Here is a 72,089-nt window from a genome sequence, read left to right as displayed (position 1 = left end):
ATAGCCTCTTGAGTCGATTCGGGAAGAGTTACATCGATTATCAAGTCATCAATGACCTCTACTTCAAATGTCGACTCCGGTCTCGATTCGATGCCCGTCAACAAGCCTCCTTTCTTCAATGGAGCTAACTATGCCTATTGAAAGAATAGGATGATGTATTTCATTCAAGCAAGTGACATGAGAGCATGGAATGTTGTAGAAGACGGATATATCAAGCCTCTCACTCATCTAAGATTGTGGAGTGAAGGAGAGACAAGAATGTTCCAACTCAACTCCAAAGCCATCTATATCATATTTTGTGCTCTTGGACCAGATGAATATGGAATAGATTCATCTTGTACAACTACCAAAGAAATATGGGATAAACTTCAAGTCACTCATGATGACACCGGCGAGGTAAAAGAATCTAAAATTAGTCTTCTAACACATAGCTATGAAAATTTCAGGATGAAACCAAATGAAGATATCAAAGCTATGACGGATAGATTCTCAACGATTGTCAATTGTCTCAAATCATATAGAGAGATCATTCCAAACGAAAAGCTTGTGAGGAAGTTAGTTTACTCACTTCTAAAATCGTGGCAATCTAAGAAGACGGCAATCATCGAGGCTAAGAACCTAAAGTCCTTAACTCTTGAAAAGCTAATCGGTTCCCTCCTCACTCATGAAATGATGCTTAAAGATGAGGTGGGCCTCGATAAGATTGACGAGACACCAAAGGAAAAGGAGAAGAAGAAAAACATTGAAGTTTCTCTCAAATCCACAAAAGATGAGAGTGATTAGGATGAAGATGACGATGACGAGGAAATGACATTGTTTGCCAAACGGTTCAGAAATATGATGAGACCTTATCGAGGAAGAAAATTCAAACGAAATTAAGGCCTAAAAATGAACCAAAAGAGAATGGCCCTATCATTTGCTATGAATGCAAAAAGTCGGGGCATGTCAAATATGATTTCCCACAAAGAATAAGTACAAGGCTCATGTGGCTACATGGAGCGATGAAGAAGGTTCCGATGAAGAGAAACAAGAAGTAGCAAACTTGTGCTTGATGGCATTCGAGGAAGATTATAAGGTAACCTCTAACTCATTTGAATTAGATGATTTATATTATGATGAGTTATTAGAGGAATATAATGGGTAGGCTTCGGATTATGAGAAATTATTTTTAAAATATAAAAATGATGTTTCAAAATTGAAAAATGAAAATAAGCTCATATCCAAAACCAACAATGACTTTGAAAGTAAAATTAGTGATTTATAAATCAAACTAAAAGAGTTTGAAAAGAAAATTTTAGATTTGTAAAATTTACTTTCAAAGGTCAATGATGATCATCAAAAGAAAATTGATGATCTTAAAACTTCATTTAATAAAGTTGGAACAAAACGTTTTGAAAAAGGGGAAAATTCAAAAACCAACTTTGTTAGAAAAAGTTTTAAAAACTATAATCATAGAGGTCCCCGAAGAACCTCTAATGGAAAATCGTTAGAAGTATATGAGTTCCTAAAGGACTCATTACTACTAAAGATAAGGATATCCTACACAAATGGATACCTAAGGGGACTAGGATTTTGGAAACTAATGAATATGAACCCAAAAGAATTTGGGTACCAAAACTCAAAAATTAATCTATGTTTGTAGGAAAAGAAGCATTGCTACAAGGCACGAGAAACAAATTCAAACTCATGATACCTTGATAGTGGATGCTCAAGATACATGACCGGAGACAAAAGCCGGTTCATAGAGCTCAACGCCAAACATGGAGGAGAAGTGACTTTTGGTGATGATTCAAAAGGTCACATTGAAGGTATAGGTACTATAGGTAATGCCTCTTCCATACAAATTAATAATGTTTTATATGTGAATAGATTAAAGCATAATCTATTGAGTATTAGTCAATTGTGTGATAAGAGATTCAATGTCATGTTTGATATTAATGGTTGTAAAGTCATTGACATTGCATCTAATCGGATTGTGCTTGTTGGTCATAGAATAGGAAATATATACATGGTGCATTTAGACTCTATTGATATAACTAATTTATGCCTAGTTGCTAGGGATGAGCATGATAGTTGGTTATGGCATAGGAGACTAGGACATGCTAGTATGAGTGTTTTGCAACAGCTAATTCAAGGGATTTAGTTTGAGGGTTGCCTAAACTAAAATTTGATAATGATAAAATCTATGATGCTTGTGCTAAAGTAAAACAAAATAGAGTTTCTTTTAAATCCATTAATGATTTATCAACTAGTAGAGTATTACAATTGATCCATATAGATCTTTTGGGCCAACTAGAACTACTAGCTTGGGTAGAAAACAATATGCATTTGTCTTGGTAGATGACTATTCTTGATATACTTGGGTTCTATTTTTAAGTACTAAAGATGAAGCATTAGAACATTTCATCACATTTTCAAAAATAATCCAAAATGAAAAAGGTTACTCTATAACTAGTGTTAGGAGTGATCATGGCACTGAATTTGAAAATCTTAGATTTATTGAGTTTTGTAATTCTAATGGTATTAGCCATAATTTTTTAGCACCTAGAACCCCTCAACAAAATGGAGTTGTTGAGAGGAAAATCGTACTTTAGAAGAAATGGCTAGAACCATGCTTTGTGAAAATAATTTGCCAAAATAGTTTTGGGCGGAAGCCACAAATACCGCTTGTTATATTGTAAATCGAGTAATTATTAGGCCGATTTTAAAGAAAACTCCATATGAAATTTTCAAAAATAAAAAGCCTAACATTAGTTATTTTCATCCTTTTGGATGCAAATGTTTTGTTTTAAACAACGGTAAAGAAAACCTTGGCAAATTTGATGATAAAAGTGATAAAGGAATATTTTTGGGTTATTCCTTAAATTCTAAAGCTTATCGAGTATTTAATAAAAGAACTTTAGTTGTAGAAGAGTATATACATGTTGTTTTCGATGATAATCCCCTTCCAAGGAAGGATTCTTGTGTGAATGATGATGTAGGCATTATAAATATAAATGACGTTGGAGAACCATCATCAAAGGAAGAAACGAAAGATGATGAAACTCAAGATCCTCTCGAGAATCCAACCATTGAAGAAAGGGAAGTATCTTACCCAAGGGAATACAACTATGTCAAAGATGGTGAGATTATAGGTGATCCATCCAAAGGGGTAACAACTCGATCTTCTTTTAGAAATATTTGTAATTATGTTGCTTTTATCTCATGCATAGAGCCTAAGAATATTAAAGAAGCATTAAATGATGAACATTGGATTATGACTATGCAAAAAGAGTTAAATCAATTTGAGAGAAGAAAAGTATGGACATTAGTTGAAAGGCCTAGTAATAAATCCACTGTAGGTACTAGATGGGTATTTAAGAATAAGCTTGGTGAAAGTGGTAATATAGTGAGAAACAAGGCTATACTTGTTACTCAAGGGTATACTCAAGAAGAGGGCATAGACTATGATGAAACATACGCTCCCGTAGCTAGGATGGAATCAATTAGAATGTTATTAGCATTTGCATGTTTTCATGAATTTAAATTATATCAAATGGATGTTAAAAGTGCATTTTTAAATGGTTTTATAAAAGAAGAAGTGTATGTGGAACAATCTCCTGTTTTGAAGATTTAAAATTTCCAAATCATGTTCTTAAATTGACAAAAGCACTTTATGGTTTAAAACAATCCCCTAGAGCTTGGTATGAAAGATTGTCAAATTTTTTAATTGAAAAAGGTTTTTTAAAGGGAAGGTTGACACTACATTGTTTTTAAAGCATAGAGGTAAAGGTTTATTAGTAGTTCAAATTTATGTTGATGATATAATATTTGGTTCTACTAATGATGTTCTTTGCTAATAATTTTCTATGCTAATGCAAAGTGAATTCGAGATGAGCATGATAGGGGAGCTCTTATTTTTCTTGGGACTCCAAATCAAGCAAAGAAAAGATGGCATCTTTATCAATCAAGCTAAGTAATATGCTCAAGAAGTTTGGACTGGAAAATGAGAAACCTCATGACACTCCAATGAGCTCATCAACAAAGCTTGACATAGATGAAGGAGGTAAATATGTGGGTGTTAAATTATATAGGTCAATGATTGGCTCTTTTCTTTATCTAACTGCAAGTAGACCGTACATTATGTTTAGTGTTTGCTTATGTGCTAGATTTTAATCATGCCCTAAGGAATCACATTTACTAGCTGTTAAGAGAATCTTTAGATACATTAAGGACACTCCTAGATTAGGACTTTCGTATCCTAGAGACTCTAGCTTTAGGTTGCATGCCTTTTCTGATGCGGATTATGGAGGATGCAAATTAGATAGGAAAAGCACCTCTGGTACTTGCTAATTCCTTGGAAATATGCTGATTTCTTGGTTTTCAAAGAAACAAAATTGTGTTGCATTATCTACCACTGAAACATAATACATTTCAGCTGGTAGTTGTTGTGCACAACTTTTATGGATGAAACAACAACTTTTTGATTATGTAATTGAAGTAGGTACTATTCCTATCAAGTGTGACAATACTAGTGCTATTTGTCTCACTAAAAATTCCATCCAACACTCTAGAACTAAGCACATTGAAATTAGACATCACTTCATTAGAGACCATGTCGCTAAGGAAGATGTAGTTCTAGAATTTGTTGATACGTTGCACCAATTAGCGGATATCTTTACAAAACCTTTAGACAAAGAAAGATTTTGGACACTTAGGAAAGAATTAGGTTTAACTGACCTATCTTCACTTAGTGTTTAAAATAATTTTAGCACTTTTAAGAATAAATGAAAAATGCTTATAATAGTAATTACATTCATTGCTATTAGTTAGGGGGAGTTTATGTTCTTTGGTGAAAATTAATTTTATGTTCAAATGTAGTTTAAGAATTAATTGATTGATTGAACATGATTAATTTTCAATATATGAGTTGCCAATACCAGTAGAGCTAATTAATTTAGCATTATGAGTGTTTTAAAACGAAATTTTGACATTTTTGTGCTTCATGCATCGATACACTTAACAGTGCATCGATGTGTCCCATTGAATGTGCATCGATACACCATGAAGGTGCACCGATGCATGCCTTGAATGTGCATCGATGAACACTGCCATGCATCAATGCATCCGTCGGGTTTTGGGTTTAAAAGGCTTATTTTCTCATTTGTTTCAAACCCTAAAACTATACCCTCATCAATCGCACGCCTCTCTCACTCTCTAAATTCTCCTCTTACTCCAAAATCATCGTTTTTAATCGGAATTCATCCTCATTTCATCTCAAAGTCCTGCTACTATCTTTAAATCGTGCAACACAATATCTCATTCTCATCAATCTGAAATTTTCAAGGTATTTTTCTAAAAACTTCTAGTTTATCATATTTTGATCTTAGGACTAATTTTAATTAGTTCTAAGATGAACATTATATCGGGCATTAATTGTTTGATGATTTCAAACTAGATTTTACAACCAATTCCATAAAAAAAACTCACAAATTTTCAAAATTTTTTGAATTTTTCGAAATTAAAAAAAAATCGAAAATCTGAATTTAATTTTTAATTTTTTGTAATTTAATTATGTTGTTTTCATGAAAACTATACATATTATGATTTTTCAAAAATTATTTTCAAATAGTTTTGAAAACCTTGCCCATTAGGATTCGGTTTAAGAGAACCTTGAATTATTGAGGACTCAATTGAGTTTTGGGATTGATTATTGTGCATACATGTGTTTTAAATTGCAGGTTTCATTCCTTATTCCGATACCTTAACCATGTCCAATCCTAAACGTCCTAACACTTCATCGAGTCGTTCAACCCGACCTCCTAATCTCGTTTCTCCTCCACCTAATAGTCTTATAGGATCCTGTTTTAATATGCATGAACGTCGTAGAGACGACTTGTACTCTAGGTACATAAATTCTTTCCAATCCTATAGAATCCGGGAAGAGCGTATTCCTTCTCTTCAAGCCATGATAGATATTGACTTCGAATACCTTCTGATTCTTAAAACTTGGAAGTTTGATAAAATGTTTCACCTCAAACCTATCGTCTATCATTAGTTAGTCCACATTTTCTACTCCAATGCGGTATGCATTCAAAACCAAACTCAATGTGGGACTATAACAATTAGATCATATCTTTTAGGTCAATATATTAATATTGACCCCGAGACTATAGCTTTTCGTTTTGGGCTAGATGATGATGGATTATATAATGAGAATGAAACTGTGGAATATCCCTATGTTCCAAACTCTAGTGTTAGTACTCTACGATCTCATCACGATCGTTTTCTTCATTTGATGATCTTTTGGTGGTTTAGACCATCCGGAGGTAGGTTGTAACACCCCCAACCCATATCCAACCCGGATACGAGTCAGAGATATTACATTGACTTTTAAAACACAACTCATTACAAATAATAGCAAAATATTTGAACTTATATTACGAAAAATACAATAATATACATATGGTAATATAAGTTTACCAAAATATTCAGAGCATACACAACTTAACTCTTTAGTTATATGCCAACATCCATTTTCATAACAAAATGACCTACTGATTAAGTTGCTTCTGATCTGATAGTTGCAGGAGTAATGTTGTCCAGCTGCTTAACCTCGATCGTCTACTTTATCGGATCCTACGTGTGAAACACTCACACGCTAAGTCATCGACTTAGTGAGGCAATATAATAATAATATCGATAAATATAAAGTAATTGCCAAAATAAGATGGATTGCAATGATAAGATGTATGTAAACAATGCAATAATCAGAACCATGTTTCTTACACATATACTTATCAAATTCACATTCATAAGTTCACCTTAGTAAAGGTATGTGAGTATTGTGAGGTTGTGCACTATGCTGTCACCACAACTCATATAATTGCACCTAAGTGCCACGTAGAATTACACCGGAGTGCCGCGTAGAATTGCACCGTAGTGCCATATAATAATGTCCATAAGGACCACATATCATTCCTTAAGAATCATATACATATGCTAATGATCAAGTATGTGTCTCACCATACCTCACACATGTTCCAAAGAATACATATATGTCCCGAAGGACCACATATCATTCCTTAAGAATAATATACATATGCCAAGGATCAAGTATATGTCTCACCAGACCTCACACATGTTCCAAAGAATACATATATGTCCCGAAGGACCACATAGACCCTCTACCCTTGGCATGCCAACTATACCTATAGTTCTCATTTACATAACATGGGCTTTCACAATTTATCTTATTTGTATCACGTAGACATATTATTTTCATACCTTTATCACATAACTCATATAACTTTTTCTTGCATATTCATGTCCCATAATGCATATGGTATGGATTCATGTTATATATCATAATATGAAATACTATCATGTATCAAAATATTGAATCTAGACTTATCACAAGTCTAGAACTGAATAAAATACATATTCATGCTATGCATATGCACTCACCTAGATTTCTTTGTCTTTCCCTTGATTGATCCTACTTGAAAATGGTTCCGGAACTCGTTTAGGCTCGATATCTACATAGTAATTCATTGATACTTATCAGTATACTAATTAATATATTCTAAATTATCATTTCTTAGGCTAAAAGAAAATCCATTTTCATCTTTTAATGGAGGTATGTATCGATGCACTACACCATGCATCGATGCATAAATCCTATTCGATGTTTGTATTTAATGGGGATGCATCGATGCACTCCTTATGCATCGATGCATAAATCCTATTCGATGTTTTCTTTTTAAATTAATGCATCGATGCACTGCATGTGCATCGATGCATTTTAAACAATTTCTAGGATTTATCATCGATGCATCGGTGCACAATGAATGTGCATCGATGCACATTGCCCAGAATTGTCATTTTAGCACGAAAATCTCTTCTTAGTCTACTTAACACTTTATATTTCCCCTCTTTATATATCCTTAAATTGCATACTCTTACTTAAACTAATTATTGTCCATTCCATACTTTTGAAACTTAAAAATCCAATTCTCCATGTAGAATTTAAGAATCTAACCCAAATTTCAACATGTTCTAATTTGAATTCTAACACCTCATACTTCTTAGTTAGCTTTATGACAAGTCAAATTCCACTTCTAATTCTTATTAGGAACTCTAATCCAAGATTTCACTTTTCTACTTCATTTCTTTGATTCTTCATATTCTCCTCATCTTATGGTTTTAAGATAATCTAAGCTTTCCTTAAGCTTAGTTATCAGCTAAGGATCAATAAGAAACCTTAAATTCATCAAGAATTTAATCAACAAGAAAACTCACCTTTAGCTTGGTCTCTCGATGGAGAAGAAGAAGTGAAGAAGAAGAGAAATCTGGAAACTTTTGTTCTCTTCATTTGCCTTCCACGTGGATTTAAATATCCTCATCTAATATTTAATTATTTCCCCTATTAAAAGACTCTTTTACCCCTTTAGTTCCTCCTTCTTTGTTAATTGATCCTACACAAAACATTCCCATTAAATCTTTCAACTATTCAATTTATCTACTTTGGTCACTGAATTTTATAATTTCACAATTTGATCACTAACCCGGTATGGAGGATGTTACAAATCTCCCTCCCTTAAAAAAATCATCCTCGAATTTTCATTGTACAAACAGATGGGGATATTGAAGTCGCATATCTTCTTCACATTCCCACGTAGCTTCTTCTACTTTGTGATTTCTCCAAAGAACCTTGACCAACGGAACTGTCTTACTTCTTAACTGTTTGACTTCAAAAGCCAATATTCTCACTGGTTCTTCTTCATATGTCAGATCCGATTGGACTTATACTTGTTCTGGTACAATGATGTGAGAGGGATCGGACATATATCTTCGTAACATGGACACATGGAAGACGTTATGGATCTTCTCAATTTTCGGTGGCAATTATAACTGATATGCCACGGGTCCTATTCTCTTAACAACTTCATATGGCCCAATGAATCTAGGACTTAACTTTCCTTTTCGACCAAAACGTAATACTTTCTTCCAAGGAGATACTTTAAGGAAAACTTTATCTCCAACCTCGAACTCAATCTCTTTTCTTTTAAGATCAGAATAGGACTTTTGTCGATCAGAGGCCACTTTGAGGTTATGCTGAATTTCTCGAACTTTTTGTTCTACATCTTGAATTAAATCCGGACCAAGAACACTTCGATCTTTGAGTTCATACCAATTTAATGGAGTACGACATTTCCTCCCATATAACGCCTCATATGGGGCCATCTTTATACTAGACTGATAACTATTGTTGTAAGCGAACTCTGCCAGTGGCAAATACTTTTCCCATGATCCTTTGAATTCCATTACGCATGCTCTCAACATATCTTCCAATATCTGAATAGTTCTCTCTGATTTCCCGTCAGTCTGAGGATGAAAAGCCGTACTAAAGTTTAAACGAGTCCCCAACGCTCCATGCAAAATTTCCAGAATCTAGAAGTGAATCGAGGGTCTCAATCAGAGACTATGGAAACAGGCACTCCATGCAATCTAATAACTTTTCTAATATACAGCTCTGCATATTTTTCCATAGAGAAATCTGTTCTAACCGGGAGAAAATGCGCTGACTTAGTTAATCGATCAACAATTACCCAGATTGATTCTCTTTTGTTCGGAGTCAAGGGTAACCCCGAAACAAAATCCATCGTAACATTTTCCCATTTCCATTGAGGAATGACAAGCTGTTGCAATAATCCTGAAGGAACTTGATGCTCAGCTTTGACTTATTGACATATCAAACACTTAGACACAAATTCGGTGATGTTTCGTTTCATCCCTGGCCACCAAAATCGATCCTTCAAATCCATATACATCTTGGTTCCACCCGGGTGCATCGTTAACGGACTGCAATGAGCCTCTGTTAATATTTCTTTCTTCAAGTCGTCATTGTCGGGTATTATAATTATTCCTTTACAATATAGATTTCCATCTGACTTAACCTCAAAGTCTTTAATCTCTTTACTCTTTACTTGCTCAATTCTTTTCAAACACGTTTCATCTTTACTTTGCAATTCTCCTATTCATTCCAACCATGCTGGTTAAGTGTTAACTCTGCATAAAGACCCCGTCTCCGTTAAAGATAATCTTGCGTCCATAGCTCGTAAAGCTGCAAACGTCTTTCTACTCAAAGCATCTGCTACCACGTTAGCCTTTCCGGGATGATAGTCAATTATCACATCATAATCTTTAAGAACTCTACCCATCTACGTTGCCAAATTCAATTCTTTTGAGTCATCAGGTACTTCAGACTTTATGGTCTGTATACAAGTACATCTTTCTCCATATAGATATGACACCAAATCTTGAGAGCGAACACCACAGTAGCCAATTCTAAATCATGGTGGGGTAATTCTTTTCACGTGGTTTCAATACCTCGATGCATACGCTACCACCTTCCCTTCTTGCATTAATGCACACCCCAACCCGTTATGGGATGCGTCACTGTATACTACAAAATTCTTGCCAGATTCCGGTTGAACCAATATCGGAGTTTCTATCAGAATTCTCTTTAAGCTCAAACTTCTTGACATTCAGAAGTCCAACAACAGTACATTCTTTCTCATTATCTTTGTTAAAGGCAACACTCATCAAAAATTCTTACGAATCTTCGATAATAACCGGCAAGTCCAGGAAACTCTGAACTCAAATACATTCTTTGGAACTTCCAGTCCATTATAGCTTTAACCTATGAGGGTCCCTCTAATCCCAACTTCCGATCACATGCCCAAGAAATTACTTCGTTAGCCAGAATTCACATTTGGACAATTTCGCATAGAGATTTTTATCCCTGAGAATTTGCAAAACTAGCTCAGATGTGCGCTGTGCTCTTCAATGGACGAGTAGACCAGTATGTCATTAATAAGACAACAAACTGGTCCAATAGGCTGAAAATCCTGTTCATGAGATCCATGAAAGCAGCTGGTGCATTCGTTACTCCGAATGGCACTTCGAAAATATTGAAGCTCCTTTAGTTAATCAAAAAGTCATCAATGCGCGGAATGGGATACTTTTCTTGATGGTCACCTTATTAAGCTGTCGATAATCAATACAGAGACGCATTGATCCATCATTCTTCTTAACAAATAACCCAGCTCCCAAGGTGATACACTTGGTCGAATAAATCCCTTTCTAACAACTCTTGCAAATGATCTTAACTCTTGCAATTCTTTCGGCCATCCGATAAGGTGCCATTGCAATTGGAGCGGTTCCTGTCATTACTTCAATTTGAAATTCTACCTCTCTATCTGGAGTAATCCTGGCAACTCAGCCGGAAAATTTCAGGGATTCTTGAACTATTGGAATCTCCTCTAGCCCTTCTCTATCGCTCTTAAATCTATCACATTTGCAAGAAATCCTTGACATCCTTGTAGCAATAGCTTCTTAGCTTACATTACTGACATTACATTGCAAGGGATTAAACTTTCACTGTTCACACTTATGCTCCGTTCCTCTTGGACTTTTCAGGGTTACCTTTCCAATCTGCAATTAACTCCATAACGGACAACCAATCCATTCCCAGAATCACTTCAAACTTGTCAAAGGGTAATTCCATCAGATCAGGGAATTCAATTCCCTGAACCTTTGGGACACCCCTTACAGACTTTATTCACCGAGCACTATGGCCTAAAGGAGTTGTTACTATAATCTCATTCTCGAGCTTCTAAGGGAATCCTCAATTCCTTTCTACTTACTTGTAATATAAGATATTAGAACCAGTACTAATTTATCGTACAACTGAAAGTACCTGCTATAATATCAAGGTCATCACGGTCTTCACTTGTCTTTAGATGGTATCGAAAACAAGTCCCAGCAGCCTCCGACAAGCCCCAGAATGGTTTTTTTTCCCACAGTGCTAACACTGTCTCGCTTGACTCGGAGTAGATCCCAACACCAGATCCCACTAACTTCGTGTCTAGGTCTTGCATGACTTGCTCCCCTAGCAGACGATGCAACTGATTCTGATCTAGCTTGTGATCGAAATCCTGAGTCTATTCCCCTTTTTGATGGTAAGCTAGAAGAAGCACCCGTTCTCTTTAATGTCTGAACTCTAAAATCCCCAAATCTCTCATTCTGAGCTCTTTCAAGAGCCTTGGCACGATTGACACCTCTTGGAACGAGTACAATTTAATACTATCGCATCTCTTTCATCTAGCGCAAACCCTCCACAAACCATTCACAAGCCTCTTGGTAGGCAAGCTCGGGCAAACTACTCACTATTGAACTCACATTCATACTCATATACAAGCGGTTCATCTGTTTCAAATTCAAAACTTTGATCATCTGTCGAATAATTGATCTCCAATGTGTTTTTAAATTCATCTAAGAATAAAGACCAGTCAATTAGTCACTGGATCCTCATGGTGACGTTCGTCCACCTATTCTCACCTGACCCCTCAAACGAGACAACTCCATCTAACTTTCCACTTCAGAACAGTGGGACCATCCAACATGATCTTAAATCATTTAACCAAAGATCTACCGCAACCGGACCTTCTTCAGTTTCTCCCTTAAATTCGGGAGCTCCTAAACCTCTCAACTCTTTTGCTACATTCATCATTTGAGTTGGTGGAGCATGAGGTTGAAGCGCGTTAGAATAGTGTCTAACGTTCTGAAGAACATATCTTGATCTTACACAGACACTCTTTGAGATGTCTGTTCTTCACCTTGCCTGGCCAGGGCAGGTGATTACTACTTCAGCAGGCCTATCTTCTCCGCTTCATTTCGGGAGCTATTATGTCCGACATCTAATAAGATAAACACATTGTTCTATTAGCAAAAACATACTCATACTATACCATATCAGAAGTTCTCACTATTGTTGGCATGTATTCCATTAAAGCTCTATAGACTCTGGTTTATGCCTAGAATCGGCCTAAACCATAGCTCTGATACCATAAATGTACACCCCCAACCCGTATCCAACCCGGATACGAGTCAGAGATATTCCATTAACTTTTAAAACACAACTCATTACAAATAATAACAAATATTTGAACTTATATTACGAAAATAATATATACATATGGTATATAAGTTTACCAAATATTCAGAGCATACACAACTTAACTCTAGTTACATGCCAAATCCATTTCATAACAAAATGACCTACTGATTAAGTTGCTTCTGATCTGATAGTTGCAGGAGTATGTTGTCCACTGCTTAACCTCGATCGTCTACTTTATCGGATCCTATGTGAAACACACACGCTAAGTCATCGACTTAGTGAGGCAATATAATAATAATATCGATAATATAAGTAATTGCCAAATAAGATGGGTTGCAATGATAAGATGTATGTAAACAATGCAATAACCAGAACTGTTTCTTACACATATACTTATCAAATTCACATTCAAGTTCGCCTTAAAGTTCATTAGCCCATGGTACCATACAGAGAACCTAAGTATGAGTTGTGAGGTTGTGCACTATGCTGTCACCACAACTCATATAATTACACCTAAGTGCCACGTAGAATTGCCCTAAGTGCCACGTAGAATTGCACCGGAGTGCTGCGTAGAATTACACCGTAGTACCATATAATAATGTCCATAAGGACCACATATCATTCCTTAAGAATCATATATGTAGACACTCGTTTTGTCCAGGGTTCTCGTTCGAGTTTTTACTCCAGTTTATTTATATACTACTAATTAGTATCATTACCATGTTTTGCATGTGTTATCCATTTAGGTTATTTTAGTTATTATCATGTATGTTTAATTAGTAGGGTGTTTAATAAATATCTATGATATGTTTAATAAAATTGCACAATAAACGTTTTTATGATTACAGACCCAAATGAAAAAACAGATTACAACAGGCTTGAACCAAACCGAACTCAACAACCCGAACTGGCAGCCCACACTGCTAGGGTTGAAAAAACCCTAGCCTCTATCTTGCCTCAGCGCCACAACAGGAAGCCCGTTGGATCTGGCTTCACGATCCAACGGCTCACAGCCTTCACCAGATTCCCGAGCCACTGCAGGATCCATCAGAGGAACCCGAGGCAGCACACGCTCCACGAGCACGCACTCCGAGCACCGAGACAGCACTCTGATCGAGCACCCACAACCCAACAGCTCCCACGTGAAGCTGCTGCCAGCACCACAACCGAGCAACACCAAGGCTCGGCTCCCCACAGCTGCCCCGTGACCTGCTCTCGCCATGCCTGTAAACACACCAAACAAGAACAGACAGGAGGCACAGAAAATAGAGAGGGAAATCAAGTAAATAACCACAAGAAACCAGAGGGAGTGGGGGGGGATCATCGATTATCAGGAAGGAGAACCCTAAAGTTATCAATCATCATCCAAGCAAAATTGCTCACTCATCAGCTATCATTGAAGGAAAAAAACACAACCAAAAAAACATAATCACAAAACCAGTGATCATCGAGAGAAGATTCAACAAAAAAAGCCATCAGCCGCTAGAAAACCCAAAAGTCAGAAATCCTTACCTTTCCTGCTCAGATACGTTCATCATCTTTGCTAGGAACTAATACCTCATCGAATCGAAGGTAAACCCCTTCGTCTTCCATTGCTTTCCAGTCGTGCATATCTGTTTGGGCCTCCGGTTTAGGACTTGAGGGGTTTTCAGGTCTAGGAAGCTTGAGTTCGAGTTCTATGAGGCTAGGTTTCTGGGTGAGGGGAGAGTGAGGGAACCGAGGGGTCTAGGTTTCTCATCGGAACCAGTGGTACAAGGTTGGCCCCGGCGTTGGCCTTTGACTGGAGAAGGGAGCAGAATGGGTAATTGTGAGGGAATTTTTAGGGTTAGTTTTCAGGTTTTGAGGGGTTTCTAGAAGATTCATCTCGATCGGTCTAGATGGAGTCTTAGCTCCTCGTCGGAGCGTAGGGCGGCAGAAACCATGGAGGCTTTGGGCTTCGTCGAGGGTTAGGAGAGAGTTTGAGGGAGAGAAGTTGAGAACGGCGGGGGGGGGGATAAGTTTGCTAAAATGAAACTAAAGGGAGAATGAAAATTAGGTTAAAATTAAACCAAAGACACCTAATATATTCAGTTTCCAAAACGTCGCCGTTTGGAACCTGAGCCTAGGAGAGGTTTAACCACGTCGCAGTCCCTATAGTTCTCAGTTGTTTCATTTTAATCCTCGCTTTGATGTTGTGGAAATCTTAAATTGGGCTCTCAATCTTTATGTTTGTTATATTTAGTACAACCATGTTGTTTAAAGTTTTTCACAGTTTATGTATTCGACTCTTAAATTTCAGAACATTTATTTTAGTCCATCTCGTCTGTTATTCGTATTTGTGTTGTTTATATTCTGGCCTGTTGTTTCGAGTTCTTTTATTTTAGCCTTAAGTATTGTTGTAGCTGAATCTTCGTTGTTTCAAACTTTTGACTTTGAAAGTTTTGCATGTTCTATTTTAGTCCATTTAGTGTGTTTAATCGAATTTTGCATCTTTTGTGTTTCTGGCCCATTATTTTTAAATTTTTATTTTTAGTCCCTTTGTTTACCATTTTATGCATGTTTTAGGTTTAATTTAGATGTACTTTAAGTGTATGCATGTATATTTTATCTTAAGCATGTTGTTCATATGATATATTAGGTGTATTTTTTCTTTTTTGAAAGCATGTTAATCTCGCGTGCATGACCCGACACCATTACATAATCAGATTAAGGGTAATACCCTTTTAATTTAAAACTGTCAGAATAGTTTTTCTTAACTTACAGGAAAGTTGTTCTTGATAGTTTTAAATTACAAGTGTATCCTAACAGTAAAACCTAAAGAAATTTTGTTTCTTCACTCTAAAATTTTGGAACGAAAGAAAAGGAAATATTCAACCATTTAAATTTTTCGAGAAAATGTCGTTAGAACTGAACTAAAGATCTGATCTCGATATCTTTAAATTATCGAATATTCTTTATCTTTCTAATGGTTTGATAATTCTAATTTAATCTACTTTGATGCTTTTGAATATTACAAATATCACATTTTGTTGTTCTAAGGGATTATTAATCAAATTAAACTCGAACTTGTGAAATTCGTTGCAAAGACATTAATTAATCGATAGGTACCGATTTAGGGCGTTGTGGGGGTGCTAATCCTTCCCCGCACGTAACCGACTCCCGAACTTGGATTTTGGTAATGTAGACCGTAAATTTGTCATTTTAATTAAAATTAATTCTTATTTAAAATGACAACGTTTTTGGGTGCCCAATCACACCTTAATCAAAGATTGGTGGCGACTCCTCGAACCATATGTTTTTATCGTAAACGGATTTCCAAATTTTCGAAACGAGAGGTTTTCTAAAAATCACTTTGTTTTTAATTAAAAATTCAATTGAAAAGAGAATAATACAAAATGACGTGGTTTTCAAAATCTCACCCTCGCCTCCCACGGTTTAAAAATCGTTTCGACAGCTTGGCGACTCTGCTGGGGACTTTTTTTTAGAGAGTCAGACCGATAGTCGATTAATTAATTGTCTTTGCAAACGAAAGTTATAAGTTCGTTTTAATTTGGTTTTTGATCCCTTGTTCGTGTTGAATTTCTTGTTTTCATTTTTATTTGTGATTTGGTTTACAAATAAATAGTTGTACTAACGTGTGATCTACATGTTTCAGTTTTCTAACCTTTAGTTTGTTGAGTTTCTTGGATCGAGGCAAAGGATTATGAGTTTCCCCGCTGTTGCTAAACCTTCAATATTCGGAGCCTTCTAATTGTGCTCTGTCCCATTAAGTAGGGGTGAAAGCTACGCTTACGTGAGAAAAATTATTTTTCTCCGCACGGGCTTTAGCTAGTAACCTCTGGGGTACATGCCTTATGTCTACGAGAAAACATTGAGTTTCCTCGCATGGATATGGGGATATGTATCCTCTCGAATTGAACTTGATTCGTTTTAAGCCTATAATGAGTGAGAATCGAGGGTTTGGCAAGCCCAAGGGGCACCAGCAAAGGATAATTCGAGGGCCCTGTTAGAATTCTGCCTGTTTTATATCGAACCTCTGCCCATTTTTCTTCAAAAGTCGCAGAAGGGGAAACTCATTCTAACCTTTTCCTCGAATTTATTTTTGCAAAAAGTATGCGAACTAGAGATCATGTGGTTAGGTTTATTTTTTGAGCAAGTATGTGAATTAGATACCATGCGGTTAAGATTTTTTGTGAACAACAAAGCATGTGGGTAGATATCATGTCGGGTAGGATCTACTAAAACATGATTGGGTAGTCAGCATGTGAGGGTAGGTTTTATTCGATGTTCACGATACTTACTATCTTGTTGTTTATCTTATGCATACTAACCCGTTTTTGTTTTATGTCGATTTTATTGTGCTTTTATTGCATTTGCATCCTCATGTCATCAAGGGGTGTTAATTCGCAAGTGATTGACTAACAAGAAGGCTGACCATATTGAGGCAATAAATTCTCCACTATGTAGTCAAAATCGGGAGATCCAGAGATGTTCAAGTGATCCATGAAGAATGACACCCGATGCATGACGATATCTGAAGCTGATTGAAGAATTCTTTTAAAGCTGCAAAAGACGAGATGTTGACTCAAGAGATAGATACAATCATACCAAGTACGAGAAGATCTTTCACAAAGACATGAAGATTGTTTTGCGTTAAAGTGAAGATGGAGATCCCGAGATTCAATTTAAAGACATCTGACGTCATCAAAGGTGATGAAATACGCCGGCAATTTTGGAGGTGCAATTCCAGATCCCAGGAAGAGTACGACTCGAGAAAATGAAGAGATGAAGAATCACATTTGTATTTTGACTACATGGTGTACTTACTGAATTCTTGTTGTCTAAGTGAACGGTTGTTCTATAAGTGGTCACTTTTGAATTAACACCTTTTGCATTTGCATTTTGCATCCACATTTGCATTCGCATCGCTTTAATTTAAGCATTTTTACATGCATCAATCATGAAAACATGAGAGTAACTCGTAAAGGAACTGTGACAGAGAAATGCTGGGGAAGTCCAAGCATCACTATAATACAATGGAGAGAACCATGGAAGATAGGATTACTCAAATTGAAAAAATTCAACTGCAGTTGCAAGATGATATAAGGAAAATGCAAGAGGACATGCTTAAGGCTCAAGAAGATATGCTGTCTAAGTTGGCGAGTTTGTTGGAAGGGAGAAACCCGGAACATGGAAAGGCCCCTGAGCAAATGACTGGAGAACCACTTTATCCTCCAGGGTTTACCTCGGTACAGTCTCAAAATGTCCAAGGAACGTCTGTTCCTACCAAAGTGCACATAGTTCCTGTCGGCGTTGCTGTGAATCTTCAACCAGGACCTAGTTCGCACCCCGAAGAAAGTCTCTGTCACCAAGTCCCAGACCTTGATGAAGAGGCCAAAAAGAATGAAAACAAACACTTTCGGGAACAATTCGAACAATTAGCAAGTGAAGTCCAGGTTATGAAGGAAGACACCAGTATGTATCGACTGGACGCTAAAGAATTTAGTCTAGTTCCTGATTTGGTCCTGCCTCCAAAATTCAAAACTCCCGACTTCGAGAAATTCGACGGTACTAGATGCCCTTCCGCCCATATTACAATGTTCTGCAGGAAAATGACTGGGTACATAGGGGACGATCAACTGTTGATCCATTGTTTCCAAGAAAGCTTGACAGGCTCAACGTTGCGATGATATAACCAACTAAAAAAGCCTGATATTAGGTCATGGAAAGACCTTGCTAAATCATTTCTCGACCAGTATGAACATGTGAAAGATGTCAGGCCTAACAGATTGGTGTTGCAAGGAATGGAGAAGAAGCACAGTGAAAGTTTCAGACAATATGCTCAGAGATGGAGGGAGGTAGCAGTGCAAGTGCATCCACCATTGGAAGAGGGGGAAACAAATATGCTTTTCATTAGTAATTTGAAGGCTCCTTTTCTCTCACACCTTATCGGTATTCCTTCCCGAAGTTTCGCTGATATAGTTACGACAGGAGAAATGATCGAAATGGCGATTAAAAGCGGGAAGCTCGAGGGAGGAGAGTCCAGCAACAAACCGCCGATAAAGAAAAAGGAAAACGAAGTCACCCAGGTGAGCCAATACGATTCCAGTAACATAGCAATGTCCCGATCTCAGGGAACGGTGGCACCACCTCAAAATGACAATAGACAAGGGGCAAGGGACCCGAGGAGAGGGATGCCTCAATTTGATCCAATTCCTGTGACCTATAAGGAATTATTTCACGATTTATACGATCGACATCTAGTCTCTCCTTATCATGTGGTACCTATACAACCTCCTTATCCCAAATGGTATGATGCTAATGTTAAGTGTGATTACCATGGTGGGAATCCTGGACATTCCATTGAAAATTGCACTGCATTCAAAAAGGTCGTTCAAGCTTTGAGAAGGAGGAATGTTATCAATTTTGGTGACAGTGAACAACCAAAGGTGGCCCAAAATCCATTGCCAAACCATGCTGGAGCCGGGATTAACGCAGTCGCTGAAGAGAAAGGAAAGAGGATTGTTATGGATATTAGTGAAGTGGAATCACCCATGCTTTGGGTATGGTGCCAAATGGTTAAAGTGGGATTGTTGAAGCCTAGTCTATCATGTGACCAGTATAGTAGTGAAGAGGTGTGCCACTACCATAATTGCGCAGGACACAATATACAACAGTGTCCTGATTTCTTAAAATTGGTACAAGGGATGATGGACAAGAAAGAAATCGAATTCTTCAAAGAAGTGACTAAAAAAGAAAAAATAGAGATTTGCGCTTCTGAAGGATCATCCAAAGGGATATACAGTGTTGGTTATCCTATCGTCATTACTCCCAAGAATCAAGGGAATGAAAGGGTAGCTCCTTCAACTCCGTTCCCATACAAAGATAATAAACAAGTGCCCTGGAGGTATGATTGTCAAATGATAGAGGGGGCAAAACAACAAGAAGAAATAAATGAAGTAGGGCACTTGACCAGAAGTGGTAGGTTCTTTTTCAAAAAAGCTAGAGAAGAAGATTGCTGCTGAAAAAGGAAAGAATGTCGATGTTCAGATAAAAGAAGATGAACTCATTATCAATGAACTGGGGTCGAAGGATGAAACAGTGGAATTCTTAAAATTTTTGAAACATAGTGAGTTCGGTGTTGTGGAACAATTGCACAAGCTGCCTGCCAGTATTTCTGTCCTATCACTTCTTTTGAGTTCAGAGGCTCATCGCAACGTCTTGATAAAAGTTTTGGACCAGACCTTTGTCTCGAATGAGTTACCCACAGAAAAGCTGGAGCGACTAGTTGCCAAAATGCAGGCTGATAACATTGCATCTTTTTCAAAGGATGAGATCCATTCGGGGATGATTGACAATCATAAGGCTCTACACATTACAGTTAGGTGCAAAGGGCACGTTTTATCCAGAGTACTTATAAGCGATGGTTCAGCGTTAAATGTAATCCCCTTGGTGACTCTAAAAAAGCTGCCAGTGGACAGTACCCTGATGAGGAATTGTCAAAGTATGGTTCAATCTTTTGATGGAACAGAAAGAGAAGTGTTAGGCAAGATTGATATTGCTTTGACTATTGGTCCAGCGACATTTGAAGTGGAGTTTCTTGTGATGGAAATCAAGCCTACATACAACTGCTTATTGGGAAGACACTGGATTCATCAGGCTGGGGCAGTTTCATCAACTTTACACCAGAGGCTAAAGTTCGTATTTGATGGAAGGCTGGTATGCATTCATGCGGAAGAAGACATTATTGCTTCAGTTCCTGCAACCCCCATATATTGAAGTAGAAGAACAAGCTGTTGAATATCCTTTTAGATCGTTTGACAATGCCACGTTTGTGGCCGAAGGCAAGAAAATCTCAGAGCCTAGATCGTCATACTGCACCAAAATGTGGCACAAACTGACCCTTGGAAGAGGGACCAAAGGTAGCCAAGGGCTAGGACATCAGTTGCAAGGACCAGTTGGGCCAAATTACCCTATTGCTAAAAGAGACAGGTTTGGTTTAGGGTATCAACCAACTTTGAAGGAAAAACAGAGGGGCATCAAGAGGAATCGGGAATTGAGAGAGGCAAGATTGACTGGTGAAGACCCAAGTTGGGGACCCATGACCTTTCCGCCATTGAGCAGCATTTTCACATCAGCAGGGCATGTGTTTCAAAGGACTTCAAGAAGTGGTAAAGTGATGATTGAGAATGCCTTGGAGGATTTTGGCATTAATGTTGTAACCAATGAGGAGTTTGAAGGAATGAGAGCTACAGGTGTCTATCCTGCACCCCCAGGCTTTGTGTTGAACAACTGGACTATTGAGGAATCACCTTTTGTTTACAAATTTTTTGCAGAGTAGCGCACTAGAAGTTTTCCCTATTGTTCGCACCCTGGGGCAATAGGGGATCTGATGTAAAGGATTAAGCTGTGTGTTTTTACTTACTTTCAATAAAGGATGCATTTCATTGGTCCAAAATGGCAAACACTCTCCCATGCATTTCATTTTTTGGTTGTATAATGTATGTATTATTTCTTTCTATTTATTTGTATGGGAAAAGATTCTTCTATATATATATGTATATATATCTTCGCTTCCGTTATTCTTTCAGGAAATTAGATATCAATGATACAAATGCTAATGACTCTGACCCGGAGATTGATTTCGAGATGCCCATGTCAAGGAGAAATCAAAGGTTGTGATGATGATGTGATGTGAACTACCTTCGGAATTACTGAAGAGGGTGGAACAAGATAAACAGATTTTGCCTCACAAGAGCTTACAGAGATCTGGAATTTGGGTACGGATGAGGATAAAAGAAGTAAAGATTGGTACCACCCTGTGTGCAGAATGAAGGCAGAGCTTGATAGAATTACTTCCAGAATTCAAGGATGTATTTGCTTAGTCGTACACAGATATGCCATGTATGGACATAAAATTGGTGGTCCATAAACTACGATAAAGCCTGATTGCAAGCATGTACAACGGAAGCTGAGAATAATGAGACCAGAGATGCTGCTCAAAATAAAAGAAGAAGTGAAGAAACAATTTGATGTCGGGTTTCTCACAGTGGCCAAATATCCTGAGTGGGTGCCGAATATTGTCCTAGTGCCAAAGAGGGATGAGAAAGTTTGAATGTGTGTCGACTACAGAGATCTCTATAGAGCAAGTCCAAAGGATAATTTTCCTTTGCCACATATAGACACTTTAGTGGATGATACTGCTGGAAATCTTGTTCTCATTTATGGATGGTTTCTCTAGCCATAATCAAATTAAAGTGCACTCTAAAGATATGAACGACGCTTGTCACTAATGGGAGTACCTGCTTTGTCTGAAAGATTAGCCAGTTGGAAAATCCTGTTGTCCGAATTTGATATCCAGTATGTAAGCCAGAAAGCGGTTGGAGGGAGCGCCATAGTAGAATTCATTGCAAGTGGGGCTTCCGAAGAATATGAACCGTTGAATTTTGATTTCCCGACTGATGATTTAATGGCTATCTTGGTGGAAGAAACAATTGCATCCACCGGTAGATACTAGAAGATGGACTTTGATGGCTTCAAACGCCTTGGGGTATGGGATTGCGACAATCTTGGTCTCACTATATGAAGAGCATTATCATTTTACCAGTCGGCTCAATTTTGATTGTACAAACAATATGGCCGAGTATGAAGCTTGTGTCATGGGCCTTAGAGCTTCCATTGAACTCAAGGTAAAAATGCCCAAGGTATATAGCGATTCAGCTCTCGTAATCTACCAACTCAGAGGAGAATGGGAAACGAAAGGTCACAAACCGGTGGAATATCGTAAATTAGTCTTGGAACTTATTGAAGAATTTAAAGAAATGACTTTCAATTACCTCCCCAGAGAAGAAAAATCAAATGATAGATGCTTTGACTACTCTGAGAGCAGCCTTTAAGATGAATATGCATGCAAATGTGATGCCTATTGAGATGAAGGCTTATGCTTATCCAGCCCCACTGCTTTAACGTTGAAGAAAAGGAAGATGGGAGACTCAATACTATGATATCTTGCAATATATAAGGTATCAAAGTTATCCCAAACAGGCGACCGAGAATGACAAAAGAGCCATTAGAAGAATGACAGCAGGGTATGTGTTCAATGTTGAGACCCCGAAGAAGCGTGGATCAGATCCTATTAAGGTGTGTGGACTATAAATAAGCTAAGACCATTCTTGAAGAAATTCATGAAGGAGTATGTGGTACCCACGCTAATGAATTTATGGAAATAGAATGCACACCCATCCTCATCAGTTGCATATAATGACAATTCTGTGGTCGTCGGCTATGTGGGGCATTGATGATGGATTCTGACAATGCCTTTAACTTAAACAACAAGATAATGGACTATGTCTGTGAGCAATTCAAGATAAAGCATCATAATTCCACTATCTATCGCCTAAAGATGAATGGGGCAGTGGAGGCGGCTAATATGAACATTAAGAGGCTTATAGAGAAGATGACTGAAACTTATAAAGATTGGCATGAGAAGTTGCCATTTGCTCTGTTTGCCTATCAGACTTCTGTACGGACGTCAACTGGGGCAACTCCATTTTTTTCTCTAGTTTATGGGATGGAAGCTGTCCTCCCTATTTGAAGTGGAAACTCCCTCACTTCGGGTTTTGTCAGAAGTGAAGCTAAATGAGGCAGAGTGGGTACAGGCCAGATATGACCAATTGGATTTGATTGAAGAAAAGAGATTAAAAGCTATTTGCCATGGTCAGATGTACCAGAAGCGGATGATACGAGCACATGGTAAGAAAGTTCGCCCTCGAGAAGTCCACGAAAGGGATCTGATGCTCAGGAGGATATTGCTCGTTCTAAAAGATTTCCGAGGGAATTGGATGCCCAAGTGGAAAATACCATATATTGTCAAGAAAACCTTTTTGGGGAGCTCTAGTCTTGATTGAGATGGATGAGTTCGAATTACCTTATTCAGTGAATTCCGAACGCAGCTAAAAAGGGTTTTGCTTGAAGATGAAAAAAGGAAAAAAATGAAAAATGAAAAATAAAAAAATGATAAAAATGATAAAAATGAAAAAAAAAACAAAACAAAAACAAATAAAAGGGGGGGTTCAAGATGCAAACTTGAAAAAGACATCTTGAAACCAAAGGAGGTCAAGTTGAAAACCCGTAGAGGGCGGCTTGGGTTTTAGATTCAGAATTCGTGCACGGTGGAGGTTCTGAATTATTATTGGAAGAGGAAAGAGCTTATGACGTGAGTAGTAACAACGACAGTTGGTGATCAGGATTGAGACTAAAGATTAATGAGTCTCTATGAAAGTAACCAGAGAAGAAATTGAATGCACATGAGATTCAATACTGGTTTACGGCATCCAATAATGAAAGATTTTGGGGTTCAGAAGTAGCTTTGCACTCTTAGGTGTCATCATAATTTTGGAGTTCCTTTTGATAGAAGCTACGCTCGGGTTATTCTAACGGCGTGCCAGTTCAAAGGCATTTGTGTTATTGATATTTGAATACGCCTATCCTTTTGTTCTTTTTCCAGTTAAAAGTTTGCCGTATAGTTGCTAAAAATTCTTTGCATTTATAAATAAAGTAATATTTTTCCTTTTCAATTCCCCTTTACAAGCATTTGATTTTGAAAAAGTTAAAACATATAGCTTAGCTTGTGGTACATGAGATCATTTTGTATTGTTATGCAAAAGATGTTGAAAAGACAAGTATTCTGAAGCAAACATTGGTTTTAGCATGTATGTTTGTATGGTTATGGGAAGAAGAAACCTTGGGATTCATAGAAATTCCAGCCATTAATAGGTGGCCCAAAGAGAATGTCATTCATCAAGAAGTTGGTCATGGGTAATGGCAGACTTCAAGAATGAGAGAAGTCAAAGTTATGTCAAGTCGAGAGATATGGTTTTGAGATTGTTAACTGGGGTGAACTGGTCAAATGTTCGGTGCCCAAGATGAAATCGAGGTCCATCAAAATCAAAGGAGACGATGTTCCTTCGAAGAAGAAAATGTGTTGAATTGAATAATTGCATACATTTTAGGCATGAATAGGATCATGACATTGCATGATGACTTAAATGTCTACAGGTTTCCCATGATAGTGGAGGATTGAATATATTGAAGCATCAAGATGAGGATGACTATTTTTGAAATCCTAAAAAGAATGATGACAACAATTGAGCCAAAGTAGATTCGCATATCTAAGGGCTTCCATACAAGTTTTCACGATGAAGATGAATTTTCAGAAAATTTCCCGAACTCAGAATTTTTGAGTTGGATATTTTCGAGCATACATTAATGATTGATAATGTTTGATTTTCAGGTTCAACCTTCGAAGTGAATCAAACTCAAGCCTTCACGAAAGAGTAGTGAAGTAAATCATCTATAAGCCTTCACAAGGAGGTAGTGAAGCAATAGAAGATTGTTCGAGTTCTACTCCCTGAAGAAAATAGGGCGGACCCGTAGGAAGATTATTGTTCGAGTTTTACTCCCTGAAGAAATAGTGTGGACCCGTAGGAAGATTATTGTTCAAGTTCTTACTCCCTGAAGAAATAGAGAGCGAGCCCATAGGAAGATTATTGTTCGAGTTCTACTTCCTGAAGAAAAAAAGAGCGGACCCGTAGGAAGATTATTGTTCGAGTTCTTACTCCCTGAAGAAATAGAGAGCGGACCCGGAGGAAGATTATTGTTCGAGTTCTACTCCCTGAAGAAATAGAGAGCGGACCCGTAGGAAGATTATTGTTCGAGTTCTTACTCCCTGAAGAAAAAGAGAGCGGACCCGTAGGAAGATTATTGTTCGAGTTCTACTCCCTGAAGAAATAGAGAGCGGACCCATAGGAAGATTATTGTTCGAGTTCTTACTCCCTGAAGAAAAAGAGAGCGGACCCGTAGGAAGATTATTGTTTGAGTTCTACTCCTTGAATAAATAGAGAGCGGACCCGTAGGAAGATTATTATTCGAGTTCTACTCCCTGAAGGAAGAGAGAGCAGACCCGTAGGAAGATGATTGTTCGAGTTCTACTCCCTGAAGAAAAGAGAGAGCGAGCCCGTAGGAAGAAGAATGTTCGAGTTCTACTCCCTGAAGAAAGAGGAAGTGAACCCGTTGGCCGAAGATTTTTTAAATCTCACTTACCGTGAAGGAAGATTAGAGCAGATCCCTTACCAAGTTCCCAATCGAGGATGAAATTGGACAAAAACGCGCTGTCTTTTTTTATCTTTACCCTATTCTTGTTAACACAAGAATGCGCAAAGAGGGGCAGCTGTAGACACTCGTTTTGTCCAGGGTTCTCGTTCGAGTTTTTACTCCAGTTTATTTATATACTACTAATTAGTATCATTACCATGTTTTGCATGTGTTTATCCATTTAGGTTATTTTTAGTTTATTATCATGTATGCTTAATTATGTAGGGTGTTTAATAAATATATCTATGATATGTTTAATAAAATTGCACTAAATAAACGTTTTTATGATTACAGACCCAAATGAAAAAACAGATTACAACAGGCTTGAACCAAACCCGAACTCAACAACCCGGAACTGGCAGCCCATACTGCTAGGGTTGGAAAAAAACCCTAGCCTCTATCTTGCCTCAGCGCCACAACAGGAAGCCCGTTGGATCTGGCTTCACGATCCAACGGCTCACAGCCTTCACCAGATTCCCGAGCCAGCTGCAGGATCCATCAGAGGAACCCGAGGCATCACACGCTCCACGAGCACGCCACTCCCGAGCACCGAGACAGCACTCTGATCGAGCACCCACAACCCAACAGCTCCCACGTGAAGCTGCTGCCAGCACCACAACCGAGCAACACCAAGGCTCGGCTCCCCACAGCTGCCACCCGTGACCTGCTCTCGCCAGTGCCCTGTAAACACACCAAACAAGAAACAGAACAGGAGGCACAGAAAATGGAGAGGGGAAATCAAGTAGAAATAACTACAAAGAAACCAGAGGGAGTGGGGGGGATCATCGATTATCAGAGAAGGAGAACCCTAAAGTTATCAATCATCATCCAAGCAAAAATCGCTCAACTCATCAGCTATCATCGAAGGAAAAAAAACACAACCAAAAAAACATAATCACAAAACCAGTGATCATCAAGAGAAGATTCAAACAAAAAAAGCCATCAGCCGCTAGAAAACCCAAAAGTCAGAAATCCTTACCTTTCCTGCTCAGATACGTTCATCATCTTTTCTAGGAACTAATACCTCATCGAATCGAAGGTAAACCCCTTTGTCTTCCATTGCTTTCCAGTCATGCATGTCTGTTTGGGCCTCCGGTTTAGGGACTTGAGGGGTTTTCAGGTCTAGGAAGCTTGAGTTCGAGTTCTATGAGGCTAGGTTTCTGGGTGAGGGGAGAGTGAGGGAACCGAGGGGTCTAGGTTTCTCATCGGAACCAGTGGTACAAGGTTGGCCACGGCGTTGGCCTTTGACTGGAGAAGGGAGCAGAATGGGTAATTGTGAGGGAATTTTTAGGGTTAGTTTTCAGGTTTTGAGGGGTTTCTAGAAGATTCATCCTCGGGATCGGTCTAGATGGAGTCTTAGCTCCTCGTCGGAGCGTAGGGCGGCAGAAACCATGGAGGCTTTGGGCTTCGTCGAGGCTTAGGAGAGAGTTTGAGGGAGAGAAGTTGAGAACGGCGGGGGGGGGGGATAAGTTTGCTAAAATGAAACTAAAGGGAGAATGAAAATTAGGTTAAAAATAAACCAAATACACCTAATATATTCAGTTTCCAAAACGACGCCGTTTGGAACCCGAGCCTAGGAGAGGTTTAACCACGTCGCAGTCCCTGTAGTTCTTAGTTGTTTCATTTTAATCCTCGCTTTGATGTTGTGGAAATCTTAAATTGGGCTTTCAATCTTTATGTTTGTTACATTTTAGTACGAACCATGTTGTTTAAAGTTTTTCACAGTTTTATGTATTCGACTCTTAAATTTCAGAACATTTATTTTAGTCCATCTCGTTTGTTAATTCGTATTTTGTGTTGTTTATATTTCTGGCCTGTTGTTTCGAGTTCTTTTATTTTAGCCTTAAGTATTGTTGTCTCTGAATCTTCGTTGTTTCAAACTTTTGACTTTGAATGTTTTGCATGTTCTATTTTAGTCCATTTAGTGTGTTTAATCGAATTTTGCATCTTTTGTGTTTCTGGCCCATTATTTTTAAATTTTTTTTTAGTCCCTTTGTTTACCATTTTATGCATGTTTAGATTTAATTTAGATGTACTTTAAGTGTATGCATGTATATTTTATCTTAAGCATGTTGTTCATATGAATATATTTAGGTGTATTCTTTTTTCTTTTTTGAAAGCATGTTAATCTCGCGTGCATGACCCGACACCATTACATAATCAGATTAAGGGTAATACCCTTTTAATTTAAAACTGTCAGAATATTTTTTCTTAACTTACAGGAAAGTTGTTCTTGATAGTTTTAAATTACAAGTGTATCCTAACAGTAAAACCTAAAGAAATTTTGTTTCTTCACTCTAAAATTTGGGAACGAAAGAAAAGGAAATATTCGACCATTTAAATTTTTCGAGAAAATGTCGTTAGAACTGAACTAAAGATCTGATCTCGATATCTTTAAATTATCGAATATTCTTTATCTTTCTAATGGTTTGATAATTCTAATTTAATCTACTTTAATGCTTTTGAATATTACAAATATCACATTTTGTTGTTCTAAGGGATTATTAATCAAATTAAACTCGAACTTGTGAAATTCGTTGCAAAGACATTAATTAATCGACTAGGTACCGATTTAGGGCGTTGTGGGGGTGCTAATCCTTCCCCGCACGTAACCGACTCCCGAACTTGGATTTTGGTAATGTAGACCGTAAATTTGTCATTTTAATTAAAATTAATTCTTATTTAAAATGACAACGTTTTTGGGTGCCCAATCACACCCTAATCAAAGATTGGTGGCGACTCCTCGAACCATATGTTTTTATCGTAAACGGATTTTCAAATTTTCGAAACGAGAGGTTTTCTAAAAATCACTTTGTTTTTAATTAAAAATTCAATTGAAAAGAGAATAATAAAAAATGACGTGGTTTCCAAAATCTCACCCTCGCCTCCCACGGTTTAAAAATCGTTTCGACAATATACATATGCCAAGGATCAAGTATGTGTCTCACCATACCTCACACATGTTCCAAAGAATACATATATGTCCCGAAGGACCACATATCATTCCTTAAGAATCATATACATATGCCAAGGATCAAGTATGTGTCTCACCAGACCTCACACATGTTCCAAAGAATACATATATGTCCCGAAGGACCACATAGACCCTCTACCCTTGGCATGCCAACTATACCTATAGTTCTCATTTACATAACATGGGCTTTTACAATTTATCTTATTTGTATCACGTAGACATATTATTTTCATACCTTTATCACATAACTCATATAACTTTTTCTTGCATATTCATGTCCCATAATGCATATGGTATAGATTCATGTCATATATCATAATATGAAATACTATCATGTATCAAAATATTGAATCTAGACTTATCACAAGTCTAGAACTAAATAAAATACATATTCATGCTATGCATATGCACTCACCTAGATTTCTTTGTCTCTCCCTCGATTGATCCTACTTGTTGATGGTTCCGGAACTCGTTTAGGCTCGATATCTACATAGTAATTCATTGATACTTATCAGTATACTAATTAATATTCTAACTATCATTTCTTAGGCTAAAAGAAAAGCCATTTTCATCTATTAATGGAGGTATGCATCGATGCACTACACCATGCATCGATGCATAAATCTTATTCGATGTTTGTATTTAATGGGGATGCATCGATACACTCCTTATGCATCGATGCATAAATCCTATTCGATGTTTTCTTTTTAAATTAATGCATCGATGCACTGCATGTGCATCGATGCACCTTAAACAATTTCTGGGATTTATCATCGATGCACATTGCCCAGAATTGTCATTTTAGCACGAAAATCTCTTCTTAGTCTACTTAACACTTTATATTTCCCCTCTTTATATATCCTTAACTTGCATACTCTTACTTAAACTAATTATTATCCATTCCATATTTTTGAAACTTAAAAATCCAATTCTCCATGTAGAATTTAAGAATCTAACCCAAATTCCAACATGTTCTAATTTGAATTCTAACACCTCGTACTTCTTAGTTAGCTTTATGATAAGTCAAATTCCACTTGTAATTCTTATTAGGAACTCTAATCCAAGATTTCACTTTTCTACTTCCTTTCTTTGATTCTTCATATTCTCCTCATCTTATGGTTTTAAGATAATCTAAGCTTTCCTTAAGCTTAGTTATCAACTAAGAATCAATAAGAAACCTTAAATTCATCAAGAATTTAATCAACAAGAAAACTCACATTTAGCTTGGTCTCTCGATGGAGAAGAAGAAGTGAAGAAGAAGAGAAATCTGGAAACTTTTGTTCTCTTCATTTGCATTCCTCGTGGATTTAAATATCCTCATCTAATATTTAATTATTTCCCCTATTAAAAGACTCCTTTACCCCTTTAGTTTCTCCTTCTTTGTTAATTGATCCTACACAAAACATTCCCATTAAATCTTTCAACTATTCAATTTATCTACTTTGGTCACTGAATTTTATAATTTCATAATTTGATCACTAACCCGGTATGGAGGATGTTACATAGGTACTCCACTCTTCGTACTAGGGATTTATGGTGGATGCACTGTATCAAGAATAAGAAGAAAATAAATATGCCCCACATTATATTTAGTCAACTAGTGGATATCATAAACATTGTTCCTTCAAAACATGTCGAAACATTAGTTTATGGATGTCTTCTTAGTAACTTTTTTATCAAACTCGATCTAAACGTCTCTCTTGACAATCACATCCCTCTCCAAAATCAAATCAATCTCACCTCATTGAAGAAAGCGGATTGAAAACAAGACGAGGAAACCGGTCTTTGGGTCTTTCAACCCGGTAAGCAAACTCCGGGAGCGAGTTCTTCACGAGCTGCTCGTAGCTCATCTTGTGCTCCTCCTCCTCCTCCGGCACCGGCTGCAGACGATGATCCAGAATTTCAGCAGTTTATGCAAGATATCAACGATCACATACCAGATGATGAGCCTTCACCGGAACAAACTCTGCAAGAGTATCAAGTGCCTCTATATTTTTGTTTGTTTTTGGAGACATTTGATATACGGTATGCTTCCATCGAATCTCACTTGACTGCTACTCACGAAGCGATAAATCATCACTTCGACAGATGGAGTTTCAAAGGGAGATGCTTGCACGTATGGATTCTCTCTCCCTTGAGATACAAGCACGATTTCCTCCTCATCCCGACCCTCTGATGGATTAGACCTTTTCCATGTTTTCTTGGATTTCAAACTTGGATTGATATTTGTTTTTGATGTTTCTAGATTGTTTATTTTGGATCCTTAATTGTTTGAATTTGTTAGGAGTTATGATTTGGATGCTTGGTTGACTAAACTTATTATATATATTTGGTTTGATTTTATCTTTCTTATTTTGAGCTTAATGTTTATTAATTTTTGCATCATTTACAATTTAGTTGCATTATGACCAATTATGCAATTTCACAGTTTGATTATGAATATTGATTATGAAACTAATGGCTAATCTCTCTTTTAATTGTGATCTTAGCAGCTTAATCTTATTTACTTCTAATTAATTGGATATGTTTTTCAAAACCTTGTTTAAATCAATTTTTGAGTCATTTTTATTTAACAAAAAGGGGGAGAAGTGTTAAGTGTTAAAATGTTTTAAACGGGAGAAGTGTTAAAGTAAGGGGGAGTAATTTCAAAGTTGTTTTTCAAAATTTATTTTCAAAGAAAATCTTAAAATTATACACATGTTTTGTTATATCAAAAAGGGGGAGATTGTTGAAAACATTTTTGATGTTTCGATATAACAAATTAAAGTTAAATGAATTTTAAGATTTGACAAATGATTTTATAAGTATATTCGACTCAATTAATAGAATATCAAATCAATTACTCCAAGTCTTTTCAAGATAAAATTCAAACCTTACTAAATGTGTAAAATTGTGTTTTATACTTACCATTTTTGAAACAATTTTCACAAAGTATTTTGAACCAAAATCAAGCCTAAAATCAATTTTTCAAAGTGATGCACCGATGCACCAATCCATGCATCGATGCACCATGGAATAAATTGAACATCGAATGCATTTCATGCATCGATGCACATACTAAGCATCGATGCACTCAGAGTTTTATGAAAACATCGAATGCATTTGATGCATCGATGCACCAGCCATGCATTGATGCAATCAAGCTATTTTGAAACATCGAATGCATTTTATGCATCATTGCACTCTTAGTGCACCGATGCACTAAGGGTCCAACGATCAAAATATTTGAATTTAACATTTGATGTACCAATGCACCTTGGGTATGCATCGATGCACTGACGCTCCCAACTGATTTAATTAATTGTTTTCACACTTAAACGGCTCTATTGACTCCATTAATCATCCCCAACGTTCAGAATCATTTGAAGGAGTATTTAAACAAGCTTAGAAGCCATTGATCAATAAAAGAAAACACAAGAAACAAGAATCAAGAGAGAATCAAAGAGAAAGCATCAAACCTCAAGTTTGAGCATTTCAAGCCTATTTTTCATTCAATATTCATTTTGCTTTCAAGAACACTACTTGTACTCAATTGTATTCATTTTTTAGTATTCTTTTCTTTGTTCTAGAATTGTGCAAACAACCTACCTTGTGAGGATTTCCTTGTAAGTTTACAAATTTGTAATCTTCTTTTTGAGAAAGAGTGTTCTCAAGAATTGGAGTATATTCTTGAGGGAGTTGTAAGGTTATCTCTTTGGCCTCAAAAGAAAGAACAAATTAGTGAATTTGTTAGAAAATCCTTAGTGTGAATAGCTAAGGTAGTGGACGTAGACTTTGGTTGAGAAAGTCGAACCACTCTAAATCATCGTACAAATCTTTTCAATTTTCTGCAAAAGCTTCCACCAAAATTTTAATTGTCAATTAACCCCCTCTTGGCCAATTCCATCGATCAATTAAGTCAACAGATTATTAATGAATAATATGATTAGCACTAATAATTACTAATAATGATTTACTAATTATTATTAATTTAATGATTTGATATTTAATGATTTAGTAATGATATGATTTAATAATGATTAGTAATAATATTTTATTATTAATATTTAATGATTTGATACAAATGATTTAATAATGATTACTAATAATGAATTATAATAATTATTACTAAAAATGATTTAATAGTAAAAAACTCAATTTAATAGTAATGATATTCGATTCAAATACTTAAATTTGTTACTAATAATTAAATAATGATTACAACTATTAACGATGTCGAGGTGTTGTTCAATAATAATGTCGAGGCGTACGTCGGTTTCGTTGTCGTCGTTGCACTTGTTCAGGAGTTTGTTAATCGTAACAAATCTGTTCATTCATCGAGGGCATAGGTTTCGGTGTTGTAAATATATGCCCACCACTACTATGCTCTCCCATCTGATCAAAATCATTTGTTGCCCCAAACATGGGTGATTGATGAGGAACAAGTTGAGGAGTATAGGGTGTAACACCAGATATTGTGTGATCAAAAGATTCTGGTGGGATATTATCCATTGCCTCTTGTTCTGCTCCACGGTGAGAAGAACTCCCACTCCCGCTCCCAGTCCTTCTTGGTTTCTCAGGTTTACCAAATTTTTTCTGGTACTTTATAAATTGATGCCTTTCTCTGTTCGTTGTCAAGAACGGCTTTCCATGTTCCCAAAAATAATTCAGGTAATCCGAACTCTGGAAGTAAAAGTCATCCGCTTGTATGAGAGTGAGCGTTGGCAAGTGTATAAACCCTTGTTATTCTAATGATTGATATGGTTAGCATGCCTCACAGACTAATTCTCACCGACCCTACCCCGTCCATCTAATTTGTGAGGAGCATCATGATTCTCTGGAATTCTTGGAATAGGTTGGTGGAAGTTAAACTGCCTCAACACTCTATCAGAAAATTGGAACTCCACAAATGCGAAATGTATCAATGGTGTAACAGCACACCAATATTGGCAACCCTCCCAGACATGTTGCGGTACGCACGACATAATTTATGCATCATCGTACGACCTCCAAATAAACTATAAAACAAAATTATATAGTTATTATTTAATTAAATAATTATAAAATTCAACTAAATAAATAAACAACAATATTATAATATAAACATAATAATAAATAAATTCGCTAATTAATTTTATATATACCTCAACTTTGCATTTGATGTCAATCTTAAACCTAAACTCTTTCACGTTATTATACGCAAATCTCATTCTTTCTATTTTATATCTCCATCTGTATACCAATCAAAATAAAATTATGTAATTATTTTTCCTTTAAAAAATATTCTTTAATTAATTTAAGATCGAATATTTTAAATATAAAAAATTACCTTCCGACAAGAGGAAAGTCAACTGCAGTTCGACTAATCGGTGTTAACCATGAAATTTTGCATCATGCCCACGATTGTAATAACAACGTGCATCCACTGATTTTAGTCGCATACGCATCATTTGCAAGTAATGACACCTTGAACATCTCGCGATATAAGAACACCAATATTGTCGATTCCCAACTATACTGACGTGTCATAAAGAAGTTACCAAAAAACGAAAGATATTGTATATGGACAAGATTACTCGATTTATCCGACATCAAGATTCCGTCGATCAACCGTAATATATATACGCGAGTGGTATATATATAGGGATGGCAGAATGACCCGAAACCCGGTCAAGTTCGGGTCGGGTCGGGTTTGAATGATATCGGGTCGGGTCGGGTATCAGTGATTTTTTCGGGGATTTTTTCAGGTCGGGTTAGGGGACGGGGCAAGGTATCCCCACACCGCCCCGCCCCGATATATATATATATATATATATATATATATATATATATATATATATATATATATATATTAATTATATATAATATTTTATTTTTTATATATTATATATATAATATTTTGGGTCGGGTTCAGGGACGGGGTAAAAAAAATTCTTGATGGGGATCGGGTCAGGGTCGGGGTCGAGGATTCATTTCGGGTTCGGGGACATGGCGAGCAAAACCCGCCCCGAACCCGCCTCGTTGCCATTCCTACATATATAATGTCTTGCTCACTACAATGAGGATCGAACTTAAACTCATTTGCCAACCAAGATAATCTCAGTCGTGACCCTTTTGTTAAATCTTTGTGTGGTACCTTCCAAAGGTACTGCTCACATATTGCAAACACGTTAAGATCAATATTTTCAACCACTGCCATTCCATTTGTAGGAACACCGAGTTGTAAAGCCACATCCTCAAAAGTGATCGCACATTCACCACACAAAAGATGAAAAGTATGAGTTTCTGGTATCCACCGTTCAATTAATGCACTGATCAAACCGGGGACCAACCTAAATTCTCTTACAAAAGCGACATAATAAAAATCGATTATTTTTAAACTATCGACAATAAGTTGATCTGGCATCTCACAATTGATAAGTCGAGGACAAATGACTCGTTGTTCGTCATCCTGCAATTTTTTAATCCATGTAATTAGAATTAATTCACCGTTCTCAAATAAAAAAATTATTCGATCATAATACCAATTCTTCCAAATGACTCGAAATGTGTGGACCATCTAGCCTCAAAAAAATATTTTCTTCTGCCATATTTAAGCAAATCTAGAAAAAAAATATTACACTTAAATACAACTTAATATGTTGGAAAAATAAACGGAGTTCACATGGGAAACGAGAGAGAACTTACGTGTTTTTTAACATCGTTAAACCAAAACTCGAAAAATTATCACTGAAAACCCACTTCAAGCAAAGCAACGGCTCCAATTGAAACTAAAAGAAAATCATCCTTCAACGTTAAAATGCCCCTTCAACTAAAAACATCTTAATGGAAAAGAAGATTGCATTAGTAAAAGATTTCCCTATGTTCACAAGTAAATCATCCTTCCAAAAGGGGACAAAAGAAAGAGCATCTGAAGCTTTATCAACACTAATGTTTCTTGTCAATTTTCATATTCCATGTCAAACCCACAAATTCTTGGAATGAGAATAAAAGTGACGCACCATGGTAAGAAGTTAAGGTCCTAAGCAAGTTGTTCAAGTCAATAATCGATCCACATGTGATGAAAGCTATGGTTAAACTCTTAGTTCACAAAGCAAAACCCTAAGCAAGTTTGAGATACAAAATGTTCAATCACCTTTACCCCATGTGTTCCTATAGATTAACAATTTTTAGTGATACGAATTAAAGCAAGGAAAAGACTGCAGAGGCAAGTTCTTACAATTTCTGGCCATTCATATTCAATGCCACATATTTAAACCGAGAAAATCCAAGTTCAATGCAATAAGAAGCCCTTTGAGGATTTATAGTCTTCCTATATCATATGTCAGGCTTTTGGCATCCAAAAGTAATCAAGTAAATATCATCAAGGGCTTTAAAGATTCTCAGGCAATCAAAGATCTACAAGCTAAAAAAACTCTTAATCTTAGAGAATAGAAGATCAAAAATTAATGTCTGAATCAAGTCAAAAGGCCAATATAAAAGCAAATATGCTATTGCTCGAGATGAAAAAGTAATACATATTTCTTCATCAACACAATCATGGAAATAGAAATCACATTAAATGGGCTTTGACATTCTAGCTAAAGTTGAGAATACCTTTGTTGCGTGGAACTACCTGACTGCACTTTCCTGATTGAACCTTGATATAAGATCTCGACGTCTGTTTTTGTTGTAGCTAGTCTCCTCTGTAGTGTATTAAGAACCCTTTTTAACTTATGGCGCTCATCTGATAGAAAAAGGATAAGGAAATCTTTATGGAATTGTAAATGAAATGCCTAAACCCCTCTTATAAACATGTTCACGAGCTTCCTGTGCATGCCTTATTGATAGTACCCTATCCCAGTGCATGCATTCTGCATTGGCCCCCCCACTGCTGAAGAAGACGCCGAGAAATTCCCCCATGCTGAAGAAGACGCCGAGAGATCCCAACAGCTGCATGCATGCACGATTTAGACGTCCAAGCCCCCTCCCAACCGCATGCATGCACGATTCACGTCCAGGCCCCCCACATGCAGTTGCTCACCTCTGGCACATGCAACAACAACTTTCTCTACTCACCCCCGTGATTTCCCACGTCCAGGCCCACATGCAGAGCTCCCACATGCAACAGCAGCAGCACCTCAAGCAGCAACAATGTCACAGCTCGCACATGCAGCAGGGGCGGTTTCAGTTTCGCAACAAAGTTGAAGACGCCGAGAGATCCTTGAACGAATCCAACACCCCGGAAGACGCTGAGAAATCCCAAGTACACTTGTAACCCTGTAGCATTCACTCCATTTGGGGAAATAATCGACTGACTGGATTATTTTGGGAATTAAACATTCCCAGCAACATTATCTGGGCACTTTTGCCCGCAATGAACTTATACCATCTAAAAAATCACTATTTTAGGAAGTTTGAAAATGTTCTCGAAATTGAGAGCTTTGATAGTGTTTGTTCAAAAATTCGAACGATTCTTTAGAAAAGATGAATAACACGTACTTCAAAACTAACTTTATCAAACAATTATCAATCAAATGAAGAAGAATGAGATGTGAAAATTTTAATATTAATCTTATCATAATAGTGACCGATGAATGACGATTATTAACCTACTGTGACAATAACCATAAAATGGAAAAGAGAAACCAAACAATATAGAAAGTCTGGTGCTAAAATTGAGATTTTGAAATTTAGAGACCAAATTGATACAAACTAAAGTTTAGTGATTAATAGAATAATTTACCCATATACTAATTTATAGAAAAAAAGTTTCAATATCTTTTAAATTGAATAGACACACTATTCAATTTGTAGCATTATAAATAATATAGATTATACTCCCACTAATCTACACCTTCATCTCCTCGGTCCCCATCCAACTAAATAGAATGAGCTTATTGCCTTCCATGTTGAAGGCATAGTCTAAGCAACAAACCACAAAAATCTTATAAAAATACGATAAAACTATCGATCTAAGCTTGATCGAGTTTCACTTTTAAAGTTTAGAAACTCGATCGAACTTGAACGAAAATAAAAATTGAATAACCAAGTTTATTTACACTCCTATCTACAAACAAGCACTCGCACGTGCACAGACATTCAAAGATTAATTCTTACAAGGCTGCATTCATACCATGAAAATGAACAATGGAATAACAGAATTAACATAAATGCCAGAAATTTTCATTTGCCAGAATCCAATACAAGATTCATGTCATGTCTGGCTGCGTACGGAAACTTTTCGAGACAATGGTTAAACACTAGCAACGACATAAAGCCAAAAATCGGTCAACGGCCAAATTGCTAACGGAATCATCATATCGATCGAACAAATTCATACATCAATGACAATATAAGCAACGTTTTCAGTTCAAGTTCACATCAAAAAATGCAGATCCAATGGTTAATTCCTTTTACAAACAAGTTTACCTGCAAATGAATATATGTGCAGCAGTTAATGGGGTAACAGCTTTCGGAGCTCAGATATACTCGAAACTGCTAAGCTTTCACTTCGACTAGTTTCGGCCCCTGCTTCGGTACCAACAATACAAACCCTTCCTTAGTTCTACCATCTGCAAATGATGATTCTTGTTCATATACAAAGGATATGAAGTCAATACCCTCAACCCCGAGTCCTTATTAATCTCCAAAACTTCAGGCAATCCATTACCGCAGCCTTTCGACATTCCACATCGATCCTTATAGCTCTAGAATCACAAACACCATTAATCCCAGCCACTTGAATCGTATGACCCATTATCATCCTTTTTGCACCAGGGATTGTAGCAAGAACGTGTTCTAGAAGTGAACAATCACAGTTCTTTTCTAACTCATCCGAAAACTTTCTCAACCAAACCACAGCATTCCTCCCTCTACAATACTCCGGTGCTCGGCCGCCCTTCGATCCATTAATCCAATCCCTCACCTCTTCATTGATCCTCTGCAACCCATAGTCCACATGTTTCGCTAAAAGGCCACCGTGTACAAAAACCGAGTCGCCGACGACCAAAACAGTCGAGTTATTAGCTAAGAATCTACGGGAGATCGGACCATTGGGTCTCAATGCAGCAATTCTAGCTCTAACACTATAAGAAATTCTTCTGGGACTCGATGAAAAGATAAAGGAATCCCATGAAATGGGTTCTTAGGAATTTCTAAACCATGACATAAACTCTTCATTTTGTTCCCTATAGCATACCAATAAGCCCAAACATCAAATTCCTCTAAACCCTTTTCAGTAACATACCTGAAATCACCTTCAATGTTCATTATCTCGTGATTTCCATTCAAAGTTAGCAGCTGCCCACCAGTTTTAACAGCTTCGCGCTTCAATTTCTCCAAGAAATAAAGGATCTTGAGCTCTTCCCCGCCACGGTCAAGCACATCGCCAATCTGAACAACGGTGGTGACCCACCGGACCAACGATCAGACCCATCGATGAGGCCGGCGAGACGGAAAGCTTGCTTGGATTTCTCGAGATCTCCATGGAGATCGCCGATGGCGACGAGACGGTCAGGGGAAGTGTAATGAGTTTGTAGAGGTTTTTGAGGAATTTGTTGCTGTTGGGGCAGGAAAAAGCCACTTACTGAGAAGTCTACGAAGGTGTCGACGAATGAAGAGAGGAATGAAGGAAGGTTTTCGCATGTTAATAGGGATGATTGATCTTTTTGTTCCATTTTTTATATCTGCGCTTCGTTTGATGCAATGGGTATATCAATATGCAAATTTATTGACTAAAAATGGTGAAATTCTCCCGAGCAAGAAAAGTTAGACCTTTATATCACTGTTGATAGGCTCAGTGAGCCCAATGGGTACTGAATTTGGAGTTTTGGACCCAAAGACTCTTCAAGAGAAAACAAGAATGTAGCTTTAAGGCTTAATAAAACTTTTTTTTTGTACAACTAATAAAACCCTTTCAACTGCAACCAAACCCCTTATAAACCCTAAAACCTAATTCTCTGTGTCCATTTCTTGAATCAGATTGTCAGAAGGAAGAAAGGAAGACAAGAAATGGATCACATAGAAGCAGTTGAGCAGCAAATGGTTTCAGAAAGAATGAGGAGGAAACTTAATGAAGTAAACACAGCAGCTCAAGCTCAACTTGCTCCTGTCCAAGACCACATCAATTTCACCCTTCAGGTTTCCCTCTCTTCTCACCCAAGCTCAAATCTCTACACTTTTTCTTGGGCATCTTCTCCCTCTCTCTGACAGTTTCCTCGATTGATATTAGTCACCAACCTAATGTTTTCCATGAAACTATGATTCTCAAACGGGTTCTGTTTAATTCTTGCTTATGAATTGTCCGAAGTAAATTGATTATTAGATTTTAAAGCTTTGAACTTGCTGTTTTCTTTAGATATTAAAAATTTTACATGTTCTTGGGGATATAATTAGATGCCAAGTTTGTTTATTTTTTTCTGACCAGTTATGATAAGTACATAAGCTTCTTGGTTGCGTTGGTTTTATTTATTTTGTTTAAATTTGTTGTGATGATTGGTTCCAGCAAGCGTATTTCAAGTGTGCATATGAATGCTTTGATAGATCAAGGAAACAAGAGGAGATAAGCAATTGTGTAGAACATTGCAGTGTCCCTGTTGTCAATGCTCAACATCATTTCGAGAACGAAATGGCCAAGTTTCAAGTAAGTTTCACATGTCTTCAAATTTTGTGTAAAGGAAGCTACTTAGGCTTTAAGTGTTCTCTTCATTGAACAACATTAACTTTTTCCATGGTTAAAATTTTCTTCAATTTTCACTTCACTTTCTTACTTCCTTCCACTGTTCCATTTCTTTCTGTCCTGATAAATTAAGGACCTTTCCTTTCCATGATTGTATTAAGATCTAGCTGTTTCTGGAGTTTTATTTTAGAAGGGTGGTGTCCTAAAGTTAGCAATGTGAACCTATTGCCTCTTGCATTTGTTCTTTCGCTTCATGCATTTTCTGGAAAAAAGAATAGTTAATCTTTGGAGTGGATGTGATCGAATGGCAATACACTGTCCCTCTCCTCTAATCATCCAGTAGGCTGCCCGTGTTCTGAATAATGTTCGAGAAATGTTCACATCAAGCATCATTGGACTGATGTCCAACGCCTTTGTTAAGTCAAGATAGAAATCTATGATGAGCTACTCTCATTTCATGCGCAGTAGAAAATGCTCAAAGGCATGACATCTTAAGGTTAGTTCGTAAGTGCTGAAGAATATGCAAATGACATAGTTATTAGTGGACAGCGATTCGGAGTTTACACCTGATTGAATGTGATTAATGATTCCAAAGTAGCTGGAACTTAATATCTACCTTAGCATTATAGATTTTGGAGGTTGTAACAGGAACCGACAAAGAAGAGGGAAACGAGTTGATTAGAAAACGTTCAATTCCATGACTGTTTTCCTGTTGCTTTGCTAGTCACTTTGTTGGTATGATGGTATCTTCGAATGTTCAATGGGACCTTATGCTAATCATCCGATTATTTCACCATATAGCCGGTGGTGTGTCCGATGTTAGAGAAATCTCGGTGTATGGTTCTTCAGCTTTTATTCTGGAGAAAATAACGTTAATTCTTCTCTACGTAGGTCTAAGGATTCTCCATGTTTAGATTCTGTAGTTCTTGGCCTGTCCCAGATATTACACCATAATAATACATTGATGGATAATTTTTGTAATGGATGTAGGAAAGGCTAAACCGATCCTTGATGGTCTGCCAAGATAAGTTGAATCAGCTAAACTTCAACAAAAAAAACTGCAGTCAATGAGTTGGAGTCGTGCGACCAGTCGATCGAGGATAACATGAAGACACTGCCACACCTTGTCCGGAGAATGAAGTCTTCTTTCAACATCAGTGCTTGAGTCCAGATGAGTACTAGCCAAACAATGCCCTGAAACTGTGATAGTTTATTCTTAGCAGTTGATTCTGCTTGAATTTGAGAAACTGCCTCTTGATTTCATGCTTTTACTCTTGGCAATATATATTTTATTTGAATTCTGATGAATACCGATGTGTGTATGACATGTAGTATGTTTTAACTTTTACTATAAGTGTTTTTTTATGTAAATAATTCTCAAACTCGAATTAAAAAATTTGTTTAAACACTGTACTATTGCTTAAACAAAATGAAGAGCCGAAATATCCAAATGCTTAAGTGACTTTTATAGATTTTTAATACCAGACAATTCTGTTTATGGAATTGCAGTAGAATTCTCATCAAATTATTGTTGTCATGACTCATAGTTGAGAATTTCAAGGAAATGCCTTCTCAATGGTTTACATACCATTACCAAAATGGTCCAACATCTCCATGGAGAAAAAATTGTTTTTATTCATATAAAATAAAAGAGACTTCATGGTTCAGGCTGCATTTTCTCACATTCATCGCGAATAGATTGGAAAAGTACTGAGGAGAGGTATCGCTCACCAAAGCTTGGAAACACGACCTGAAAGTATCCAAACACATGCGAGTTATATCATATTTCATGTTTGAAAACGGTTGTATAGCTACCAAAAATGGGAAAATAATAAGCATGCAGGTAAAATTATTAGCGACGGTCGAGTTGTTTTTGCTTTTATTAGTTCCTCACACAGACGTGCAGGGACATACAAGTGCACCAAAAAGAAGTGAACAAAACAAGATGAGGGAAGGGTTAACATCGGGAATATACACCTAAATTAGGCAGGTTCGTGACATAACATTATAACATAAAGGTTTGGCTTCATGTTGGTCATATTCAGAATGAGACTTCTACAAGCAAAGACCAAGTCCCCAGCTTTTCTAGCAGACTACCAGCCAACTTTACATAACCTTAGATCCAAAGTTCACTATTCTTTAATATCACTCAGTTATTCACCGTGACAATTGTTTGATATATGTCATTCCTATAGTTTAGCAAAAGATGACACCTTCATACTTGTTTCTAGCTTTAACGTTATATTTTATGTTTATGATCTCCAAAATACAAGTATCCTACTTGAAAGCTGCTGGTCAAGCTCTTAGTATATGCTAAAAATACTTACAGCAATCAGCTTCCTGGCATTTTCCGGTCTTTTCCCAACTTTCATTGCGGCAGCTGCTGCTGCACCAGAGGATATGCCCACCTAATATTACATAGTATAATGAATCAAATTAGCAATGAAGGAATGTTATAGCACACGTAGAACACGATATACGAACCGAAATCAATTGTCTCTATTTTGCTCATCTTTTTATTTTTTATTTACCAAGGGTTTCGAAAGTCTTGCTCAAATACAAACCACGTGGTTTACTACCTGAATGAGCCAAGTCCAAGAACCTTCCAATTGTTTAAGCTTAGGTCAAGCTTTTGAGTTACTAAGGTCATATGTATAATGAGAAATGACTTCTTCCCATTTTTATTAACTTCCTATTGCTAGGATTAACAACATTGCAATAAGAAATTAATGTAGGTAAAGGACCATTTATTTTTGCTTTCAGTCCAAACTTTGAAGCCAATTTAAAGTTGAAGAAAAAGAATTTACCATCAAGCCTTCTTGAAGGGCTAATTGCTTTGCAGTTTCAACAGCTTCATCGCTGGATATCTGTCAATTCAAATCCATCAGGATACATGACTTCATGAACCGAAGCCAATAGAGAAACTTTTTTTTTTTTTTTTGCTAGAAGTTGGAGGTCTCATTAAAAACTCCCTTTGTATTCGTTCACACACTAAAGGTATGTTAACGAACATTGGAAGGAAGAAAAGAGTAAGCACATAAAAGTTATAGGCCACATAAAAGTAACAGACAGAAATCGCAAAAAATTAGCCACGAAGGAAAACAAAACTCAGACCTCAATAACTTCATCCATCACATCTAGGTTCAAATTCCCAGGTATAAAACCTGCTCCAATCCCTTGAATCTTGTGAGGACCTGTATGTGATAAGGGGAAGGTGTGGTGTCAATATAAGATGCATATTCCTAAAAATTGACACATGAAGATAATTATATTAAAAAAAAGAAGGTTATCTCCTCTTACCAGGCTTTCCACCGGAAAGTATGTTGCTCTCTGTAGGTTCGACTCCAATAACCTGATACATCCAAAGACATAAACAAACAGTCAACTATTCAGTTGCAAAATAAGCAAGGCCCTTCTTGAAAAAAAAATAAAAGGAATTCCTTAAAGAAAATTAGCAGTGTTAGTTGATACTAAAAATTGCTTTTCTTTGATCATAAATTCACTAAAATAAATCTCCAAAATTCAATGTGATAATGTTTGGAAGGGCATGTGATTAAATGTCATTTAGAGTCTGTTAAAATGGATGATCACCTCGATCCCTATGTTAGTTCACGTGTTAGTGAGAGAAGCTAGAGCTTCTCTCTAACCTAGGTGTTTTTCAAATTTCAAATATCCCAGGCGTTTTTGAAATTTATTCTCCCCTCCAACATTCATTTGTTGTCCGCCGCCGACGTACGCCACCCACCGCCGCCGTTTGTCACCGCGTCGGTGTTATAGTTTCAAGAGAATTAGAGAAGAGTTTGAGAATGAGGAAATAGAGAAGAAAGGATTTTAGGAATGAGAACGATTCATTCATAATCTGAGGAATCAATCCTTACAGCCAGTCTTATTTGTTACAAGGCTAGAAATGTAAATAGCAAATAATGCCAGCTGGCGTTACAGTTATAACAAACTGATTCTATCCTTCTCTTTCAGGTTACTGGGCCACCATTCTTGGGCTGCTTCAACTCTGTTGGGTCTGGAACTCCACTAAAGTCCAATGCCTCCTGAACCGGTTCAGCTGCACGCATCATTTGAAAGGGTAAATGCATCCTTCCCTCTTCTTCAATTGCAATCCCTAATTCCCCTCCTCCCATTCTTTCTCTCGCTTCGATTCCCAATTCACCATCCTCAATCCTTAACCCTAGGCCTCCTCTTTCCCCAATTCCTTCGTTCTCTTCGCCCTCCTCGATCTCTTCCCTCTCATCTCCACCAACTGTAACAATACCCGCCGCTGGAATTGATCCTTGTCCCCAAGGATCAAACTCTGGAAACTGTCTTCGAAGAACAGTATAGTCCTCCCACGAATCACTGGTTTCATCAAGGTTTCTCCATCGTACCAGCAACTGAGATACAGGTTTGTTATGTCTATTTATTATTCTTCTGCCCATAACCTTATATGGCTCAACTCGAATCTGACCATCATCATCCATTGCAGGAGGTTCCGTAGAAGAAATGACCAAGTCACCCACATGTTTCTTGAGGAGACTGACATGAAAAACTGGATGCATTCTAGAAGAATCGGGTAAGTCCAGTTTATATGCAACTTCACCAATTTTCTCAATAATTTTATAAGGACCATAATACTTTGCTGCTAATTTTAAATTTTTTCTCAGGGCCAGTGAAGTTTGGCGATAGGGTTGCAATTTCAGGTAAACACTATCCCCTACTGCAAATATCCTCTATGTCCTCTTTTTATCTGATTGCTTTTTCATTCTGCTGCTGGCCTGTTCTAACTGCCACTTTACCAACTGTCTAAGACTCTCTCTGCTAGTCATTAACTCATTAACAGACTGTACAGTAGTTTCTGTCTGCCAAACCATAGTAGGAGGTTTATAACCATATAAAGCTTGAAATGGTGTCATCTTAAGGGCAAAGTGATATGTAGTGTTATACCACCATTCTGCATGTGGCAACCATTTAGCCCACTGCTTTGGTTGAAAAAAACATAGGCCCCTCAAATATTGTTCTAAACACTGATTCACCCTTTCTGTTTGACCATCAGTCTCTGGATGGTAAGCAGTGCTAAACAATGTCTTAGTCCCTAACTGCTTCATCAGTTCTCTCCAGAAGAGACTAGTGAATGTTTTGTCCCTGTCAGAAATGGCCATTTTAGGCTGGCCATGAAGTTTATAAACAGTATCCAAATATAATTTGTCTACATCAGCAGCAGAATAGGGATGTGACAATGCTAGAAAATGACTGTATTTTGTAAATTTGTCAACAACTACCAAAATGCAATTTTTCCTCAAAGATGTAGGTAATCCCTCAATAAAATCCATAGTAATGACCTCCCAAGCTTGGTGAGGAATAGGAATTGGTTGTAAAAGTCCTAGTTTAGCAATATGCTCCACCTTTGTTTGTTGACAAACTGTATAAGCCTTAATATAAACTGTGACCATAGCTTTCAATCTAGGCCAGCAAAAATAAGCCTTAATTCTCTGATAAGTAGCTTGTATACCAGAATGACCTCCATGGGGTGAATCATGTAAGATTTGAATAATCTATACCCTTAGAGTTCCATTAGCACCAATATAAACTCTATTTTGAAATCTAAGGATGCCCTTAGAATATTTCCACCTAGTATCAACACTAGGAGTAACTGTTAAAATAGATATCCATTCTGCAGCCATTTTATCCTCTTTCTAAGTCTCTTCCACCTCTTGCACCCAACTAGGAATGATCAAAGTAGTACTCAAAGATAAGCATTGACCTTGATCTTCCCATTGTCTAGAAAGGGCATCAGCAACTACATTTGACTTTCCATTCCTGTACTGAATAGTGTAATCCAATCCCAGCAGTTTAGTTAAGCCCTTCTTTTGAATAGCAGTAGTTAATTTCTGCTCCAATAAATACTTAAGAGGTTCATGGTATGTTTTAATAACAAAAGGACTGCCTTCTAAATAATGTCTCCATTTAGAAGCGGCCATTAAAATAGCAAGGTACTCCCTTTCATATATAGAAAGAGCAGCATGTCTAGGACTAAGTGCCTTGCTAAGGTAAGCAATAGGCCTTCCCTCCTGAGATAATACAGCCCCTATTCCCCCTGAACTTGCATCTGTCTCCAAATAAAAACATTTACCAAAGTCTGGTAATGCTAAAACAGGGGCCTACACATACAGACTTTAATTTTTCAAAAGCCAATAAAGCCACCTCAGTCCACTTAAAACTGTCCTTCTTGAGCAGTTGTGTCAAGGGTTTACTGATTGTACCATAACCCTTTATAAATCGTCTGTAATAGCCTGTTAATCCCAAAAATCTACGCAAAGATTTTAGTGATTTTGGCACAGGCCAATCCTTCATAGCTGTAACTTTAGAAGGGTCAGTAGATACTTCAGAAGCTAATATAATATGGCCCAAGTATTCCACTTGAGTCTGCCCAAAGAAGCATTTGGACCTCTTGGCAAAATTGATTAGTTTTCAAAATTTCCAAAACTAATTGAAGATGAAAAACATGATTTGCCATAGAGGTACTGTAAACTAGGATATCATCAAAAAAAACCAAGACAAATTTTCTAAGAAATGAACTAAATAATTCATTCATTAGAGCTTGGAATGTAGTAGGGGCATTAGTAAGCCCAAAGGGCATTACCTTAAATTCATAGTGGCCTTGAAGAGTTCTGAATGCTGTCTTGTAGATATCCTCAGGTTTAATTCTGATTTGCCAATAACCAGACTCAAATCAATTTTGGAAAATATACTGCTCCATGTAACTCATCCAATAGATCCTCCACCACAGGAATTGGGAATTTATCTTTCACTCATGTTGTTTAACTTCCTGTAGTCTACAAAACCTCCAAGTACCATCCTTCTTTTATTAAAAGACATGGAGAAGCAAATGGACTTTTGCTTGGCTGAATAATAGAGGATGATAGCATATTAGCAATTTGTTTTTCCACTTCAACTTTCTGATTATGTGGAAATCTATAAGGTCTTAAATTGATAGGAGCAGCTTCAGGCTTAAGGGTAATAGCATGATCATGATTCCTTGTAGGTGGCAGACCTGTAGGCTCAGTAAAAACACAGTATTGGTCTAAGAGAGATTGAATAGCCGTAGGAACAGACTTGGATCCTTCAAACATAGTAAATAGGACTACATGTCCCAAAATAGATGAGTCAAAGCTGTCATCTTCAATAGAGTAGCTCCTGAAATCTGCTGTAGAGAATTAGATTGTTGCTGACCTTGTATAATAATCTGCTCCCCTTTATGCACAAAACTCAATGTATATTGAAGTCCATCAAAATTGGACTGAACAATTTCATCCAATCCACACCTAATACCATATCACTGCCCCCCAATTGAAGTAGTCTAAAGTCATGTATAAAGAGTGCCCTTGCATCTTCCATTCCACCTTACACCTTGTTGAACTATAGAGTTGCTGTCCATTAGCTACTGTAATAGTTAAAGGATAGGGAGTATTAACCTGTTTACCCGCATCAGCCCACTGAGGTGTTAAAAAACTGTGGGTACTACCACTGTCAATCAATATACTTAGTGGTCTCCCTTGAATTGTTCCTTGTATCCTCAATGTATTATGTCCAATACATCCATTAATAGCATTCATTGATATTTCTAAGCTCTTCTTCTTGCATACTCGTTTGCTCAAAATCTGCTGGTGAATTTTCTGAAGGTAAAACAGTGTCATCCTCCATCATCATGTTTAACTGCTTCACTTTACATTGATGACCTGGAAGGAATTTTCTCCACATTTAAAACAGAGGTTATTCTGCCTTCTGTGCTCAATAAGATTCTGCTTAGAGTTTTGCACTACTGTAGGTCTTGTATTTACTGGCAATGAAACTGATTTAGAAACAGTAATGGGGTTTGGGTAGGGTGGGAATTTAAAAGAAGGCCTCAACCTTCTGTTCTCAAACTCCACAGACAATTCATAGAGCTTAGCTTGCTTACATGCTTCAAACAAATTCTTAGGATCCAAGCTTTGACCCTATGCTTAATATCATCCCTGAGTCCACTAATAAAGAGTGACACAAAAAACTCCTCAGTTAAAGTAGGATTCTGCAGTAACATATGGGGTTGTAATCCTCAAATTTCTCCTGATATTCGTTCACAGACCCTTCTGAGTCAGTTTAGTGAATTCCTCAACAATATCAGAAAAATTTCTGTCACTGAATCTGTGACAGAGATCACCTCAAATTCATGCCAGGTAACATGGTGCTTTTGCATGATATACCCATCAAACCATATTTCAGCCTTGCCTTTAAATACATAGTAGCTACCTCCACTCTCTGCTCAACAGGAACACCACAAATAGAAAAATACTTATGGCATTTCTGAATCCACCCCCTCGGATTAACTCCTTTGAAAAAAGGCAGTTCAATTTTAGGCCTATGCCACATATTCCCTGTACTGCTAAATGAACCCCCTGGTCCCTTGTTTTCAGCTACCAACCCCATCATATTAGGTCTAGTGTTACTGTTTTCACCTATCAAATTCTCAGACCTAGAATTGTTCTTAATGGCCAAACAATCATCCGGTTTATCTTTTAAAATCCCAGGTTCATCTGTTTTATAAGTGAATCTTGATTTATCTTTCACTACAGTCACCAAAACTGGATTTTTCCCCATCTTTAGAGTTACTAGGAGTTTGTACCTGTTCCCCTGCAGTCTGCTCTTGTTCACCATTTCTGCCAGTTAAGATCTTCAGTATATCTTCCACATAACTGTGATTCGTGTTCATCCTTGCCTCCAATGCAGTAATCCTGTTTTCCTGAGCCTCCCACCATTTAGGTGGATTAGTCTCATCTTGGCCTCGTTTTACCAAGGCAACAAGGTCTGTAATTTGTTTCTGAATTCTAGCTAAATCATTTTCTGCCATAGATTGATTTTTCTTTGGCATGCCCTCAAAAAAAACTTTTGCCAGAATCGTAGCTCTGATTACCAAATTGTTATAGTTCAAGAGAATTAGAGAAGAGTTTGAGAATGAGGAAATAGAGAAGAAAGGATTTTAGGAAATGGAAAACGATTCATTCATAATCTGAGGAATCAATCCTTACAGCCAGTCTTATTTTGTTACAAGGCTAGAAATAAATAGCAAATAATGCCAGCTGGCGTTACAGTTATAACAAACTGATTCTATCCTTCTCTTTCAGGTTACTGGGCCACCATTCTTGGGCTGCTTCAACTCTGCTTGGGTCTGGAACTCCACTAAGTCCAATGCCTCCTAAACCGGTTCAGCTGCACGCATCATTTGAAAGGGTAAATGCATCCTTCCCTCTTTTTCAATTGAAATCCCTAATTCCCCTCCTCCCATTCTTTCTCTCGCTTCGATTCCCAATTCACCATCCTCAATCCCTAACCCTATGCCTCCTCTTTCCCCAATTCCTTCGTTCTCTTCGCCCTCCCGATCTCTTCCTCTCATCTCCACCAACTGTAACAGTCGGCCGCCACATCCGGTGGCTGTTGACCACCAAATCTTCCAGGTTTTTTCGTCTCGGCGCCATAATCTCGGTTCTAGGCATCATTACGTCAGGGTGAGCCTTCAACTCAGTGGATCTTGGACGAGGACCTTCGGCTTTCAGTTGTTGGCGACGCATCTTCTCCTTCGTCAAAGATCTTTACGCCTTGGTTTCCGTTTTGCTAGCGTCTCATCGCCTGTACATCTTCTTCCCGCTGGGCTGGCCTTTTCTTGCGAACATTACAATTTTTTTTCCTATCTTCCAGACCCATGGCGTTTTTCGTGTTTTAGTTTTTTGTCGGGATAACTACGAAGTTCATCTGTCTTCAGGTCCTATATCTACCTGTAGGACTCTATTCATCACCTACTCCCTTCTTTTTTCGCCGGCAGTCACAGCCTCCATCGCCGGCAGTCATAGCCTCCATCGTCGACAGTCACAGCTTCCATCGCCGGGCGCTAACAGAACAATTTCGTCAAGTCCCTGGGTTGTTTTTACTTCAACGGTTTTCTTCATGCGGGGTGCTGGAATCCTCCCTTCTGTCCAGCAGAAATCGAAGGGCCAAACTCCTTCATCCTCTGCAGACGCGCTTTCTCCGTCATCTCTCCCTTCTCATCTTGAGGAGGTTCGTACCATTTTCATTATGGGTCTGCCTGTAGATGTCAAAGAGAGAGAGCTGCAAAATCTTCTGAGATGGCTTCTAGGCTTTGAAGATTCTCATTTGAGTTATAAAGGAGAAAAGCCTAAGGGTTTCGCTCTCTTCTCAAATGCAGAATTTGCAGTTGCTGCCAAGGATGCTCTCCAGAAAATGGTTTTTGATTCTAAGTTGAAGTCCCTTTTGCACATTGAGATGGCAAGGAAGAATCTTGTTGTTAAAAGAGGTACTATTTCTAATTATGATGCTCATGTTCCTCCAGTACAGCCATTGCCAAATCCAGCCTCTTTAGCATCTCCAAGTATTCATGTGCCTTTTAAATCTGGGAGTTGCGACGAAAAGTCAGCAGTTGATGGTGTCCACGATGGAACCAGGGAATCTATCACAAAGGAGTGCAATGTTGATAAGTATGGATGCTACACATTTTTGTTGAAAATTTACCAAAGAATATCCATTGGAAGAGGCTTGGATCATTTTTTTGCTCCCATGGTCCGGTTATTGACGCTTTTATTCCAAATAAAATAAATGCAAAAGGAGTTCGTTTTGGTTTCATTCGCTTCGCTTCAATCGAAGAAGCAAGGAGAGCGACCTCAAAAATGAATGGCTTATATCGACGGCAGCAAAATTGGCGTTTCTTTCGCTAAATTCAAACCTCGTCAATCCTATTAGAGAAAGTCTTCCACAGGTGTTCTCCACAAGTCCAGGATGGAAGATGATTCGAGGAAGAAGCATTATAAAGTCGAAGGTGTTATTGATGAAGAAAAACTTCAGGTGTTGAATTATTGTCTAGTGGGGTGGTGTAAAAATTTCATCAAAATCAGTCATCTCGCTAGACAAATGCATGCAAAGGGCCTCACTGGCTTCTCCTTAATGAGAGCTGCTGGAAATGCGGTATTAATGATTTTCGAAGATTCTGCTTCATTGAGAAGTGTGAAGAGCGATAAATCAGAGACTCTCGTAGAGTGGTTCTCTATAGTCGAAGCTTGGTCAGATTGTTTGGTATTGGAGTGTCGCCGAGTATGGTTAGTTTGCAAGGGTGTTCCGTTTCACGCATGGAATTGGGATACCTTCAAGAACATTGCTGATAGTTTGGGTCAGTTACTAGCAATCGACAAAAGCTGTCAGTCACCATCATCCTTTGATCGGGCAAAAATTCAAGTCCTAGCAAAGGCTGGTGCGAGAATTGATGCGACGTTGGAATTGAAGGTGGGTGACAACTCCTTCAAGATCATGGTGCATGAGATAGAGCCTTCATTCAAACCAAACTCGTGGGCTCCTGAAGAAGACGAATCTAATTAGATTTTGCCTTTCTATTTGTGGTTTAATTTAGTTTATATGGTTGCAGGTGTTGCTTTTATTTTGTATTATGTTCTGTTGCGTTGTTTAAATTCTATTACTGGAGGTGTAATTAGAAATAAGGTGTTTAGATTGCGACTTTGGTTGAGGTTATATGAGGTTAAGGTGTTTGTTGTAATGGTGCTTATCACCATAGGAGGATATTTCGTGTAATCTTTTGTATTGGGTATTATTATTAATATAATTTGAGGTACTCTTTTCTTCCTTCCAATCGTTAACATACTTCTTAGTATGTGAACGAATAAGAAGGGGGTTTTTAATGAGACCTCCAACTTCTATCAAAAAAAAAATGGATGATCACCTTTATGTTGGGATTCTTTTCTTTAAGGTAGCGACCAACTCCAGATATAGTTCCACCAGTTCCAATCCCTCCAACAAAAATGTCAACTTTGCCTCTGGTGTCTTCCCAGATCTCTGGGCCAGTTGTCTCATAGTGTACAAATAAGGAGTTGTAAATACTGACTTTGGGATTTGCTGGATTATCAAACTGTTGAAGCATGTTAGGCATTGGGTGTGCTTTTCACAATCTCTTCAGCTTTCTGAACAGCACCCTCATGCCTTTTGCTGGATCAGTTAAAATAAGCTCAGCTTCCAAATGCTTTCAAAAGAACTCTTCTTTCCAGACTCATTGATGACGGCATTGTCAAGATAAGTTTATATCCTTTTGAGGCAGCAATGAATGCGAGGCCAATGCCGTGTTTCCACTTGTAGTTCCACAAGAATACTCTAAATGTTTAAGAGTAAATGGTGAGCATCAGCTCATAAGTACCCAAATTTATTTTAAAAACATGTAATAAGTAGCAATCACACACGAGTTTAACAGTAGTGGAGACTAAGATTGATCTAAAAGGTCCTTTTTAAATTTAAACCAGAATCTCCAAAATGTATAGTATAAATAATAAATAGAAAGATAAAGAATTATATTATATTTTTCCATTCAAATCGGAGCACAGGCTCTATTTAATCAGTGGTCACCAGGGACAACATAGAGAGATAGCAAAACCATTAGCAACAAAATATAACAGGATTTGACACTAAAAACCTCTAATGAAAAACCAAAAAAATAAGATGCAAGGCTGGGTCATGAGTCCATGCAAGAGAAACTAAGTCGAATGAAAAGTATGCCTAGTAACTGCTGTGATGAGATAGTAAAATACAGACATCTATATGTGTCCACGCATCACTCGGACCTTATGTTATGAAGGTAAGCCTCTCTTTCTGCAGCAGGACAGACTAAGTCAATGGTTGTGATATTAGAAGTGAAAATCTGAATGCTTGACGGTATAGCCACGGTTTTAGGCATAACGATGAGCTCAAGATTGCTGAAATAGCAGAGCATATTGATCTAACAGTGGGAGCCTACACCTAAAATAGAACTCCCACTTGCCTTTTCAGAAGACCATCCAAGAATGCCAAATTTAAGACAAAGTATTCAAAACGGTGTGACAGCAAATTTTGACAATAAATTTGTTGTTGTACATACACCACACATGGACAGAAGTCCCATCTACCTCCCATTACCTTTCCAGCTGTTATAAGTCCTTTTTGTTCAGCATCTGCAATCATACTGTACCCTATCCTGAAACCAATTTAAAAAATCCAGTCAATTGCCTGGTCTTCCTTATATTTAAAATTTAATGACAGGACAGTTAGCATCAAGCCTCATCCAAAAGATTTTGGAATTTAAAAAGGATAAATGAATGAACATTTCTTGAGAAGAACTTAAATACCCATATACATATAAGCTGCCTTAATGAACTCCCCTTAGAAGATATCCTTATAAAAACTTTAGCAGAGGCCAGAGGGTTCAGCAAAAATAACAACCATTTTCTCCTAGATCTCAAGGTAATGTTTTTTAACTATTAGCAGACAACAAACTTGATAACTAATGCAACAACTTTACAAGCTACATGATGCTTGTGAAAAAATTTCGCTACCTGTCCTTCACACTGCAACATGGCTCCATAATCTCAAGCTTGGCTGCAATATTTGCGACAGAGCCTTTCACAATATTGTTCAAGTACACCATTGGTGTTTTTCCAATAAGCTGTATTACAAAACAAACAATAGAACAAAATAAATAACGCAGCAAAACAAAAATAGAAAGGTTCATTGATTATTAAATTTATACAAGTTCGGTTCTTTCGCCATTGAGATAGCATGTGCTAAGAGCAAAATAGTAAAGAGTTTCAGTTTCACATAGAAAAACCCGAGACTCAGACACTGTACTTTTATAAATAGAACCATTTCTAAACATAATTCACAAATAATCTTTCTGGGTGCTGAAGTGAACAAAGAATTTCAAATGAACTAATCTTAATACTAATATAAACTATTACGGTCACGAAAGCACAAAGTCTGTAAATTTATTTTTTTATTTTTTTTTTCTCTTCTTCAATGATTATCACATCCTTGAAAAAAATTAATCCGCGACATATACCAGAAAAGCGTGTAGTACCACGAAAATTAAGAACCCAGAAAGCATAACTTGAAAATTTCCAAGAAACAATCCGCCCCCACTTCAGAAATCTATGCAAACAAAACACTGAAAGCCAAATTCTCCAAAAATAAAAGCAACCCATTTCTCAATCCCGACCGAAATTCAAGAAACAAACATGAAAATGAGACCTGAGTAACGTCATCAGCAATGTTAAGCCCTTCGATCTCAGTGTCAAGCTTAACCGAAACAGCTTTACACACAACAGATAAATCATAAGACGATCCTTTCCCATAATTCAGCTTCTTGAATCTCAGAGATGCAGAGGCAGTGTTAGTGGTGGGACCAAAAAAACCCAGCTTGATAGCGCCGGCAGAAAGGTCGGAGCAGGCCTTCTTGTCGGAGTTACAGTGTTGAGAAGTGAAGGGATTGAAGAAGATAGAGGAAGAAGAAGCAGCAGCCATGTTTTGCTTTCCTCTTTTTGGTTCGTTTCCAAACAACGCAGATATTTATGCTTTGATTCGTTGTGTTGCGTCCTTTGGCTTTTTACGCATGTTGTCGAACAATATATAGAATTGTAAATATATATTTTGATACTTGAACTTGGTTTAAAAGTATAATTTTATAGTTAAATTTTATTTTAGTTCAATTAGGTACTTAAATTTGTCATTAAGATTTAATTTGATAGCTAAAACTTTTTTCCTCCGATTAGGTACATGAACTTATCTCGTTGATTCAAATTGGCAACCTAAATTCATTTTTAATTCCAATTAATAATAACGATAAATCATTTGTCTGAACCAATTTGAATCATTAAGTCACGTTTACGTGCCAATTGTAACCTAAAAGTTGAATTCATGTACATAATTAAATAAAAAAAAAAGTTAAGGTATCAATTTAAACATGGCATAATACTAAAAGGAAAAAAATTATAATATTTAACAAAATAATCATTTTCGACATTATTCTTTTTTGAGCATTTTAATTTTTTAATGTTTCATTTTAAAGTAAAAATACCACTAATGTTTAACTAAATAGTTACTTTAACATTTATTCTTTTTTATAACATTTGGCCCTCAATGTTTCATTTAAAAAAATATTTCTATTTTAGAGTATTGATTGTTTGTTGACTAACAATTTTCATATACAAATGTGTCTTTTTGTCCCAAAAAAAATATTATGGTCAAAATGTTTCAAAATAAGAATAATGACCAAAGTTATTATTTAATCAAATGTTGAGGATATTTTATTATATACCTTTAAATGGAAATCGTTATATACACTATATCTTAAAATCAAGTTTATATACCGATATATGTTTACTTTAGAAACAACAAAATATAAACTCATCAAGTTATCTCAGTGATAAAAATATTTTTTTCTTATGATCTATAGTTCGAGCAGTTGTATCTGTAGTTTGTTGTCAATTAATTAAAAAAAATCTAAACAAATATTATATTGTAATCACTCAAAATAATAAAAAATAGATATGATCCAATATATAGATATAGTAAACAAAAATCCAAATTTTATTTGAAAATAATTCTAATTTAATTTATTCTCTAAGAGAAAGGATTATGCTATCGAATTTCAACTCTAATATCAATTAATTTTTAAAGAAATTCTTAATTATAATATTAATATCTTCAACTTAGTTGACCAACTTCAGATTTTAATAGATAGAAAGATGAATAATTATTCGAATATATATCATATTAGAATCATTTGTTTAAGAGTTAAAATAATTTTTAAAATATTAAATATTAAAAATAATAATCAATCAACTATTAGATAATTTAATAGGACGGAATCCTGAATTTTTAAATAATTCGTATTTATTAGTTCATAAATTAAATACCAATAATAATTATATCAAGAACAAAAAATCAAATTTCAACTCCTTGACCCTCTAATGTATACTAATATCATGCGCAACGCAAGTTATATTTTTATAAAATGAAAAGAATATTAAAAATATTTGAGAAAACAAAATAGTGTCTAGGTTCAATGAATATAGACGAAAATTACACCAGCCTTTCGATGGCCTCAGAGGTCAGTTTCCCGATCCAAGTTGGGCTGGGCTGCCCGTGTTATTTTAAAAAGCATAAATTCGTATTTAGTATTAATTTATTAGTTTTGATTTATTTTTTTAAAACTTAATGACGGGTATTAAAATAAATAAAAATTGATAGTTTAAATATTAAAACAGACTAAATTAATAGTTTAGGTATTAAATATATACTTTTCCCTTTAAAATAGATTAATGATATTTTAGTCGAATAAATTCAAAATATTGTTAGCGGATTCCTCCCCAAAAATATAGGTACTAAAAATTTATTTTATAATATAGATTATTTATTATAATACACATAAAATTTATTATGTTCATAGGAATTAGAAACTCATCATGTGAAAATGAAAAATCTTCATGATGACAAAACGAGTTATAATCATTTATTATATTTTATAAAAGTCTTTATTTTCACACGATGAGTTCTATCAAATGGTCTTGTCGTCTAGTTCCCAAGTTAATTTTCCATCACATACATTTCCTTAAAAAAATTAAATGGATTATTTGGTCAACGAAATCATTCTTAGTCACCAAAATTTTTAAAATTATAAAATAATTCATTATTATTATTTTGAATAGATAGAAAAGATCACTAAAATATTATTATTATAATAAATTTTTGATAGATTTAAGAATCACTTTGTAATAGTTCAATAAATCATTTTGTAATATCACGAGGATCATTTTGTAATAGGTCGAAATAGACCATCTTATACTTTTTAAAAATGATCAAAAGATCATTTCAACAAAATTGAGTGATTTTTAATGTACTTTATCATTTAATTACTTTATCAAAAAGATCATCTTTTCACGGAGGTCAATTCATAATTGCTAGAGGTCTTTTATAGAAGTTGCTCTCAACCTAGCGTTGGGGCAACCTACTACCCTACCTCTCCTTACCCCATTACATATAGAAATAGGTTCATCTAATTTTTTTTTGTCACTCGACTATTTTTTAATCAATATCCCGTTAAAAAGTGTAAAGATTTGATGAGATGATAATTTTTTTTATTTTCAATGATAACATAATATTACTTGTATTAATTTTTTAACGATAAGTGATCAAAATTAAACATTAAATATAATTTTGAAAATAAATTTATTAGATGACAAAAATAGAATCACATTAATAAAAGTAGATGACTGAATACGTAGTTTACCCTAAAAGTATCAATGCAACTTATACATATTTTAATAATGGTTCAGAAACGAGATATATAGAAATCAACAATTTATTGAACTTTAATCAAAATTTATAAAGTAACCGATCTGATCAAGAACAGATGGACAGACAGTACAAGAACAGTAAAAATCACCAATATTTTACAATGTAACTTGGTAGAATTTCAAATTTTTCTCAAAAATAAAACCCAGAATTTTGCTTTTCTTAAACTTGGAAAGGCCAAGGCCAGTTCTTCAAATCTAATAATGGTTCAGAAACGAGATATATATAGAAATCAACAATTTATTGAACTTTAATCAAAATTTATAAAGTAACCGATCTGATCAAGAACAGATGGACAGACAGTACAAGAACAGTAAAAATCACCAATATTTTACAATGTAACTTGGTAGAATTTCAAATTTTTCTCAAAAATAAAACCCAGAATTTTGCTTTTCTTAAACTTGGAAAGGCCAAGGCCAGTTCTTCAAATCCTCATCTGCAACTTTCCCATTCCTCTGTTTCAACGATCCGCCATTGCCAACCCCATGACCTTCAACGAAAGCATAGTACCTCAATACAAAAGCCAACCCCAGAACCACCCATTCCAAGCAGAAAACCACCACACACAACCCACCAGCCAGTTTCAATATCAAAACCCCATCTTCTTCCCTAACGTACGACTTCAAATACCCCAAGAAATCTTGGGTTCGGGTCCATATAAGCACCGAAACAGAGCCTTCGAATATCGACGTCAGCACCATCGTCACCATGTGAGACAAGTACCATTTGTTGGACCCCGAGATCGCGACGGAACAACCCGAGACGGCGCCGCCGATGGCGATGACGTGGAGGAGGATGAAGAAGAAGCCGAACAGGGAAGGGAATAAACGGAGGGAAAGGGTGAGAAAGATACAACTCGAGGCGGCTCCCAAGAGAAGGTAATTGCTGACTAAGAAGATTTTGTGGGATCGGCTATGAGATTCTGTTACCGAATTCTCGACAGAGAGACCCATTGTTGAGAACTTTGAATTGAATTCGATGGAAGGGTGAAAAATCAAATTTTCGAGCTTGAAATTTTGTTTCTGGATAAAGATTTGAAGGTTTTCTATAGGTTGAAGAAAGGAGAACAAGTATATAAGGGTGACAAGTTTCTGCGTTAACGTTCAATTTTTTAAAAGATGGTGACCGTTGAGAAAGTAATTCAAAAGCTTTGTAAACGTCTAGTTTTTTTTCCCTTTATAACGTTCCTCAACAAAAAAACAAATATAAATCATATGGAATTTAGGTTTATTATATAAATTGATATATGAATTTGTCAATTTTATCAAAATTATCAGAATACGACACGTGTCACTTAAAGTGATTTTCAACAATCGTTACTGTCAGGACACTTAAAATGATAATGTTTGTTAAGTACTTAGATTTACCGAAAAATAGTTTAAATACTTAATAGAAAAAATGTATAATTTGGATATTTATTCTATATATTTAAGCCTTTTTAATAAGTCTGAAATTTATTATCTTACATCATTATATATATGTAACCATGCAAGTATATTAAAAACTTGTCAATATGCTAACTTTTTTTCTTCTAAATTTAATACTCAAAATATATAACCTCTTATTATTATTATCACCAATCTAAATATAAATCAAGCCTAAATCGAGTTAAAAATGAGGTTTAGATTGAGACTTTCAGTAAGACATTGATGCTTTTTGTTTAGTATTTATACTTCAAAACAACAAAACTAAATTCTATGTTGATACTTTTCAATAATATCGATACTATTGAAAAAGTCTTGATATTTCTTTCAAAATATAAACACTTTAACTTTATTGAGTGAAAATGGTTTTCATTCATCTTGTTTGGTTTCTCATTGGATTGTATGTTACTAAATGGACTTGGATAAGTTTAAAATATTAAAATATGAAGAAGTGAAGATAACACCGGCAAATTCTTTGTTGTGCATTTGGTAATATTGGTGTAGTGAATGAGGTTGGTGATGGAGTGTATGAAGTAATTTTCATGGACAAATGTAGTATTTTATGTTAGGACTTGACGTAAGGAATGAAGGATGCCATGGCTGACCTCAACCCAGAAGTAATGCAGCTTGGCCAGTCAGTCTACAACCAACCTGGCGCCGGCGGTGCCACTGGCTCTGCACCTGATGGTGAAATTGGACCTTCATATTCATCAAACAAGGTATTTATCCGGGGATAAACATTGAATACAGTTTCCTACAAGTGAAGTTAGTCAGGTGATTGATGTATCCTAAACGGGTTCGAACTGGTTGAAAAACGTCCATCAATATGATGTCCATACATCGTTGACACACGAAACTTAATTACGGCTGTTAATGGCTGTTGATAACGTTGCTGATGACAATGACTTGTTGGCTTGAGTTGGTGTCATGACTGTTGAAACATGCATCAAGGTTAAAGTGTCTATATGTAAGTGTCACAAGATTATTACCTTCTTTCCAAAAGACATGTCTGATAGAATGCTCTCTACTTTTCTAAAACAAGCAGCACGGAAATAAATGCATAATGAATGCATGACACATATAGCTGCATTTCTAACCAAAACCACAAAACAAAACCAACTTGTACGTTTGGAAATGATTAACCAAGCTTTATTGATTGCAGTTGGTATGATTGTTTGATGAGTATTATAGAACATAAATGATTTAGCTCATATGTAGAGGACTTGTTCTTAGGGTTTAGACAGGTCAGTATCTTTGCAAACTCTTTGTTCACTATGTCAACGTGAACCATTGCATTCACCAATTTGATGATCAAATGGAGATATTTTACTGCAAGAAAAATGCACTACACCTATGCTTCGGAGAGGTCAACTTTCTCATTCATTGGAGCCATTGCATCGGGATCTTCTGAATCAGATGGTTTAGATTCATGCTTCGCAGCAGCCTGCAACACTCGGCTTTGAACATCTGGCGATGAGGGTGAGGTTGGAAGTCCAATTCCATTGGTTTCTAAGTTCCCAGAAACCCATGAAAGTGCCTGAGCTCCAAATCTGACAGGAGCTAGCAACAACCTTCAAGAAGAATTTCAGTTGGAAGAACAAATTGTGGTCAAGGTTTCAGTAAAATCCAACTAATTGGTTAGAAGGATTTAAAATCTTGATTCTTGGTCCATGAGTACGATAATAATTATGCAAAATTACACGTGAAACGTACCTAATAACTTAATCAGCGGCTAAATCATAGATGACAAAAGCAGAAAGGCCAAGGTCATACAATTCTACTTAATGTGAATGAACGACAATCAAAAGACATTATTGAGTATCAAGTTCATAACATATATTTAGTTATCATCATTCTGCAGAAATGCCAACCTCGGAAATAATGCATTGGCAACAACTACCACAACCTTTTTTTCGACGGTTTTATGTAAGACAACGCCGTTAATAGCCATATAGTTTGGACATGGGATCAGACACAGGTACTTCAAGAATGTATCTAAAGACAATCTTTTTAATATCACAATATCAGTATTATAAATGTTTTGAAGAAGGGTGTACCTTATGTCTTCTTTAAAATCCTCAGAGCTCTCATACGAAGAGACCCTCCGATAAATGGTCTGGTAAAAATTAGAAGTCAGCAATCAAGAAGCTAAATTGAAAGAGTTGCTAAAATATTCTCTCAAGGTAAAATATAGGAGAAGCTAAAGATGTTCAGACGAGAGAACAAAGCAACAGCATGCTTTTTTTTTCTTCTTTTTTATTCAAAACATCAAAGTTCATTTTAATTTAGAAAAATAAGGAAATTGATATCAAAAACTGAGAACTTGATAAGAACGTGTTAAACCAGGAGGTTTACGTACCACGACTAGGCCAAGAATGCCAATCAGCTGTAATGATTTCTCCCACTCTACAAAGAAGTAGAATGCCAGTAAACAAAAAATCGACATAAGGAGTTATGAAGTGCAAATGCATGACAAAATACCTGGAAAAAATATATTAGAGAGAAGATATATTAAATAGCAATCTCTCTGACTATCTCTTTCTCCATAATTTACAAATCAAAACTCACAACAAATTGGCATTTCAGAAGTTCTAAGAAATGCAAAATGCACATGGCTAGACTACCTTGGGATAAATCGCAATCAATTATTGCTTCCAGGTTTCAATTTCTTTTCAAAGAGAAAAAAAAGGAAAAGGAATTGATATGTTTCAAGGAAGGACAAGATACATACCTAGCAGAGCATAAATTGCTGCTACAGAACCCTGCCACAAAGATATACATTAGCATTTTATGGGTTTTAACTGATATAATTAACTTGTTACATGTGAGGATAATGATGACATTGGACCACCTTACTAGATACCAAACGTACTTCGAATATTGCTCAAGCTTGTGTAATAATAAGAATACCCTTCTTTTAGGTAGTATATAAACTATTAAAGTTTACATATCATAAAAGGAACCTGAGTCTTACCACACCATACCCAAGAACTTGCACTGGAGAAGGACTAATTTCTTCTAAGATCGCCTCAGCTTCCTGGGATGAACACAAGTTAAAATTTGTTACACTAATGAAAAAAAAAACAGTCGTAAGCATTTTTATTCATATCATTCAAGTATGGCACACATGGAAATCCTAGATCAGTAATATTTTGGCTTGAAAGTGTCTTATATTCAGGTGGGACATTCTAGCAGCAGTGAATCAGATTTTAAGTATAGATGTTAACAAGATATGGATACCCTAGCTGTTTGATTCTCTATTTCTTCTTCATTTCTCCATTGCATGGTGGGGATGTGTTAGTTGTAACTGTTCGATGTGGTTCTTTAAACATCAGCTCTAAAATAGCTATTATACTTGATAGCAGTAACATCTAAGATAGAAGATGAAATCCAACAAAACTACCTTAATCAATCACATTAGCATACAAAAATGTGATTATGTTCCATGATGACCAAGTAGTTTCCAATAAAGTATGTGACTTTCTCCCTCTTTTATTCTTGGTCCAATATTTTACGGATATACTTTAGGCAGTTCTGTCGCAAATGAATTCAGAGTTACTTGATGTCCTCTAATTAAGCAAAAAAAAAAAAAGAATGAAGAAAAAGAAATACAATCAATTGAATCATAATCCTATGAATCAACTTACCGCATTTTCCATATAAAGACTTCCAGGAAAGAGAGTACAACATAATAAATACCTCATTGAGTATCGTAAGTGCTGTCTCTGGTTTTAGTTCCTTAATTCGGAGACCCTGGTTCACCCATGACTGGAAGCCACCCTGGACCAGGTAGGGTTTCTGTGATATAAAACACATTAAACCGAGTCAGCCGGGAACAATGCAATGTTCAGCTTCCAAAATGTGACTCGGATTTACAGATTTAACCATTTAGGTCCTGCATATTTCAGTTCGGATTTAGTCACAAGTCTTCAAAAAATATGACAGACCAAATTAATAAAAAAAAATTGAACTTTTAATTGAATTTGAACTGAATATGTTCACTCCTTAGATCAAAGACACTCTCAAATATGTAACTGTAATATTTCAGGGAGGCACTGTAGTATCTCTCACATTCGAGTTCCCAGTATATGAATGTTAGCTCATGAAAAGAAAAGAAAAAAAAAATACACCATATGAATTCCAGGTATCGTAATTCTCATTCCCCCTCCCCCCCAAGTCTTACCTTAACCCCAAGTTTTCTCAATGATCTTGCAATTCCTTTGGAACGACTACCATCAGCATCCATAATTATGACCTTCGACCTGTCCTACAAGTGGTAGAAAAGAAAATATGCATAAATTATGATGTTCTATTCAAAGGCCAATAACAATGGCTACAGTCAGTAGTAAACTCGAGCCATGGCTTTGGTATAACAATAAAACTAAGTTGACAAAGAAGAGCAAAATAGTAAGAAAGTTCATAGACATATGAAGCTACAAAATCATATGCTAAAGTGTTCTTAGTAGCCTAAATGTGAATGCGTTACAGAGTTTGGTTAGTCTGACCCTAAGTTCTTCTTTCACTCTTTCTGCAAATCTCTAGCTTAAAAAATCAACTAAAACCAGCAAAGAGGTAAGCAATGAAAAACAAAAAGATGCAAACCTCAATGGTTTTCAAGTTTCGAATAACAGTAGCAATCAAGGAGTCATCAAGGCCCCTTCCGCTCTTCATTAATTGGCGTAGTGAACCATTAACCTGAATAAAAACAAAGACCATAAAGATAAAACTTTGGGAAAGCCAATAAAAGTAAACTTTTCAAGTAAGATGGTGATGTTTAACCAGACCTCAGGTAAATATACACTAGCATAACGAGACCGAGCTGCTCGTCGAAGATCGGGAATGCCATCTCTCTCTCTTAAGACCTTGACCAAGTTAATGCCCAAAAACAAGCCACTTCAGATTCAATGGAATAGGAAAAAAAAATTCAACTTCAGAAAAATAATAGATCATTAATCATCTGAGGAAAAATAGCACCCTAGGAAAAGAAGCATGAGAGCACTATTAAAACTAGGTTGGTTAAGTCAATATCCATCCTACAAAACAGAAAGCCCAAAACTCATTGGAGTGCAGCTCAGGGGGGTTGTGGGGTAGGCTTAGGACTGAAACCTAAGTTTGAGCTATGGTGCCTTCTCGTCTTACTCATACACAAAAAAGGGGGCAAAAAGAGCCAAAAGAATTTGTGGTATCTTGCCTCAGGCCGCACATCAATAAGTAAAGCATTCTTCTTTCCAGACAAGAACTCCAAAGTTAGTTTAGGCGATAAGTCCCCAGAGTAACCACCATATGTCCACACCCAGTAAAACACCCTGCACAGATCTGATACAAAATATAAACTCCCCATGCGAAAAAAGAACTATTCAGTAAAACTTATAATTAAAATGAGCACATAAGAACATTCATACCATAGAGTGGCTGAGGAGCCAACAAAAAGGAAAAAGGGGACAATGGGATCATTCGGATCAAAGCCTAGACTCCTTTCAAGCCCCTCAATACCAATGTAAATCTGCTTACAACAAATTGAATTAAAATAAAAATGAAAAGAAGCAGCAACAGCAGCAGCTCACAACTGAATAAATAATGGATTTGTTATATATATATATATATATATATATATATCCTTGAACTAGAAAATATAATTCTAGGGGATTTCTTATGCTTGAACTCATTGCTCTATCTTTAGTACTATAAATTCTTATCGTCCCAACTACTAGCATATATCTAGAAGCAGGAGTTTGTTTGAGGATCATCAAATAACATTAAAGCCATGAGACATGGACTGATATGAACACCAAATAAAAGGATACCTGTTGCAGGGCATCCCCAACAGACTTTAAGACTTTTCCTGTTTTCTCTTCATACAGAGTTAGTGTGTTTTTGATCTCTGGCGGAAGACGTTCCTTAGAAGAAGCATAATAATATATGAAAGAGGAAGCCCCATTTGATAAAGAATCCTCCACTCCAACAATTGTACGCCTCAACAAGTCGACAGCAAAAATATTAGCTTTACTTGATGCTTCCTTCAAGTCATTTGACAAGTTTGAAAGCTTATTGTCAGCTAATACTTGAGCATTAACTACAGCTTCTGAAGCACTTGTCTTAACAGAAGTTATAGAAGTAATTTTCTCCAATATGCTTTTCACAGCATTCTCTACTTTGTCTAACGAAGAGTTAACAGACTCGTTAACCCCAGCCAGAAAATCGTCAAGACCAGTTTTCGCATTGGATAGTGAATCGTTATCAAAGTTCACGGAGCTAGATGCTGCAGTGGGGGTCTTGGGTGTTGTGTCAATAGTTGATATGGTTTCTGGTCCCTCCAAGCCCATGTAATCATTGGCATTTTCAACTAATTGGTTTGACAAATCGACAAGTTTCTCTTCTGCAGTAGATATGCTAGAATCTTCAACATATTTCAGTTCGACATCAGTGGGTGACATTAATGCTTCAACTGAAGAACTCCATCCATTAGAAATTTTGCATTTAACATCAACTAACTCATCTGGGCAAGAATAGCTGTTAACAAGGTCCACAGATACTGGTTGTTCAATGCCTTCAACAAAGTTGGAGTATAAAGATTTCGTTGCTTGTGGCTTAAAACACATTCTATGGAGATGATTTCCATTTGAAATGCCCAAAGCAGACTTGTCTTGATAATTACATCTCTGAAAGTACTTTTCAAATGGAGTGAAAGGCCGCAAACCTCCATGGAATGAAATCTGCTAGAGGCATCAGTTCAGATAATGAATGAACTGCTTCTTAAAAGACAATTAACCAGTGCCATTTTAAATATAGGTAACGACATAGGATGCAGGAAATACATTTGTTACACAGAAATTCATACGTTGGTAAAGGCACGCCCTAAATGCAGCTATAGTACAAGATCATCATTTCAAATACACGAATGAACTACTTCTTGAAGCAAAATTATTTAAAGGTCCGTCGGGATTTGGGGAAAAAACTGTTACACAAGAAAGGGTATACCTTGAAAACGGAAGTAAGATAAACAAGCAACATTTACCTATAAACATAAATTCCCAGAATGATCTGGATATATTATGGTCTTCACTGACACAAAGCATTCCCCCTCAATGCAGCTCTATCCACTTACTAACCAAATACTATCAACTCCTCAACATTGTAACTAATTCAATATTCCATAGCAGTTAAATTTCACAACTTTGATTATAATTTATCTATTCAAGCTTGAAAGTTGGAACATTCAAGAATTCAGAAAATAATTAAACCCATAAAATCAAAACAAGGGAGTCAAATAGTGCATAGAAGCAAATTTGTGGTTAAAGAAAGTGAAAACTTTACCTGAGAATGTGAAGAACAGCCAGCAGCGGCTGAGCAAACGGGTAACATTGTTCAAAATGATCTCAATGGCAAACCACACTTGGTAAAACTCAACAAACTTCGATATCGGCTAAAATTCCAACAACAAAAAACCCACATCAATATTCAATGTGTAGTCACCGGCTTAACGAGAAACAACAAATTCATAATATGAAATCCGGGGAAACAAACAAAAAAAGGCAATTACACAGCACTCAAATTGCAGGGGGGGGAAAGGGTTCTTTAACATGGGATTCTCGAAAACTTTAGCTCAAAACTCATTTTCATCTTTGTAGCAACAAGATCAAAACTTTACACAGAGTTAAAAATAAGATCAAATAAAAAAAAAAGTGTACCAAGTAATTCGTCCTCTCCAATGCAAGTTTCTAACAAAATTGAAGGCGGATGCAACATAAAAACAAGCTGAGAAATGAAGTGGAAAGGAAGCGGTTAATGTACAAGGAAGGGAGTCGAAAGAATGGAAGAAGATGAAATATATATAAAGAGAGAGAAATGGGTGACGATGGAAACTCGTGTGGCTTGTTGAAGCTATTAGATTGTACTTCATCCTTTCAGTTGCTGACTTGGCGCAACGCTTTGCCTCTTGTTATGTGTGGGGACAGATTTCCATAATCGCATTTCGAGTTTAAGGTCGGTCTTGTTTAGGCTAAATATTACTAGTATCTAATATGTTTTATTTTGATGATTGATTTTTTTTTTTTAAATTATTTTTTATTATTACATTTTTAACTCATTTTATTTTGATAATTGAGTTATTAATTTATATTATTTTATTGACATCACACATTAAATGAATATTTAAATGATTAAGAATTTATAATAAAAAGGAAATCAATACAAGATTAATTTGATTTAACCTTGTCTATATGCATGAATCTAAGAAATAATAATCCACTATAAATAAAGAAATTAAAAAAAGGCATAAATACATAAAATTTACTCGTATCCCAAAACTCAATGTATATTTGAAAAATTAATATATCTGGAAAAAAACTCTTCTAATATCATTACAAAAATAATGTCTACAACTTACACCAAAGATTACTAAAAAAATATTATACATCTCTAAAATAATTCTCTTACATAATTCTTAATATTAAAATATAGAAAAAATATAATCATCTAGAATCTTTGCTGTATAAAAATTATTACTTAAATAAATTCAATCGCTGTTTAATTTTCAATCATTATGATTATAATAAAATCTATGCCCATCAATGCCAACAATGAACTTGAACGTTTAAACGTTGAGACGTAATTATAATAATATATGTAATTTGAGGGATTAAATCTTTAAGTTTTGATAATTTTTTCTATGACCGGCAATGCCAATAATGAACTTGAACGTGCTGTATATGAACACTTATAATAAGATAATAATCGTCCCATGTTAACTCAGAGATAATCCTTTGATTTCTATAACATTCACCAGTTTCTCAACACATAAATCCTTTATCCTAAAATATAAATCTAATTTCGGATGATATAATCCACTCAACTAATTCTAACGTCCTTAATAATAATAGTAATAATAATAATAATAATAATAATAATAATAATAATAATTGAGCTTTTTAAATATATATATATAATATTTTTTTTATAGATTTTTAGTTATCAAGGAAACTCTAAGATATTATATAAAAAGAGTTCTAAGTTTTAGTTTAGTGCATGAATTTAAACATTGGTCTATTATCAAAATAACAGTTTATTATTGAATATCAGTAGTGAAATATTGTCTAAAACAGTTATTGCATGATCGTTATACTTATAATAACTATATTAATATTTGTTATATCCGTAATCGTGATAAATACAATATAACTAAAAATGTGACTACAACCATAATTTAAATCTCTGATCTAATGTAGACATCATGACTTTTATGTCGAAAATATATTTTTTATTTTATGTATTTTATCAGTTAATTCAATTTAAGTGGTAAGTGTTATTTGAACATAATGTAAAGTAATAAAATAGATGTATATAATTTTAAGGGTAAAATATATAAATAGTCCCCAAATTTTTAGGCACTTGTTTTGGTCATCTAACTTTTGAAATTTACAATACAATCATTGAACTTTTAGTTCATTTTCAAAATAGTCCCTACCGTTATCTCCCACGTGACATATTAACTCCGTTAAAACAACACCCCCACAGGTCTTCTTCTTCTTTCTTCTTCCTTCTTTCTTTCTTCTTTCTTCTTTCTTTCTTCTTCATTCTTCCTTCTTCCTTCTTCTTTCCTCCTCCTCCTCCTCCTCATTCTTCTTGGAAAATAAAGCTCTTGACTCTTCTGTAACAATGCATGCAATCTCTTTCTATCGCTGCATCAAAGCCTTCACGACGATCGAGTAAGTCGTTACCTTCCGTCGCCTTTCGACAAATTTGAAGATTCCGACCGACTACCGAGGTTAACTATCGACATTACCAACATGCATGGAAATGGATAAGCTTGGAAGAGTTTTAGAAGAGTATGTTCAGATAGAGAACGATTCATCCCGCTATGAAGAAAACTACGAAAATATGGACGCAAAATAGCACAACAGGTACCTCCTTTTGTTGAGTTAATCGATTGACGGAATCGGCCAAGAGGGGGGTGAATTGGAAATTAAAATTTTGTGGAAGCTTTTGCAGAAAATTGAAAGTAATTGCACAGCGATTTAGAGTGGTTCGACTTTATCAACCAAAGTCTACGTCCACTACCTTAGCTATCCACACTAAGGATTTTCCAACAAATTCACTAATTTGTTCTTTCTTTTGAGGCCAAAGAGATAACCTTACAACTCCCTCAAGAATATACCCCAATTCTTAAGAACACTCTTTTCTCAAAGAGAATATTACAAATTTGCAAACTCACAAGAAAAACCTCACAAGGCAAATATGTTTGCACAATTCTAGAACAAAGGAAAAACACTCAAGAATAAATACAATTGAGCACAATAAGTGTTCTTGAAAGCAAAATGAATATTGAATGAAAAATAGGCTTGAAATGCTCAAACTTGAGGTTTTGATGCTTTCTCTTTGATTCTCTCTTGATTCTAGTTGCTAGATGTTTCTTGTTATTGATCAATGGCTTCTAAGCTTGCTTAAATACACCTTGAATCACTTTTGAATGTTGGGGATGATTAGTGGAGTCAATAGAGCCGTTTAAGTGTGAAAACAATTAATTAAAACAGTTGGGAGCGTCAGTGCATCGATGTATACTCATGGTGCATTGGTGCATCAGTGTAAAATTCAAATATTTTGACCGTTGGACCCTTAGTGCATCGGTGCACTAAGAGTGCATCGATGCATCAAGTGCATTCGATGTTTCAAAATAGCCAGAGTGCATCGATGCATGGCTGGTGCATCGATGCATCAAATGCATTCGATGTTTTCATAAAATCCTCAGTGCATCGGTGCATGGTATGTGCATCGATGCATGAAATGCATTCGATGTTCAATTTAATTCATGGTGCATCGATGCATGGATTGGTGCATCGGTGCATCACTCTAAAAAATTGATTTCAGGCTTGATTTTGGTTCAAAATACTTTGTGAAAATCGAATATACTTTTAGAAAATCATTTGTAAAATCTTAAAATTCATTTAACTTAATTTGTTATATCGAAACATTAAAATGTTTTCAACAATCTACCCCTTTTTGATATAACAAAACTCTTGAGTAATTTTAAGATTTTCTTTGAAAATAAGTTTTGAAATCAATTAAAAAATTACTCCAAATTACTCCCCCTTACTATAACACTTATCCCATTTAAAACTTTTAACACTTAACACTTCTCCCCCTTTTTGTTAAATCAAAAAGACTTAAAATCGATTTAAACAAGGTTTTGAAAAACATAGCCAATTGATTAAATATCTATCTATATATATATATATAGCTTAAGTTGCTAAGATCATAATTAAAAGAGAGATTAGCCATTAGTTTCATAATCAATATTCATAATAAAATATGAAATGGTAAATTGGTCATATTTCAACTAAAAAATAAATGATGCATATATTGTAACAAACCAAAATATATATGAAATAAAATATCAAACAGTCATCCAACAATCAAAGAAAGACAATCCAAAATGTTTTAACAAGTTAAATTCAAGTTTAAACCCAAAAACAATCAAGATAAGTCTATTCATCCATCGAAGGATCAGGAGGAGGAGGAGGAGGGTAACGAGCTCTCATCTCAAGTGTGAGTGCATCCAAACGATCATTCATATCTTGTTGTCGAGCTCCCAAGGTAGAGAGATGAGACTCAATGAATGTGAAGCGTGAATCCATGGACGCATACCGTAAATCAAATGTCTTAAAAAACGAACGAAAATATGGAGGCATTTGATCTTCTTGTGAAGTTGGTTCTGGTGCAGGCTCGTCATCGGGTATGTGATCATCGATGTCTTGCATAAGTTGTTGAAATTCAGGATCATCGTCAGAAGCCAGAGCCGGAGGAGGAGGAGGAGCACGAGATGAACTAGGAACAGCTCGTGAGGAACTAGCTCCCGAAGTTTGCTTTTCGGGTCTAAAAACCCATTGACCGGTAACCTCGTCTTGTTTCCAATCCGCTTTCTTCAAAGATGTGAGATTGATTTGATTTTGAAGTGGGATAGGATTGTCAAGAGAGACGTCTAGACCAAGTTTGATAAAGAGGTTACTAAGAAGACATCCATAAATCAATGTTTCAACATGTTTTGAAGGAACAATGTTTATGATGTCCACTAGTTGACTGAATATAATGTGGGGCAGATTTATTTTTATTTTATTTTTAAGACAATACATCCACCATAAATCCCTAGCACGAAGTGTGGAGTGCCTACCTCCGGATGGTCTAAACCACCAAGAGATCATCAAATGGAGAAAATGATCGTGATGAGATCGTAGAGTACTAACACTGGAGTTTGGAACATAGGGATATTCCACATTTTCATTCTCATTATATACACCACTATCATCTAACCCAAACCAGAAAGCTATAGTCTCGGGGTTAATATTAATATATTGGCCTAAAAGATAGGATCTAATGGCTATAGTTCCACATTGAGTTTCATTTTGAATACACACCGCATTGGAATAGAAAATACGAACCAATTATTGATAGACGATAGGTTTAAGCTGAAACAATTTATCAAACTTCCAAGCTTTAAGAGTCGGAAGGTATTCGAAGTCAATGTCAACCATGGTTTGAAGCGAAGAAATACGCTCTTCGTGAATTCTATAAGTTTGGAAAGAATTTATGTACCTAGAGTACAATTCGTCTCTACGACGCTCAGGCATATTAAAACAAGATCCTAATAGAGATGAAGGTGGAGGAGGAACGGGATTAGGAGGTTGGTTTGAACGAGAATGACTCGATGAAGTTCTAGGGCGTTTAGGATTTGACATTTGTTTAAAGGAAATCGGAATAAGGAATATCACCTGCAATTTGAAATATATGTAT

At 36.3% G+C, this 72,089-nt stretch overlaps 2 protein-coding genes and 3 pseudogenes across 2 annotated transcripts; 1 reads left to right on the top strand and 4 right to left on the bottom strand.

Annotated features, from left to right (window-relative positions):
- Nucleotides 1-38,170: 38,170 nt before the first annotated feature.
- LOC120192048 lies at nucleotides 38,171-39,709 on the bottom strand (annotated as a pseudogene).
- Nucleotides 39,710-39,946: 237 nt separating this feature from the next.
- On the top strand, nucleotides 39,947-41,851 carry LOC120192051 (annotated as a pseudogene).
- A 389-nt stretch (nucleotides 41,852-42,240) lies between these two features.
- On the bottom strand, nucleotides 42,241-55,126 carry LOC120192047 (annotated as a pseudogene).
- Nucleotides 55,127-58,217: 3,091 nt separating this feature from the next.
- LOC120191672 lies at nucleotides 58,218-58,913 on the bottom strand. The gene has a single exon (XM_039194581.1). It carries the CDS (start codon nucleotides 58,833-58,835, stop codon nucleotides 58,278-58,280), a length of 558 nt encoding a protein of 185 aa, XP_039050512.1. The 5' UTR covers nucleotides 58,836-58,913; the 3' UTR covers nucleotides 58,218-58,277.
- Nucleotides 58,914-60,494: 1,581 nt separating this feature from the next.
- LOC120191671 lies at nucleotides 60,495-67,114 on the bottom strand. The gene is made up of 14 exons (XM_039194579.1): nucleotides 66,995-67,114; nucleotides 66,621-66,729; nucleotides 65,111-66,019; nucleotides 64,709-64,809; nucleotides 64,498-64,612; nucleotides 64,091-64,168; nucleotides 63,909-64,001; nucleotides 63,490-63,573; nucleotides 63,006-63,104; nucleotides 62,281-62,343; nucleotides 62,038-62,068; nucleotides 61,666-61,712; nucleotides 61,364-61,422; nucleotides 60,495-60,877 (listed from the first exon to the last, which is right to left on the bottom strand). Exons 2-14 carry the CDS (start codon nucleotides 66,666-66,668, stop codon nucleotides 60,658-60,660), a joined length of 1,947 nt encoding a protein of 648 aa, XP_039050510.1. The 5' UTR covers nucleotides 66,669-66,729; nucleotides 66,995-67,114; the 3' UTR covers nucleotides 60,495-60,657.
- Nucleotides 67,115-72,089: the final 4,975 nt, after the last annotated feature.

Source organism: Hibiscus syriacus, unplaced genomic scaffold (assembly GCF_006381635.1).
Source record: "Hibiscus syriacus cultivar Baekdansim isolate YM2019G1 unplaced genomic scaffold, ASM638163v2 tig00116971_pilon, whole genome shotgun sequence".
Classification (NCBI taxonomy): Eukaryota; Viridiplantae; Streptophyta; class Magnoliopsida; order Malvales; family Malvaceae; genus Hibiscus; species Hibiscus syriacus.
Note: the sequence above shows the minus strand (reverse complement) of the source record. Positions and strands in the feature narration are given on the sequence as shown.

Bases quoted from the DNA above. Each gene is read 5' to 3' on its own strand.
- LOC120191672 (XM_039194581.1), bottom strand. From the start codon at position 58,835: ATGGGTCTCTCTGTCGAGAATTCGGTAACAGAATCTCATAGCCGATCC.
- LOC120191671 (XM_039194579.1), bottom strand. From the start codon at position 66,668: ATGTTACCCGTTTGCTCAGCCGCTGCTGGCTGTTCTTCACATTCTCAG. The intron at 64,002-64,090 runs GTCTGGTTAAAC...GTTTTTATTCAG, and splicing joins CTAGTGTATATTTACCTGAG to GTTAATGGTTCACTACGCCA. The intron at 61,423-61,665 runs GTACGTAAACCT...AATTTTTACCAG, and splicing joins GCATTCTTGGCCTAGTCGTG to ACCATTTATCGGAGGGTCTC.